The sequence below is a fragment of the Palaemon carinicauda genome, chromosome 19 (assembly GCF_036898095.1).
Source record: "Palaemon carinicauda isolate YSFRI2023 chromosome 19, ASM3689809v2, whole genome shotgun sequence".
NCBI classification, from domain to species: domain Eukaryota; kingdom Metazoa; phylum Arthropoda; class Malacostraca; order Decapoda; family Palaemonidae; genus Palaemon; species Palaemon carinicauda.
The window spans coordinates 7,098,503-7,164,011 of NC_090743.1; the positions used below are offsets into that span (position 1 = coordinate 7,098,503).

Genomic DNA, 65,509 nt, shown 5'->3' on the forward strand with positions numbered 1-65,509 from the left:
GATATTAAACATATTTCAGTCGACCGTCCTGTTTTTAAAATTCAGAGGACATTTTTACTCCAGGACAAACTTTTAAGATATACTGGGGAAAAATTATATTAACCTGAACTTGGAAAAATTTATACCGAGTAATAGGTTAAATCACGAGCTTTTAATTAATTTTATCAATTCATTTAATTCCTTATTTCACATTTAGATGTTATTGTATGATTGGTTTTATAGGTTAAAATGATATCAAATGGTGTGATTGTTCGGGTAGGATAGAGGGTACACTCGGGCACACTATTCTATGTAATTTCTCTTCCTCTTGTTTTGTTAAAGTATTTGTAGTTTATTTAGGAATTATTTATTTTAATGTTACTGTTCTTAAAATATTCTATTTTTCCTCGTTTCCTTTCCTAACTGGGCTATTTTCCCTGTTGGTGCCCCTGGGCTTATAGCATTCTGCTTTTCCAACTAGGGTTGTAGCTTAGCAATTAATAAAAATAATAATAATTATATAGCACTGAATGGCCTTTGATGCCTCAATCCTTGACTTAAGGCCTAAATTTTATAATCAATTTAATTTAATCAAAAGGTAAGATAAAAATGAAACAATATTGCCAATATAATTCATAAATTTGTATTTTTTTTTTCATTCGGAGGAAGTAGATATAAATCTAAAATATCTAACTTACCATATTGTTTAAACAATATACAATAATAAAAATTTCATTTTTTTTTTTACATAGACAAAAATTCCTAACCTCCCTTTTCTCGCTAGTCTTCCAGTTTTTCAATCTAACTCAATGCCAGTTTTACCCTTTTTTACAGAAATGCATACAATACATATGGCTACTGGTCACAGATAAAACTGGTTTTGTTTCCATGTTTTGACAATACTGTACAACTGAAAAGGATTTGCTTAAATTTTCTAAGCCGACATCCATTCTATTCGATACGTTTGAAGTGAATGAAAAAAAAAATATCACTCAATTATTGCACATACTCTCAAGGACAGCTTAGTAATTTAATTTTAACTACAATTTAACCATAAAAAAAAAATATAAAAAAATGTGCAAAATCCATATGTATAATATTTGAATTTTGTTTACTCAAAAGAACAAACTTGCCACCCAATTATACGATAAAAAGTATTAATTACTGTATAACTTAATCTAAGAAATCTAATTGCTTTAGTCATTTTATAAGTGGGATTTCATTGTCATTAAAAATTTTCCAGCCTGAGAAAACAATAATAAAAACACCAAATTCCAAATAATATTAAAAATGTACATCAAGCCTAAAAAGAAATTAGGCTAAAATTGATTCAAACATAAGGAGTGACTAAACGAAAGTTTGCTTTTGGTTTTGTCCCTCAGCAACCAAAACTCAAATAAATAAAATAAATATTAAACCAACTGCCAGTCACCTCTTCCTATTTAAAAGTCCCATGATATGTCAACTATTGTTTACATAACCTTCCCTTCATGTGTAAAAACCAAAAGGTTTTTGAGAATTATCATCTGGTTTAGGGGTATTAAGTGTCGTGCCTAAAGCTAGGGGTAGAGCCGGCGGAGTTCTCGTTCCCTGGTGACCGGGGCCCAGTGGAAGTAGACGAGGTCGTCCTCGACCCCTTTTCATTGGAAGACTGCTTCCCCCTGCACCATTAGAACCAACGGGGCTACCACTGTTTCCACTACCTGAAGTCCAGTGATAATGAAAGTCATTACAATGTTAAAGAAATCATATACTGTACTATTTGACTCGAGTGCATACATACATACATATACCAAGGCACTTCCCCCAATTTTGGGGGGTAGCCGACATCAACAAAGAAACAAAAACAAAAAGGGGACCTCTACTCTCTACGTTCCTCCCAGCCTAAATGATAAAAATAAAGCTAGTTAATTTGATAAAAACTGCTGTATAGAATCTGTCTCCAAAGATTTATAATGAACTATATGCTATGTGTAAAATACTACACTAGATTATCTTGAAAGATATGTAGTAGTTATACTCCATGGACTACTATAGATTTTTGTGACTTAACATTGACAATGCTGTAGTATATTGTGTTAATTTTCATTCCATTTTCATACAGTATGTAATTATTACTTAGTGTAAGAAGTCTCGGGTGTATTCAAGGATTAGGTAAAACTATAGAAATTGAGGTACTAATACTCCCAAAGCAAACTGAACTACCATCAAAATTTGAAGTATATAATATTTCTTACTAATTCAGCTGAATATTTTATCAAACCTCATTCTGAGGGAACTGAAATAAAAATAAAGACTTGCTCCTATTGAAGTTTTGATAACATTTATAAACACAAGTCCTGGAAGAGGAACTTAACATCTTAACAAGAGAAAATAATATTATCTTGCATATAATGTTTTATAATGTTTGTCTTTCAATATACAGTGGACAAATCATTTGAAGAAATATTTAAAATTTTTCTCTGGGTAAGTTGAGAAAGAAATTTGTTTACATGACCTAAGCCTCCATTAGGGAAAGCAGCCAAGTAAGGAAAGGAAATGGAGAAGCAAAGAATAAACAGTAAGAGAAATTGTTAAACAGATAAACTTTAAAACAAAACTTCTGTAAACCTGCTCAACAGAGGAGAATTTAAACAGCTTTTGAATGTCTCAAGTTCCACCGATTCAACTCTCTGATAGGGAAGATCATGCCATAATTTCAAGGATGGTGATAGCATTGATGTTAGAATATAAATAGCAAAGAATTACAACTAAATGTGAGATGGGTGTTCCCCTTTTATCATATTTAATACTTTACTTTTATCAATAATCTTTACATGAAAATAAAATGTTAGACAGAACGTACCAGGAGAGCCACCGCCAGGAAGTGTTGAAGACCCACCACCAACACCAGCGGATGAAGAGACTCCTGATGACACTGGAGAGGATGAAACTCCATCGCTTGATCTAGATAACCGTCCTCGAAGGGTGGAACCTTTAGGTCGTCCTCTCTTTCTTTGACCCCGAATGGGAGTACCTCCAGATGACGAAGATGGGAGGCTGCTGCCTCCAATAATACCACTCCCTGAAAATGATACTGGACACAATCATTAATACTATATACTGTATCTAAATTTGATTATGGAATATAGTTTGCCATGAAAATACCACAGAAATATTGTACTTGGATTTATAGTATACATTTAACAAATTTTTAAATCAATCTTTAGTGAAGAAAAAACAAATGAAAGCCTGGAAGAATCAGAAATAAAAATAAAAATTACTACTTAACAGGCAAAGAATTGTTAAGCCCATTAAATGTAAATTATCTACAAAACGCCTAATTGAACAAATACTGTACTTCAAAGTAAATTACGCTAAAATTTAGGAAAAAGTGGTCAATATTCTTACCAGGTGTAGATGGTGCCGGGGACTCAACATCAACAATAAGAGAACCATCATTACTCCCATCATCTAAATGAAGACTAGTAGTGACAGATACCTGAAAAATATATACAGATGGCTTAAATATATTTATTATACAAAAAAAACTTTTGATATAAAACCCACCTAATCAAAAGGTGTTTTAATCCATTGTGAGATAATCTTTGGACACATTAAAGGTTTAAAGGTCGATCATGAATGGCAGAGGCAAGGGACAGTGACATTGCCCTAGAGACGGACCATATATTATATGATCAGCGCCCAAGCCTCCTCTCCACCCAAGCTAGGACTAGGGAAGGCCAGGCAGTGGCTCCTGATGACTTAGCAGATAGACCTATAGGCTCCCCCAAACCCCCCAAATTTAGCTCACAAGGATGGAATGGTTGCAGACACTAATGGCACTAACGAGTCTGAGTGGGACTCGAACCCGTGTCAGGCAAACACCAAACAGAGATGTTACTAATCAGGCCACAACAACATGCAAAATTACAGTTAAATTTCCCCCATTCAGATCTTTATCTTGTTTTCCAGTTTATTCAGACATTTCTTGGTCAACAATACACAATGGACGATGATCTTGTGATGAAATATAAAGCAGGAAATTCATTTCAATAGCATGAATACAGCATACATTACCTCACTATGTGTTGGAGATGCTGGCGTTGAGTCAAGTGGAGTAGTATCACCACCACCACCAATATCCACAACACCTTCCTCAACGCGACGACGCTTTTCCTCTTGTTCTTTCTCCCACTTCTGCAAACAAAATTACGGTTAATATATAGGAAAAAACTATGGTAATATCTATAAGTTAGAATATTTGCTGAGAAGTTATTAACCCTTTTACCCCCAAAAGGACGTACTGGTACGTTTCACAAAACTCATCCCTTTACCCCCATGGACGTACCAGTACGTCCTTGCAAAAAACTGGTATTTAAATTTTTTTTTTTGCATATTTTTGATAATTTTTTGAGAAACTTCAGGCATTTTCCAAGAGAATGAGACCAACCTGACTTCTATGACGAAAATTAAGGCTGTTAGAGCAATTCAAAAAAAAAAAATATACTGCAAAATGTGCTTGAAAAAAAATAACCCCTGGGGGTTAAGGGTTGGAAATTTCCAAATAGCGTGGGGGTAAAAGGGTTAATGCAAAGGCCTTTTGTGAAATAGTTACAATGTATGAAAAATTATATCAAAATTTAAATAGAAATCCATAAAATGCAATATACAAATCTAAAATCAATTCTCATAACTACAAAACATAAAATATCCCTTAGTAATTCATAAAAACCTATAATTTTTCAGAAGGAACCCATAGCAAAAATGTTTTAGCAAATGAAATACAGCAATACCCAGATATACACGTTCACTGGTTCCAGTTGATTTTTTTTATTTTAAAAGTAAATTAGAAATGCTTCTACGTATAAAGTGCTCCTTACAATTCCTATTATTATTATTATTATTATTATTATTAAATGCTAAGCTACTACTCTAGTTGTAAAAGCAGGAAGCTATAAGCCCAGGGGCCGCAACAGGGAAAATAGCCCAGTGAGGAAAGGGAATAAGGAAAAATAAACTATTCTAAGAAGAGTAATAACATTATAATAAATATTTCTTAAACTATAAAAACTTTAACAAAACAAAAGGAAGAGAAACTAGATAGAACAGTGTGTCCGAGTGTACCCTCAAGTAAGAGAACTCTAATCCAAGACAATGGAAGACCATGGTACAGAGGCTATGGCCACTACTCAAGACTAGAGAACAATGGTTTGATTTTTGAGTGTCCTTCTCCTAGAAGAGCTACTTACCATAGCTGAAGAGTCTCTTCTAACCTTACCAAGAGGAAAGTAGCCATTGAACAATTAGAGTGCAGTAGTTAACCCCTTGGGTGAAGAAGAATTGTTTGGCAATATCAGTGTTGTCAGGTGTATGAGGACAGAGGAGAATCTGTAAAGAATAGGCCAGACTATTCGGTGTCTGTGTAGGCAAAGGGAAAGAACCGTACCTAGAGAAAAGGGTCCTGACTGTCTGGCCAGTCAAAGGACCCCATAACTCTTTATCGGTAGTATCTCAACGGGCGGCTGGTGCCCTGGCCAACCTACTACCTATTGATAATAAAGTACTTAAACCTGTTATTTTATATCTACAGTTATTTAAGATTTCTTAATAAATCCTAAGGTGAAATAGTGTGAGGGGTATTACTGTACATATTTTTGTTAACTAAACACTGCCTTAACATGTTTAGTATCTATATGACTAAACTATGCAAGTCTGCTGAATAGGCCTATGCTTATCCCACAATTAATTTTTCAAATATTAGGCAACCTACAACCTAAATAAATTCCTTGTTTTTTTTTTTTTCACTAGAGACAACTACACTAATTTTTTCTTTATCCATCTTGATGGATTTAATAAAAAAAATGTTGAAAGTTCAGACCTTCTCAGCATATCTTTTTCTCATTCTCTCTCTCATCTTTTCACGATTAACTTCAATTTTGTGTTCTTCCAATATTCGCCGTTCTTGCTGTCTAGCTCGATCTGAAATGTCAAAAAAATATGTGATAAAATACATGTACTTTAATCTCGAGACATGAATCTGTACAAATCCAAACACTGTATAAAGGTACTCTACTGTATATTCAAAATCTTACCAAATACAAAAAATATATGATTATGTTTAGATTTACAAATATTGTATATTCCTTGAAAACTAATTATTTCAATACCTTTGTGTGGGTCACAGACAAATCCCAAACAAGTCAATACAGTACATTAAGAAAAATTAAAAAATTATCAGTTGGCTTAAAGTTGGAGTGTGTCTCAGGTTCTTGAACATTTAATAGTTAAGTAAATCATACTTTTACCTCATTTACCACAAAAATATTATAAAAAATTCTTTAATTCCTTATATTAATATAAAAAGTTAACTTCTAAGCTAGGGCCTTCATGAACATGAATAGATGCTTCAAAGGTGTGAGTTCAGTGACCTCACAGATTTTATGTATCAGACATGTTTGAACACCCAAAATGACTAGTCAATTAAAGTTCCACTGAAGTCTAATTAATATAATTACAAGCATAACTAAAACATTATAAAAATTATAAAACTTCAATGTAGAAACTACAACTTTCTGACCTCTAATATTATAATTTTAAGAAATTCTCTCTCCCTCTCTTATACAGTTGGCCATCCTTATCGGTGGGTATTGGGTTTTAAGCCCCTCCTTTGGGTAGAGAATTTTGAGGATAATAGGACATCCTAAACTAAGGATATATTTTCACTTGTAAATATTCATTTACAAACTGTAATTATTCTCTAATGTATAATACAGCAATGAATGTACATATTGTACTATAATAGTAATACAGTACAGTACAATAAAATAAAATCTTATACAGGCAATATTAATATGCCAATCTCTCATATATACATAACAGTATACGCCTTTCCTCTATTCAAATGTAGGACTGAAAATGAATATGAGTAAAACTAAGATAATATTCAATGTAAATGCAGACAACAAATTAAAGTTATGGACAAACCTCTAGAGATTGTTAATGAATATATGTACTTAGAACAGATGGTAAGTGTTTCCCCAGGACAGAAGACCAAAATTAAAAGAAGGATAAGCATGGGATGGAGAACATTTGGTAAAGAAAATGAGATTATGAGATGTAAAATGCCACTTTTTCTAAAAAGAACAGTATTTAATGAGATGGTCCTACCAGTTTTAACTAGTACAGTAAGTTTAGTTATTTTTAAATATTTTAGAATAGTTTCTAATTATCACTGACGATATAAATAGTGATTAATGATGATATGATATTCTTATTTGTATTCTTGTTGCAAGACTTTGAAGGACAATATCTCTGCTTTATAGTTATTGACATTCAAAACCATTTTCATCATTATTTACAAAGATATTTAAAACTCAAGACATCGTTGGAAAGAGGAATAAAATTGCAAAGATCTGGTCACAGGAATTAAATTTGTAAGGTTATTGGAAATGTTCCAAATTTTTCAGTTTAAAAAGAAAAAATATAACCAATAAAATGAAATGAAATTAATTTAGAAAAAATTTATCTGACCAATATTTTTACACTTCAAATAGTACTAAGCATCACAATTATTTAATTCATGCAGTATATTTTAAGAAAAATAAAAAAAAATTATTTAATACAGAATCATCAGAGTAATAATGCAAATAAGTTAAAATGGCAATGCAATGATATTTGCCGATTTTGGCTTTAAAGGCGGACGATCCGCTAAGGAGTAATGGAAAGGTAAACTATCCTTGCGCTAGAAAACTGAATGCGTGGAACGTTTTTTGAGATGAAATGTTATTGCATTTCACCACCCTACTGACTCTCCGCAGAAGACTTCCAAAACTTTTAGAGGTCATAAGTTATGCTTCAGAGTTACCTTAGGATATGAAAATGTAGAGCTGATCTAACTATAGCAGAGGTTGCGTTTTCCAAGAATCAATGCGCCTCCTGCCTTTTGGGCTTAAGTCTGACTCAAAAATAATACATAGTACTCAACTAACTTGGGAAATGTGAAGTATGTTGTAATAATACAAAATCCACAATTACATTGTTGTACTACTATAAATGGCTGTTTGGTGAAGCCAAAAGTGTAAGCTGCAAAAATTGGAATGAGTTTATCAGAGACAAACAGTACTATGAAGGGAGAGGATATGTAACAGCTCCTCACCTATCCTCTTCCTTAGATTCCTAGACTGGGTTAAGTCTGTTTGGGGTGCAGATATCTATGGTTATCTACAGATACGTCCCTGATTATACACGATATCTTAGGATAGTCGTTCCGGGGGTTAGAACCCTGTGATACCTGACGGTAATTCTCTTGTAATATCACTCACAGAAATATTATACAGTAGGAAGCTGCCGAAATGAACTTCCATCAGGACGACATGGCTATCTCACCCAAAAATAGATTTTTCCTACGTCAAAGTCCGTTTTTGAAAGATAAAACTTACACTGTTTCTCAATATCATCATCCAACAGAAGAGAGACAACTTCCTTTGGCTTCAATGTGTCAGGTTTAAAGTTACCACCACTAATAACCATTCGCTGAATCTGTAAATCAAAGAGAAAACATTTTAAATACCAATGTTAAACAAAATAGGCAATAAAAGCACAGCCTTTATAGGGTCCTGTTACAACATCCATAAACATCTCTACTTCATAATTATCACTTCAGAAAGTATTAGCAATTACAACAGCATCTTATTTCTAAATAATATAATCACTTTACCTCACTCTTCTCTCTGGCCCTCTGAAGGATCCTTTCCTCGATAGTAGCCTTACAAACCAAACGGTACACTGTAACTTGCTTCGTTTGTCCTAGGCGATGAGCTCTGTCCATAGCTTGCTGGTCTACAGTAGGGTTCCAGTCAGAATCATAAAATATAACCTGATAACAAGAAAATAAAAACAGATTAATGAATATATTGCCTCAGGTAAATTGTGTTATTTAAATCATACCCAGAACCCCTTACACAAGAAAAATAAAAAAGAAGTAACATGACAGACTTCAATTCAAAATCCTGTCACATAGTCAAATTCCTATAAAAACAAATAAAACACCATATATCATCATATACATTTTTTTATCCAGTTGCCTTCAGGCAGTATGATGTTATATCAGTACAGTATTCTTCACTCTCTGGTTCTGTACTATGTTTTCCTCAACTCCCCTTAGGTTTAGGTCACCCACTGTCACCCCTTCCCACATTTTTGTGCCTCAATACAAGATCTTTAACATGTTTTTAGTATCCTTACTGCTTTTCTGACTAACTTATCACAAGTTCAATCTCAATATTCAAGTTTTCAGCCTTTTTTTACAGTTTTGGGGCTTAATTTTTTTTTTCAACCAATTTCTTGTTGGTAATATAATCTTCCCAATGTACTCCAGCCATGTAATGTAACATTGCAAGGTTACATTTTAAAAATTCTCTGCCATTTTTATTGTCAGGGCCAATTTTTTTTTTTTTTTTTTTTTTTTTTTTGCTGCATTTAGTTGAACAGGATTCATGAACCAATAATGTCTCTGCTTTCTCTCCAAATGAAAAATTTTCATTTACCAAGTTTAGAAATCTTTCTCCATTTCTTCAATATTGAAGCCAGTCTTTTTCTTCCTGCTCTCTCAATGCATGCTTCTAAGTCCAGTGCATTTCCAAGGTGATAAATATGCTCCACTTCTTCTAAAAACAACTATTTCAACTTATACAAGTTTAATGCATATAGAAGTTTACCGGAGTTTCGTTCACATTGCTGATGCAAGATAATTTATCCAAGAGATGAGTAATGTTATGAAAAATATTTAACCTACTGTATCCATATGTAAAAAATCCTACACATCGCAAAATAGGAAAACCATTTTGTTTGCAATTAGTAAAAAATAACAAACTAACACTAATGAATGTGATAATTTACAATAATTGTAAACTGCAATGAAGGATAATTGTACATTCCATTTCCTAAATAATTTATAAGTCAGTTTAATTTCGTATCAATTATACCCACATAAATTACGAACCCACCAGCAAAAAGGAAGACAGTACTAGACTAGTTTTCAATCAAAAGTTACGAAACAATGCTACTGCTATAACATTCAAGGAGACAAAGATTGTGTGAGATTGGAGAAAGTGAGTATAATTATAATCATGATGGATCTTTAATAAATGAATAATATGCTTATCTGTTATTACTCCCGTCATTAAGGCTACCCTTGAAATTATCAAAGGGTTAGAGAAAGAGTAAAAGATAGATAAAGGTTGCTGAGAACATAACCACCTTTCTGTACTGGATGCTCATAGAGAAGAGTTGATTTTATTGTTGGCATGGAATTTTTCTTCAAATAGGCTAATTATTATGAAATTAGGCTTGATAATAAAATGTAAGGTTAATATGGTTTGGTTACATTTGTTATCATTTACTGTACCTAGGCCTACACCAGCTTACCAATGCTTGAAAAGACAAAAAATATTTGATATGGTATGTGGCGCCTGACTCGCAGTCTTTGAATAGCTTCGCAGATACTGAAAATTTATTTTTGAGAGCTAACGACAGCATAAATAGGGAATCGCACAATTCAAACACAATACTGTACATATGCTGCCAGAATGGAAGGGATATGTTTTGAGACTTCAATCAGAACCATGATTACTTAGATGCATAAGTAGTACAGTAATAATAATAATAATAATAAAAAACAAAATATCCTCCTAAAACTCACAGTATCGGCAGCTGTGAGGTTTATACCAACTCCTCCGGCTCGGGTGGATAACAAGAACACGAATATATCTGCTCTGAAAAACAATAATTATATGAGCCAAATAAATTAATATAACATGCAATTTTCCATAATAATACTCCATTTTATTGTCATTTATTAGTGCTTAATACAAATGCCAATTTGAAATTCTCATTTGTAAAAGTGCTCTTAAAGTTTTTGAATATTAAGATAGCCATAACTCATCTTCAATAAATCCAATAAACTTTCTTTTTATTCTATCTAATTTTATTCAACAATCAGGTTTTTTTTTTATTCTATCTAATTTTATTCAACAATCAGGTTTTTTTTTTATTCTATCTAATTTTATTCAACAATCAGGTTTTTTTTATTCTATCTAATTTTATTCAACAATCAGGTTTTTTATTTATTCTATCTAATTTTATTCAACAATCAGGTTTTAAGTCTCCTTACTTGGTTTGGAAATCAGCCACCATGTCTCTTCTATCTGAAATTTTTGATGATCCATCCAACCTCATGTATTTGTGCTTTCGATGCCACATATATTCCTGCATAAAAAATATGTAGACACATTTATAAAAATATTTTGGCCAATGAACCATTGTGTTCACAAAATTATTACTGTCAAAAATTTTGTTTCGAAAATTAAATCAATTTTCATATAAACTGATTACTCGATCATTTTTTTTTTTTTTTATAAAAAATATAAATGTTAACACATTCAGGACATTAGTTACTACCCACCCAGAAATTTTTGAGAACAAAGTTTATCTTACAATATGCATCATTTAAAATTTTTGGTGTAACTCTTTATTGCAAATTCCCTTTTGTGAAACATATCCAGTCTATTTATTCTTTCATTGCAAAAAAAAAAAAAAAAAAAATATTTTACAGCACTGTATATCAAGAAAGTCTTATAAGTCTTAGAGAACTGTTTATCCATAAGAAATATTTTTCTTCATTTGTTATGTTGTTTTTAATATTGTGCTCCTCCCTAATTGTTGGCAGATTTTTACCTTTGCAGGGTATGCAAGGAAACTGAGCAGTTTCAAATAGATTGACTGGCCACAGATCCCTGACGCTGTTACTCCTGCCAGAGATGTGCTCATCTAGCCCACGACTTTTAAACAAAAAATATGGCAGGGAGGAAGGGGGTCCCTTGTCCAATCCATTTGGAAAGAGGTAAGAGTTGTTGAGGAAGAGGGGAAAAGCAAGAGTAGCTAGCGCCCACTTTTCAGATGCGGCAGCCAACGAGACAAAGTAATATGAGTCTTTCATAGGGTGCTCCTTACACCACACAGGGAGCAGAAGCTCTACCCTAGGGAGTCACTACACCACCTGCAAGGAACTAACAGGCGAGGAAGCAAGGCAATTGACTGAAGAGGAGAAATAGTCTTCCCCCATATGCCTCCATATTAGCACAGAGTACTGGATGTTTATTTGATGATTCAAGGTTACGAACAGCTGGCTTTGCCAGACTCTAAAACCAGTATATCACTCCGAGAAAGGAGGGATGCCAGGGGAACTCTCCAATTAATAATATGGATAACCCTTGACAAGTCTGGAAATTATCTCCAAGCAGACAGAATGGTAGAATAGGAGTTTCATGAGGGAGATATTAAGTTCAAGCATAAATTTTTCATATCATCGCCCTGCAAGATCCTATGGATAAACTGTATATTGGGGCTAGACTTTCTACAATATTAGAAACTCACCGTAATGGAAAGTGATGGTTATAACACATGGGTTTCAGTAAGCAGATGTGAAAACTGAGTTATGTCTGTTGACTCTCATATATTCACTGCCTTTCTGACCAATCATACCTAAACAATTCTCATCACTTGTCATAAATATCTCAACCTTTTGTACTGTCTTTTTTTCTTTTCTGAATAAAATCTCCCTACTGTAATATGGCCATGAATCATAGCATATTATAGTAACATATTTACCAAATGTCCTCAACTTCTCAGCAGGTTAAGAAACTAGGTGGTATGAAAGGGACAGGATGAAGATCAATACGAAGGTCAAGTACAGTATATAGTGGAAAAAGGGGATAACAAAGACCTTAAACATGACAAGACTTCAAGAAGCCAGAATATCATGTCTATGATCTTAATAAGAAGTGCCAACATTAAAATGTTCAAGATGACCTTGTAAAGTAACAGCTTCTAATACATAAACCAGTAGTTATTTTGTATCTCACAAAATGATGTACTCTTGTAATGGAAACTTTTTATTTATAAGACATTCATGCTGCATTAATCCTCTTTCTTTATTTTGTCAAGTTTTGCCTTGCAGTCTAGTGTCTCCCAAAGGAAACAGTAGTGCTCAAAATCTTCTAAAACCTGCCTGCTTCATATTATGGCTTTCTACTTCGGTCTTCCTCATTTGCACTTACAATACATTTCAGGCATCAAAACTCTAACCCCGTATATGTTTTGTGATTATGAATACATCATGTTATATCACTTTCGATATTCAGTATGCACAACACCGTTTTCCAACAAAAACTAGATAGCCACTTTTTTAATGTTCTCTAACCATTGCACTATTGCTTCCCTTCAAGTCACGAAAAGATTTTATTTGATAATGCTGATATTCAGTCCTCTCTTCTCTATTCTACTCTCCCACCTATACATCTCCACAGATTTTGGTGTTCCCAATGGGTAATCTATAAGGCATAACTTTGAAACAGATTATAACAATCTATTTATCATTGCAAAGGTTGTTTACATATGAGCAACTTGGCATCAACTATTTATAATAAGTTATGGCATCACAGTTTTACAAAACATATCCTTTTTTAATAAACACAAGACTTCCCTAAAAGCTTTACAATTTGGATCTAGTGATACATCTATCAAATACTAGTACACTTACCTCTAGTAAATCAATCATTTTTGTCATTTGGGAATAAATCAACACTCTGTGACCTCCAGCTTTCAGCTTCTTCAAGAGGCTATCAAGAACGTAAAGTTTACCGGCATCCATAATGAGAGAGTGCTTATCTGTTGAAAAAAAGAAAAATCTGTAACTAATCCATTGGTTATAATGGAATCAATAAAATAGAGGAAAAACAACGAAGAAAGACAATAGAATATTAAAGCCTAGACATATGATATTAACATTAAACGAGAGATTGACTGAAAACTGTTAACACATGTACTTCCACATGATATTTATTTACATTACATACTATTTTGCATAAGTCTCTTAAAAGTTAACATGTACAGTAAAAAGCCTTTTTTTCCCTGCCCTCCCAATCACAAAGGGAGGACAAGGGAGAACTACTTCTTACAGATCCAGTCTAATAAAAATGCTTCTCAGAAATATAGCTTACCAGCATCAATGTTAGATCCAGCATACAAAAGCTTACCTCCAAGTATGGGGTAGGAAAAAAGCAGAATAGACAGTCATTATACCATTCCTCCAGACTTATGTCGAACACTTTACCATAGAAAAGATTCCTCCCTAATCATATAGGAGATGGGAAGGCTATATAACTACTAGAGCCACCACCACAGGGCCAAAGAACAAAAGGGTTGAAGGACTTGTGGGTATACTCCCTTGAAGAAGGCTGTAAAGGTTATTCCATTTTCAAACTCCTTCACAGATTCTTCGGAGTCAAAGTGGGATCAATATCCTTGACTTTACGAGCTCTAGTTTGAGCTGGTATTTTGATGCCCTGAAAGGTCAAAGCATCCATTCTTAATTGTCTCTCAAAGCCATAAAGAGACAGCATTCCTTCTCAAGTTTTTCTTGGTTTTGCTAGTGCTAAGAAAGAGACAGTGACATTCAGGTCTAAGACGTAGAGTCACCTTCAGATGACACTGCATAGCTCTCACAGAAAAAAAACGTATCTCCTCCAGACACTTCACATCAAGAGGGGTTGGAGGTCTTAAACCTGGAGTTATGTCTAGAGGGGTTCAGAATTTTGACCACGAACTCTGGCAAAAAACTAAGACCTCCTTCCCCTCAGCATGCGTTATTACATAAGATACACCATGCAACTTGCATACTATCTTCACTACTGTAATGAAAAGCCAGTCTCGAGAGTCAAATCTCTGTCTTGATTTGAACTTCTCAAAGGCTCATATGGGGTACACTTAAAAGCCTGGAGAATAAGGGTCACATCTCACTTTGAAAGTCTGAGATTAGAGAGTGGGTTAGACTGCTCAAAACTCCACACAAGCATTGACAACTCTTTTGCCCATTCATAGCTCCTCACATGCATAGACAACTCTCATGAAGAGGAAAGGTCTATGCCCTTCAATCAAAACACTGTACTCCAGGCAGAGCGGTAGCCTTTCCAGCAGGGACTGTGAGATGCTTATCATTCACTTTCCCTGGTACACAACTACAGCGGACTATTACAGATAACTAGACACCACCAGTGAGACCTCACAAAAAGCCTTACTTTTAATAGAAATGTTGGATAGTCTAACCACAATGAATCAGTGACTACAAGGATTAGTGGTACCTCTGAAGGTGCATAGGAATAGTTCTTTCAGGACCCCGACTAGAAGTGCTGCCAGATCAAGATACCTCTCAGCATGGGACCATTTGTGAGGAACAAAGGTCAACTTCAAAGTTCAACTTGAGGACTTTGGTGATCACCACACTGTTGCTAGCAAATCAAGCAGATCATTGAGAAATCAGGCAATCAGGTGATCTCATGTGAGTTGGACTGCCTCCTCAAATATTACTCATGGGTCTGGAATGAGGAAACAAAACACCATGAGATTCCTGTTTAGATAAGTAGCCTGCAGGTCCATTCCCGGTGATCCCAACAAGGTAAGAAGCTCCTCCACTACACAAGGATGCAGGGATCTCTCCCATCCAATGATCTACTCCTAAAGACTGAGTGTGTCTACTAGTACATTTCCTCTTGTCTAGAATGTACCTAACTGACAGCTCTACAGAATGGAACACTGCCTAGATGTGTATATGCTTTGTCAACATGCAAAAGAGAGGCAAAAGCATGCCCCCTTGCTTATAGGACAGAGATTTAATCAACCATATAGAGTTCAATCACATGAGGATGGAAGAGCTATTTGGGGATGTGTTGACTAGGTCAACATGCACAACTGTATGATGATTAAAAAAAAAAAAAAAAAAAAAAAAAAAAAACACAGTCGAGAACATTAGTTTCAAATATTTCATGTACATGACTGAAGATTGTCTATCAACAGTAAAAGGTAACTTTTGATCAATGGGTTGAAATGAACAACATTCTTTCTATAACATCACAGTTATCTTACCAGGTATTAGGATCCTACTCCATCCTAATCTAGGATGTGATGCTCTAAGTCCTCCAACATCAATGCCAGTAAATTTCTGCCTTCTCTCCATCCAATCCCTTTCAAGCTAAAATGATATAAACAGTACAATTATTCTTTAGTAAAAATTACATGTGTAACCATAATTTTCTGTTTAATTTGCCTCAAGTCTCTAACTATGAAAGTCAGAAAAGGGTTACCATATGTATCGCAAAATATCTAAAGTATATACAGTTAAAGAATATGAATACAGTACAACCTACTTACCTCTTCAGACCCATGAAGAATAGGAATTAAACCATCAGGAGTGTCCGATTGCTGACATCTAACCCGCCACCATGCCGCACTTCGGTCATGAGAGAAGAGTTCTTTTTCTAAACATTGTGCCTGTACAACACATATAAATTATCATTTGTAACCCAAATAAAAAACCAATTAGGATTTCAATGCGATCAAGCTTTATTGCAACATTTACAAAACCCCTACAAATCACAAAACCCACAGACAATAGAGGATCTAAAATTCTACATAGTAGAAAAATATGCTTATATATACAGTAAAAATTAATGTACCCAAATGATAAGCTATACAACAGCAGTGTAATAAAATTGTAGTACATTATAAATCTCTCTCTCTCTCTAATAATAATAATTTGTCATAAATTTTCTAAGAAAAAATTGCGTATTTTTATGATTCTTTAAACATACGATAAACTGGTATCATCAGATATGTGGAAATTTACCTGCAAGTTTTTATTTGAATCTAAAGATTTATCTCTAATATTTCACCCATCTTTCTACATAACCATAAGGCAGTTAAATGGGATAAGTTAGGTAGTCCTATAATAAAGGCTGATTCTGAACCTATGGGAACTAAAAATACCTCCTTAAAAATTTTGTAAAGATGTTATATATTAACCCTTTTACCCCCAGGCTATTTGGAAATTTCCAATCCTTAACCCCCAGGGGGTTATTTTTTTCCCAGCACATTTTGCAGTATATTTTTTTTAAATTGCTCTAACATAGAGAGGTCAGGTTGGTCTCATTCTCTTGGAAAATGCCTGAATTTTCTCAAAAAATTATCAAAAATATAAAAATTTTATAGCATTTTTTTGCGAGGACGTACCGGTACGTCCATGGGGGTAAAGGGATGGCTTTTGTGAAACGTTCCAGTACGTCCTTTGGGGGTAAAAGGGTTAATATAATAAAAATAGCCTGTAATTACATATTTGATTTACACTAAGCAGCCATTAAAACTCCTACACGGTGGTAGACAACCAATGTCCATAACCTATTATATTGAAAATAACAACAACTAATGTCATGAAAGGGAACAAAACGCATCTGAATGCTGACGCTAAATCAATTCAAAATAACCAAAGATATACAAAAGAAAATCCTTAACACTAAAATTAGAAGGAAAACTCATTAGAACATATCAAACCACCCAGTTACTATTACAACATAGGAATTTTGAGGTCCAAAGGTTTAGGGAAGGGATATGGGAGCTCTATTCTGGGGTTACTTCCCCTGGGTTGGGGCTCCTACACCGGTGATCCTCGGAGTAGAGGGTATGGAGAGAATTTTTTTTTAACCCTTTTACCCCCAGGCTTTTTGGAGCTTTCCAACCCTCAACCCCCAGGCGTTTTTTTTTTCAAGCACATTTTGCAATATATATTTTTCAAATTGCTCTAAAAGCCTTAATTTTTGTCATAGAGAGGTCAGGTTGGTCTCATTCTTTTGGAAAATAACTAAAGTTTCTCAAAAAGTTATCAAAAATATGCCAAAAAAAAAAAAATGTAAATAGCAGTTTTTTGCAAGGACGTACCAGTGTGTCCATGGGGGTAAAGGGATGAGTTTGGTGAAACGTACCAGTACGTCCATTGGGGGTAAAGGGATGAGTTTGGTGAAACGTACCAGTAAGTCCATGGGGGTAAAGGGATGAGTTTGATGAAACGTACCAGTACATCCATTGGGGGTAAAAGGGTTAAATGTCAAAAGCTCGCATTTCGTAGATTTAAGCACTGTGACAAGGTAAGATAGATCAAATTAATATAAAGGAGAAACTAAATTCACTTTTAATGGTGGTCTTGAAGACAGTTCATTTCCTGCTTTATGATGTAATGATAAGGAATTAGTCACCCTCTTTTTACATTTAAATGTGACAACAACATGAATTAAATTCATAAATACCTTAGGACAAGTGTGCAAAAGGAATGTTGGAAGCTGAGTGGGAAGACAGGTTCTAATTTCAGGGGGTCTCTCCTTATGTGGGAACTCTGGCAGGAGATTTACGTCGTTTGCGCTAGGTGCATCACTCACTACACCTATAATTGGTTCTTTCTGCAAATAAAACGATCACTCTATCAAATAATGAATCATATAATAATGCAGTGGCAAAACAATTATTTCCTTTTAAAATTTTTAAAAATAAGATAAGTTTTTCACACAAAGCCATAAATTGTATACTATTGCCTACTTGGTTTGTCACACAATTTCACAAAAATGCCATATCATTATTATTATTAACTTGAATAAAACACCATGCCACATATAACAATCTTGGGTATTAAAAATCCACAGTTATGTACAAGGTATATTTCAATAATAAAGAAATAGACAATGTATATAACTGATTGATTGATTGAAAGTTTTCTGGCATCCTGACATCTAAGGTCATTGACGCCGATACCATTTACTGTATATGAAAATTAAAAGAGAATTCGATTAAAACCATAAAAATTAAGAAGTCATTAAAATAGTTAAATAGTTTTCAGAAGACCTGCTTCTGAAATAAATCTAAAAATTCCGCTCGCATAGTAAGACACATCATGTCCAAGAATCTTGGCAAGGATAAACCTGCCATCCTCACCTCGAGCCTCAAACAGATATCTATTTCTTAAGTTAGTAAAATTAGGGCATTCGGTCAACAAATGCCTCACTGTTAAAGGTACTAAGCAGTCCTCGCAATACGGTTGGTGTTGGCCCTTCAGCAGAAACTGAAGATTTTTAATACCCATTATTATTATTATTATTATTATTATTTTAAGAAACACATTAAGCTTGTGTCTTCTTTAATTTCACAAAAAATTGGCTTATTGAGAAAATCTTATAAAATTTTAGGTGATCAATCTATTCTTAAGTGTTTCAATTCTTTCATTCTACCTTGTTTCTACCCTGTTTCGCTGGGCCACCAGCGAAGTAAAGGGGTAAGAAAATTATAATATTGAAGCACAGAATTAAATAATTAAAATTTTAGATTCAACTAGAAAAAAATGGTAGAAAAAATCCATGAAAAAACGGGACTCAAGATTGTTTTCATAAAGATATTTAAATATTTTCAAAATATGACAAGTTTGAAAGTAATTTGTTTTTTTCCTAACGATATAAACCTGTAGCTATTTGTTAGGGATTATCTTTTGGTAGCAGTAGGGGATTCAGTGTTATGAAGCTTCATCTGTGGAGGATGACGGGGGAGGGTGGGCTGTGGCACCCTAGCAGTACCAGCTGAACTCGGTTAAGTCCCTTGTCAGGCTGGGAGGAACGTAGAGAGGAGAGGTCCCCTTTTTGTTTCATTTGTTTGATGTTGGCTAACCCCCAAAATTGGGGGAAGTGCCTTGGTATATGTATGTATGTATGTATCTTTTGGTGAAGCTTTTAAGACTAGTCATTGAGACTTTTAAGCAAGATGGCAACTACCCAAACAGCTAGTAGCGGGAGTAAAGGGGGTTTGCCAGCTACCCCCTCTTTCACACACCAGTGAAACCAAGTCACTTTTTTATTGCAGGCAGGACTTATGGGGGGGGGAGAGGTGATGGCAGGGCAATTTGTATAAATAGCAACATTTTGTATCGTTAGGAAAAATACAAATTACTTTTCAAATTTGTCATGTAATCGAACTACGTTTCAAAGTAGTTTATCTAAAGAAAATAGATTTTTTGTTAATTCAAGAATCCTTTTATTCATTCTTTCCAAAATATTACTGAGTGTTACAGTCTAGCACCATAACTTAAATATGAGTAATTTCTGTTAAAAAGTCACAATACATTAAAATCAATACAATCCTAGTAATATTCAATTAAAGCACTTTTATTTGACATATGAAATCTGTAAGGAAACATCAATATTTAGACATTTTTCTACCACACAAGTTTTAAACAACAGGGGGTTTAATTCCATAAACAACTACCTTCAGACTACTGAAAATACAACTTTACTTATGTTGCTAATTAAATATATGGAAGTAATAAAAAAAAAAAATGACTCATGTTATAACCAACCTTTATACCGTGCCTTCTAGAAGAATGTTTCGATCCCGAAGAAGGTCTCTTATGGGAGCTCTTGTGGAGATTCCCACTCTTGCTCGGACTTCCTATTTTCAACGGATGAGATCTCTGGGGTGAAGTGATCTTAATAGGGGACACTTTCTCATCTGGGAAAGGAACTTCTTCTTTTACCTCTATTTTTATTTGGCTGATCTGTTGATCCTCATTATCACTATTTGGCCTTTGAGTCTCTGGTAACTCCTCTATGAGAGGAGCTCTTTCCTTTTTGGTTCTGTGAAGAATTAAAAAAAAAAAAATTGCATGAATTACAAAATGGGGCGTCATTAAAAAATAATGTGAGAAAACTATCTAAAAATATAAAATAAAACCTGACTTCATAATAAAAACAGAATTTTAATTAAAGGATTTTGACGAAGGAAAAATCTATTTCTGGGTGAGAGACCTGTGCCGCCCAGTGAAATTCCAATGGCTAGGATTACAATGGGACCTAAATTCCCACACCCTATGCCTCCCATCGGCCAAAAGCCAAATCCGGTTTATATCCTTCAACCTGGCCTTCAGTAATATGTCTGTTACTGAGGCAAACTGGAGGGCACCCAGAATCCTCTCTTGGTTTCTCCTGGACGTCAATTTGTCCTTGAGGAAGCGTTTCGTGTTCTTTGCGAGTTCTTGTCTTTTGGCCGATGGGAGGCATAGGATGTGGGAATTTAGGTCCCATTGTTATCCTAGCCATTGGAATTTCACTGGGCGGCACAGGTCGAGCCCAGAAATAGAATATGTTATTCTGATACATGCCAGAAGGAAACATTGCAAAAGTCTAGGAAGTGTGAACTTCTTGATCTTAGAATAAATAAAAAAACTTCTTTCTTCTTTCCTTTGAGAACCACCGAGATCTGTGAGATCTAAACCATAGGGTTGAGTTGAATCTGACACAAACTTGAATCCTACAGAGCAGGCCTAAATATTTTCGGGAGTTATACATATTGAATCTTATTGATAAATAAGTTAGAAATTAATAACTGATATATAGATATTCAAATTTTATCTATCAAACCTGTTTCTTAAAAACAGAAAAATACTTAAGATCAGATGATGTTTTCTGACCAAAGCATAATTCTCTGTGTTTTAAAAACAGTACAATCATGTTGCATGGTTACATTAGTCTCACACTCACTGCACTTGGAGACCGTTTAGTAAGGTGTGTACATTATGTCAATCATTGAGGCAAATACTAGTTCTCCTAATCACAAAACGCAAAAGGGCTGCTAGTGGTACAGGCTCAGAAATATCATCTGAAACATTTTCAACTAAAGTCCGATAAACCAAAATCAAATTCATATCCTGATGGCCTACAATTTTCTTCTCTAAAAGATTAGCAATAACTACTATTACAGTATCTGTAAAGAAGAGTATTTCAAGAATTCAGTACTTAACTTTGAAAAAAAAAAAAAAAAAAATTTCTTGGGTAAACCAGCTTGCAAAGCATGCATTTAAAAAGTTTATACTATTTCCTAGTTTATTACACACACACAGTCTTTCTGTAGAAAACCAGTTTGCATGCATTTAAAGATTTTTGTCTATTAGCAATAATGATGGGCCCAAACCAGAAAACTAAATTATAATCTAGAACAATATTAAGTAACCAATTAGACTTACGAGTCACAGTGTCTTTGAGAAATAGAAGGCGTTAACACTAAACAAGAACAAGAATTACCAGTCTTTCTTTGTGTTTGAGATAACAATTCATTAATATTATCGAACGAAATGGGACAACCGAAGAGAATAGAATAAAACCTTGGAAGTAGCTGTCTCCAGAGACTTAGTAGCACAAGCAGCATCGGAACTTACTTTAAGCCACTTATTTTGTATATTTTTTGGCAATAAAGTCACATAAGGTTTGAAAGGGAGATACCTCATCATTTAAGAGCACTTCTTCTATATTTTCTTCATCCTCAGCTTACTACAAAATATTACTCTGTGGACTCTTGGACTTTCAGCCCTTACCGCAAAATTGAACTTTCGAACGTCAAACCTACAGATATTAGGGGACGATTGCAAAAAGGTCTTCACTACCGGAAAAAATAGTGGCCCAAATTTTGTTGCTCCTTGATTCCTCAAATTGGTGACTGGTGAAGTTGTCAGCCCAGATTACCATAATCTTTCTATTTATAACAAATTGCTGAAGGCATTTTTATAAGGTTTCATTCACCACAAGTCCCCATCAGAGTTATTAGAATTTTCAAATAAATATATGTACACACAACCCTTTCAGCAGAAAAATTTTCCATGCCTTGGATTATGCATAAACCATAAAATATTAGTTAGAATACAATAATAAATAGAGAGAATTCTGAGAACAGTTAGTTGGTACTGTGTCTGCATTAACAGTTGGTCTTATGATCTTTTAGTCTTCTGTAAGACAAAAACATATGCAATAAAGGACACCAGGAACTAAATTTGTGCTCCATGAAACTGATAGGTTTGTAATAAAAACTCTTCTGAACATTATCATCTATATCAGAAAGCACTAACCTCATTATCCTGTGATTCATGGTCTCTGGAATGTAATGAATCACATGATCGGTGAATGTATATACAGATGAACAGAAGGACGTAAAAACTAGATCGGACAATACGGAACTTGATTGTACTTGGGGAGGACTGAGATTCGAGTCCACGATCAAAAGGTCTTTCTTTAGACGAGAAAACTTTGAGGCTGGTGATACTTTATTTCTGTTCTTGTGCGACCATCTGTTACGAAGATGTCTAATGTGGGCATACTGCAATGCTGCCACTAGCAATAAGCACCTGAAATAAAAGATATGTTTACCATTTAAGAATACAATGCATTTTGGTTAATCTATCAAAAATATTTTATCTAAAGAGGATATAGAAAAGCATTTGCTTGCCATTATAATAATGCCTTTACAAATTAAACTGAGCTGTGTTTCAACCAAAAAAGTTATATTTTATTCTTATGATTGTGTTGTTACAACAAAAAAATTACATTGGCCAGAGATACCACTTTTAGTCATATAAAAATTAATCTGATTAATTCAACCAAATAAGCAATTCCAGAATGCACATCAAACAACGTACTACTATTACTGCCTAAAAAAATAAACTGACATTACTATGCATTCACTAAAATAACATAATAAAAGTAACAATGCGCAATAACAAAAAATACCACTACTAACAATATACGGGAAATGTAATTCTTACCTAGCTTTGATGCCGTTTATGAAGACTTCGGACATTTCATGAGGGCTAACATCAATGAAGCGTAAAAATGAAAAACATTTTTTCTCTCCGTCTTCTGTGAATATGCAAAAACAGTCAATGAGGAAACAAGTATACAGTAGCCAATTTTCAAATACTGATTTTAATACAGAAAAAGCACCATCATTTTTTCAATCAAAGATTCAATACATCTATTTCACAATACATTAATTAGTTGCAAGAAACCCAACGTAAGGCGATTTTGTGTAGGTCGGATTTTATCTCTATATAGTGACCTATATGAGCTCTATACACGTAATAAACATGAAAAAACTCATACAACCAGCCGTCATTCTACAAAAACCACATGCAATATTAATGTGGCTCCATGTGAAGTACAGGTATTGTAGTGCTAGACATAAAGTCATCATCATCTCCTCCTACGACTATTGACGCAAAGGGCCTCAATAAAGTACTATAAAATAAGGTACACATACAATTTGGATATATATATGAGAGAGAGAGAGAGAGAGAGAGAGAGAGAGAGAGAGAGAGAGAGAGAGAGAGAGAGACCTATGCCTTGGAAAGGATTTATTTCCACAAACAAAGATGAGGCTCTCCTAATATGTGAATGCTTGATTGCTTAATCATAAAAACATACATATAGCTATCATAGTCGTTAATTTCTCTAGTTAAAACATAACCTTCTTGTTTTAGAGTGATGTCAGTGCTTATAGGTTGTTACTGACTGGTAACAACCAATATGGTTGTTGACACCTAGTTGAAAGTTCTAATAGCATTGTTCCAGATTCATTAAAATCATACTCCTATGTATAGGAGCAAACAACTTTTACATGAGGGCCCATGAGAAGAAATATGAATTTCACAAATGTTTACCCCCCCAAAAAATTGGGGAAGTGGTTTGGTATATAGATAAGATAGACTAAATATATATATATATATATATACTATATATATATATATATATATAATATATATATATATATATATATATGTATATATATATATATATATATATAAATTTCAGTAAAACACAAACATGTAAAATCACAAATTTCAAGTAATTTGTATTTTTCCTAACAGTACTTACCTCGAACTACTTTCTTAGGAGTATCTGGGATTCTCCTCCCAACCGACCAGAATTTTGTGTATTTTGAGTAGTTTCCCCTATCTCCGTTTTCCCTAGTGGGTCCCTCAGTGGCGGATGAATACGCGCCCTGAGGCGACCCGGGTCAGCGAGAGCGCGTGGCCAGGTCTCGGTCACCAGAAAGTTTCTGGTCGCGGCGTGATTAACATCTCGCCGCTCTCTCACATCCCGTGCGACCCTTTGTGTCCCCACGTGTTGTACATTTCTTCGTAAATAATTATACCTTGTAGATAACCCAACAATGGCATATAAACCTACCTTCTCTTGCTAGGGTTGAATGTATGTGCTCTGGATTGAAGATGGAGAGCTTATTGTACAGGAGATGGTGTTTACTTCCATTTTTATCAAATAATGCTTCTCGGTAAACTAGTTTTGGAATGACGTAAGGGTTGGGATGCATTATGTACGGTGAACGCACCTCTCTTCGCTCCAAAAGTTCAGGATGATTGCAAACCTAGAAAAAATAATTAGCTTAAATATAAAGAAATTAATAAAAATTGTTTAAACAAAGGGAAAAATCTTTATTTCATAAACTTTAAATTAACTGTAGTTAGTAGGTAAGCAACAGCTGCTGTATAAAAATGGTTGTTTGCCATTTAAGGACTGTGGCATTCGGGTATAAATCTAAGCAAATTTGCCAAACAACTACGGCTAGTTATCGAGAGAGATAATCTTACATAACAGTTTAGAAGGACTGACTTTAGAGTCATATATGCTTATTACAATTATACAGTTGTATGTAAAGGCAAGTTTATCAAAAATAAAGACTATTTAATTTTATCTTTATTGCAAACACATGTTTTCGTAGTTGCAAGATATTGAGTGAGAATAGGAGGAAGAAGGTTAGGAATGATGATATGTAAACATTGAGTGAATATTGTGAACATTGTGTTGAAACTCACGAATTGTATTAGTTTTATACCTTCTTAAACAAAAATGCAGCTAATTTTATAAACTAAAAACATAAATATATAACATAAACAATAATAAAGATTTTATGTGTGGTAAGATTTATAATAAAAGTGTGTAATAAAAGTGTGGTAACATTAGGCTGGCCTTGAAATTACTATTCGCCCATTACACAGATAAGACAAAAATGCTTTTTTTTAAAGAAATTTGGGGGTTCAACCTTTACAGGGGGTCGCAGTTTACACAGTAATATGTGGTATCTACTTTACCCAACACCTTGTACAATACTGTATACCAAATAGGGAACCTAAAAACCCCAGACCAGTTACACCCATTAATAAACTAAAAGAAGACCAAACTTTTATTAACCACACCCCAGCGATGTTGATAATACAGTATAGTAGAACCAGAATTCTTCAAGATAATGTTTAACAAATACAGTAATGACTTGTTATGCACTGAGCTGTCACCTGAGCTCTTTCAAAGGTTCAAAGGTCGCTCATTATTATTATTATTACTATCCAAGCTACAACCCTAGTTGGAAAAGCAAGATGCTATAAGCCCAGGGGCTCCAACAGGGAAAAATAGCCCAGTGAGGAAAGGAAATAAGGAAATAAATAAATGAAGAGAACAAATTAACAATAAATCATTCTAAAATAAGAAACAACGTCAAAACAGACATGTCATATAATAAACTATCAACAACATCAAAAACAAATATGTCATAAATAAACTATAAAAAGACTATGTCCGCCTGGTCAACAAAAAAGCATTTGCTCCAACTTTGAACTTTTGAAGTTCTACTGATTCAACCACCCGATTAGGAAGATCATTCCACAACTTGGTCACAGATGGAATAAAACTTCTAGAGTACTGCGTAGTATTGAGCCTCGTGATGGAGAAGGCCTGGCTATTAAAATTAACTGCCTGCCTAGTATTACGAACAGGATATAATTGTCCAGGGAGATCTGAATGTAAAGGATGGTCAGAGTTGTGAAAAATCTTATGCAACATGCATAATGAACTAATTGAACGACGGTGCCAAAGATTAATATCTAGATCAGGAATAATAAATTTAATAGACCGTAAGTTTCTGTCCAACAAATTAAGATGAGAATCAGCAGCTGAAGACCAGACAGGAGAACAATACTCAAAACAAGGTAGAATGAAAGAATTAAAACACTTCTTCAGAATAGATTGATCACCGAAAATCTTGAAAGACTTTCTCAATAAGCCTATTTTTTGTGAAATTGAAGAAGACACAGACCTTATATGTTTCTCAAAAGTAAATTTACTGTCGAGAATCACACCTAAAATTTTGAAAGAGTCATACATATATAAAGAAACATTATCAATACTGAGATCCGGATGTTGAGGAACCACCGTCCTTGACCTACTTACAATCATACTTTGAGTTTTGTTAGGATTCAACTTCATACCCCATAATTTGCACCATGCACTAATTCTAGCTAAATCTCTATTAAGGGATTCACCAACCCTAGATCTACATTCAGGGGATGGAATTGATGCAAAGAGAGTAGCATCATCTGCATATGCAACAAGCTTGTTTTCTAGGCCAAACCACATGTCATGTGTATATAGTATAAAAAGTAATGGGCCAAGAACACTACCCTGTGGAACACCGGATATCACATTCCTATAATCACTATGGTGCCCATCAACAACAACTCTTTGAGATCTATTACTTAAAAAATCAATAATAATGCTAAGAAACGACCCACCCACTCCCAACTGTTTCAGTTTGAAAACAAGGGCCTCATGATTAACACGGTCAAAGGCAGCACTAAAATCAAGGCCAATCATACGAACTTCCCGACCACAATCAAGGGATTTCTGTACAGCATTGGAGATTGTAAGAAGGGCATCACATGCTCCAAGGCCTTTACGAAAACCAAATTGCAAACTAGGGAATAGATGATTACCTTCAGCAAACCTATTAAGACGTTTTGCCAGAAGACGTTCAAAAACTTTAGATAATATGGGAGTTATGGAAATTGGGCGGTAATCAGTGGGACTTGAGCTACCACAAACACATTTACATAGAGGAGTAACATTACCAATTCTCCAACTAGTGCTAAAAGCTCCTCTTCTTGCTAACTTGCGCAAAATAACAGATAACTTTGGAGCTAAGAAATCTGCTGTCTTTATAAAAAACAAAGGAAAAATACCATTTGGGTCTACACCTCCATAAGCATCAAGGTCCATCAACAGAGCTTTAATCTCACGAGATCGAAAAGCTAAACTAGTTAGTTTAGCCTCAGGAAAACAGGAATGAGGAAGTTCAAGTTTTTCATTACTCTGTTTACTGTCAAAAACATCAGCCAAAAGGGTTGCCTTTTCCTTTGGACAGTGAGTGACGGAGCCATCTGGTTTAAGTAAAGGAGGAACTGTTGCATCTACACCAAAGAGTGCAGATTTAAGGGTAGACCACCATTTATGTTCCTGAGTTGTACCAGAAAGTGTTTCTTTTATTGTTAAATTGTACTCCTTTTCAGTTGAGGCATAAACTCTCTGAGCAAAAGCTCGAAGCTGAGTATAGTTGTTCCAGGTCAAATCTGATCTGTTACCCTTCCAAAGTTGATAGGCCTCCTGCTTCTCCAAAAAAGCACGTCTACAATCATCATTGAACCACGGTTTGTCCTTCACTCGGTACCTTAGCACACGAGAAGGGATACGCCTATCAATTATGTTGACTAGATTCTCATTCAAAGGGACAACAGGATCTACACTATTATATAATTGTGACCAATTCAAGCACAAAAGATCATGTAAAATCCCATTCCAGTCTGCTTGGGATTTCATATAAATTTTACAAGAATATGATATATCAGGGATAGGCTGCTCAGTCTTCACTAATAATGAAATCAAGGCATGATCAGATGTCCCGACTGGAGAACCAACCTTACCAGTTATAACGCCAGGGGAGTCAGTGTATACGAGGTCCAAGCAATTACCAGACCTGTGAGTAGCTTCATTTATGATTTGCTCACAGCCTGATTCAGAGGCAAAGTCTAAAGCTCTTAAGCCATGGCGATCGGTAGGAGAGATAGAACTTAACCACTCCCTATGGTGAGCATTAAAATCACCAACAAATACAAAAGAAGCCTTTCTATCATCTTCTTGTATCTTAGCCATAATGGTAAGAAGACAATCGAAGATAGAATCATCCATGTCTGGATTCCGGTAGATCGAACATAAATAAAAGTTGTTATGCCTGCCACAAACTTTTATTACCTGAATCTCATGATATCCACATTGATAGCAGGACTTATGAGAAGCAGGGTACTCGGTCCTAATATACACCGCCATTCCCCTGGCCCTAGGGATGGCATCACGTTTCAACATTATTGGCTTCTTAAAACCAGTTATAAGGAGCTCAGATGAGTGCCTCATATTAGAAACCAAAGTTTCTGAGCACAAAAGAATATCATACTGTCTGGACGCAACTGAAAGGTCTTGGATATTTGCATGAAGACCACGAATATTGCAATACAGAAGACGACATTGACGAAATCTAGGACGTACTGGTCCCGGATTTCGCTCAATGTCTCCAGACAGCATAAGAATTAATAGAAATAAAAAAAGAGACATCATACTTAAAAACTAGATTAACAAGAATTATAACAAAAACAATACGTACAGAATTATAAACAAAGTGATTGATGATACCCATAGACTATAGTAAAAAGTCGGAAAAACTGGTCAATATGGAGGAGCCGATACACCATGCAAGGCTAAATACCCTCCAGGATAGCCACTTCAACTGAAGGGAGGACAGTAAGGATGGTTTTGAGAAGAAAAAGAATCAGAAAAAGGAAAAGACAACCTCTTGATAAACCACCAGGCATCCATGGCCCTTCTATTAAGCCTGCCCAACACACCATTTCAAAAAAACAAGAGGAAGAAAAAAAAAAATAAGATAGAATAGTGTGCCTGAGTGTACCCTCAAGCAAGAGAACTCCAACCCAAGACAGTGGAAGACCATGGTACAGAGGCTATGGCACTACCCAAGACTAGAGAACAGTGGTTTAATATTGGAGTGTCCTTCTCCTAGAAGAGCTGCTTACCACAGCTAAAGAGTCTCTTCTACCCTTACCAAGAGGAAAGTACACTGAGCAAATTGCAGTACAGTAATTAACCCCTTGGGTGAAGAAGTGTTAAGTATCTCATTGTTGTCAGGTGTATGAGGAAAGACGAGAATATGTAAAGAATAGGCCAAACTATTCTGTGTAAGTGTAGGCAAAGAAAAAATAAGCCGTTACCAGAGAGAGGGATCCAATGCATTACTGTCTGGCCAGTCAAAGGATCCAATACCTCTCTAGTGGTAGTATCTCAACGGGCGGCTGGTGCCCTGGCCAACCTACTATGGCAGAGGCAAGGGACAGTGACATTGCCCTAGCAAGCAGGACAATGCCCTAGAGACTGACCATATTTTATATGATCAGCGCCCAAGCCCCCTCTCCATCCAAGCTAGGACCAGGGAGGGCCAGGCAAATGGCTGCTGATGACTCAACAGATAGACCTATAGGCTCCCCCAACCTTAGCTCACAAGGATGGTTAGGTTGTAGACTCTAATGGCACTAACGAGACTGAGCGGGACTCGAACCCCCGACTGGCAAACACCAGGCAGAGACGTTACCAATCAGGCCACAACAAAGAAAGATACCCACAATACTTCAACGATGTAGCTATCCTTCTTATAACATGACCTCTCACTTTCAAGTGTTTCATCTGACTTTGATGCAACTCCTCATGAGGCTCCATGACTATTCTTTGAATACATTGAGTGGCATTGGATGTAATTTATTTCACTATTTCTACTCACTTCAGCGCCGTCTTATGTAATTTACGTCCAGGAATGACATGTTTATTCTCTTTAATTCTTATTTATACATATGGAAACTAATAATATATATCAATGGAAATAAAATTCAGTAAGCTATGTGATAATAAATGTTCTTGTCTTGTCTTGTACAGTTTTTGTGCTAAAATGAGTTAATTAAATGCCTAAAAATAGAACCTGAAGCTTGAGTGTCAAGTAATTTAAAAAGGCTTGGGACTTTGGGGTTAACCAGAAAATTATAGCATATTTTGAACTATGGATAATTTGTAAACCTAACACCAGAAAACAAATTAGTTACAATTTGCACCAGCCGCCCGTTGAGATACTACCGATAGAGAGTTATGGGGTCCTTTGACTGGCCAGACAGTACTACAGTACACTGGATCCTTCTCTCTGGTTACGGTTCTTTTTCTTTACCTACACATACACCGAATAGTCTGGCCTATTCTCTACAGATTCTCATCTGTCCTCATGCACTTGACAACACTGAGATTACCAAACAGTTCTTCTTCGCCCAAGGGGTTAATTACTGCACTGTAATTGGTCAGTGGCTACTTTCCTCTAGGTAAGGGTAGATGAGGCTCTTTAGCTATGGTAAGCAGCTCTTCTAGGAGGACACTCCAAAATCAAACCATTATTCTCTAGTCTTGGGTAGTGCAATAACCTCTGTACCATGGTCTTTCAGTCTTGGGTTAGAGTTCTATTGTTTGAGGGTACACTTGGGCACACTAACCTATCTAATTTTTCTTGCTCTTGTTTTGTTAAAGTTTTTATAGTTCATATAGGAAATATTTATTTTAATGTTAATGTTCTTAAAATATTAAATTTTTCCTCGTTTCCTTTCCTCACTGGGCTATTTTCCCTATTGGGGCCCTTGGCCTTATAGCATCCTGCTTTTCCAACCCTCTGGGCTTATGGCATCCTGCTTTTCCAACTAGGGTTGTAGCTTATCAAGTAATAATAATAATAATAATAATAATAATAATAATAATAATAATAATAATAATAATAATAGGGTTATAGCTTAGCAAGTAACAATAACAATAACCTTAATGTTTGTAATGTTTGTTAATCTACTCCCTGATGTAATTGTGACTTCATTTTCTAGAGAGAATTTGGAAGTGGTAAAATTTTGTCTTAAAATCCTTCTAAGTTCTGAAAGAAGGCAAAAGCAATAAGATTATCTTATACTAAAGAGCTTGGAGTTCACTAATAGGTTTAGCCAATGCTAATGTCAAAAGAAAAAGTTTTAACCATGAGATCTCCAATAGAAGTTCAGAGATGAAATCAGAATCTTTTAAAATATGTAACAATAAATCAAGATTCCAAAAATATCTTTGACTACTGGAGGTTTTTTAATAACAATGGACATAAATACATCTGTAATAAATCCAAAAACTGATAAATCCAATCCTAAATGTTTGAGTACCGTATTAAGTATCGACCTACAACCATTGATAGCTGAAAAGTTCAACAAAAATTTAATAATGTTATCCAAACTAGTTTTAGTTACTGATAAGTCTCTTTACTGACATCAATTAAAAGAAACATTCGATTGATTTCACTAAAGATTATTAGTAGACTCTCTTGGAACCTAAAATAGACAATCTAGAGGGCCTTCAACTAGGGTTGTAGCCTCGCAAGTACTAATTATTATTTGAAAACCACTCTGTGTGCAGCCAACAAGGAGCCACCAATGTTTCTGAATAAAATGATGGTAAGCATACATAACTTTCAGCTTTCAACATGACATATTTGTTTTTGATGTTGTTAATAGTTTATATGTGACATGTCTGTTTTGACGTTGTTACTTATTTTAGAATGATTTATTGTTAATTTGTTCTCTTCATTTATTTATTTCCTTATTTCCTTTCCTCACTGGGCTATTTTTCCCTGTTGGAGCCCCTGGGCTTATAGCATCTTGCTTTTCCAACTAGGGTTGTAGCTTGGATAGTAATAATAATAATAATACACCATCATGAAATAAAATGAAAAAAATTCCCTCAGACTGAAATCATTAAAAAACAAGTTCTTATAGCCAGAAGATTTTACTTACCTTCCTAAATTGCATGACTAGGTTCATCAGAGATGAAGTAACAGAAGACTGCTGTGATGATGAGCCCATTGACGACCTTAACAATTCGTCAATACTAATCTTATTTTTCAAACCATTGTACAAAAACTTCTGCCGCAGTGTCAAAGGGCAGTACATCATGATCTGGAAAATTCCTCAGCTTTAGTAATGAAGCAAAAATCAACACAGTTTATCACTACATATCTTGTACTCTTATAAAGGAGTGTTGAGCACAATTTTATTACGACACATGCTGCAACAGACCTAAGGTTTTGTTCTTAAATGAAGTTGAAATACTAAGTGGGAAAAGACCAAAGAGAACGGATGAGACAAAGGGTAGACAGTACTGGAGTTGGTACACACAAGTAGGAATGATTACTGACCAGTACATCTCACTCTCCAAGTAATTCTATAGAGGTAACACAGTTTAATAAATGTACTCAAAGAATTTGCAAATCAGGGAAAAATAGAGACTGGACCAAATTATGGTTGAGTGTTCCATGCTTTCACTAATTACTCTGGAGCATTAATTTCCAGGCAGACGTAACCAAAGATGAGCAAAACTATGACTTACAAAATCAAATAATAAAAAAAAAAATTATACATAGACAAAAAAATTTTTACCTCTATTTTATCTGTAAGTTCATTTTCTACTTCTGTCTTCACTCTCCGCAACATGAAAGGCTTCAAGATCATATGAAGTCGATTTAAATGTTCTGTAATATAAAAGAAATAATTGTAATTTTAATAGTTAAAACAAAATAGACGCTACTGTAAACAAGTTGTCGACAAAATAATTTAACATTCATTTTCCAGGTAAATTATTACCAAGTAGAGTGATTTTAAATCTTAAACATATGTGCTGAAAATAAATGAACTACTTATACATTAAATTCCTCACATGAAAAGCAGTTTTTTTATCATACAGAAACAAAGTTTTCAATAAACACATGAATCATATTATGCCTAATTCAATCTACTTTAGAACTTATCTCAGCCACACCAAGCTATACCTTAAACTGTATACTTCTCCCATGTATGATAGTTCATACAGTATTTAGCAAGCATAATATTGCTTGCTATCCATAACACACAAATAATGACAGAAATGCAAGTGAAAGTGAATATTAAAGACACAAAAAGCACAAGCAATAAGAATTATAAGGGTATCGTGGGCGAATGCAGATGTCTGATAGCAGACATAAAAGTTCCTCCTTTAAACAAGATGGCATTATCACTCACTGTCCTTAGGAAAGTAAACAGAATAAAGAGAAACTTGATCTTCATTCCTATACAACTTTAATTTATTGAGGCTATGACTGTTGATGAGTATTCTACAGAAAGTATCCTAGATTTAGTTAATCAAGAAATTCAGCTTCCATGGCAGCATTTTGCTTGCATTTGCACCAGATTAGCAATGGTCGCATATTTTTCATGAGGTACAGTACTGTACAATTATGCATGACGACAAAAATTGAGATGTTTTCTAATAGAGCAGTATAATGAGGTGTGTTGGTTGTGGCGGCAATGTATCCCAACTAGACCTGTAGGCCAGATCAAAAGAGATTTCAAGTACTGTACAACATTGACTTAAAAAATAGCTGTGCCTACAGATCTTTAGAAATCACAACAAAGATTGTAAATTTATATGGAGCAATTACAATATATATTTGTAGACAAAGGAACATTTAGCAATAAGAAACTAAGCTACATTGGCATCGGTTATAAACACAAGTATAGACTTACTTTCATCCACATGCGTTTTGTTTTCTACATGCCCTTCAATATCTTTGCTGAACCACTCATTAAACCACAAGTGGGAGTCAAACAGTGAGGGCATAATGAAATGAAGAAGGGCCCATAACTCTGCCATGCTGTTCTGAATTGGAGTACCCGAAAGGAGAAGTCGATTCCGGCAACTGAAGCCCAGTAAAAGCTTCCATCTCTGACTGTAAATAAAATACTTTTCAAGTTAGCTTTCACTTGTCACGCCAGGCTTAGCGACAAGTACGACGACTACGGCCCTCCTCCCTCTCTTTAATAGAGATCATCCCATGGCCTAGTGTGCCACACAGCAAACCGCTATCATATTCATTTCATAACAAATCTTCAATTTCCATAAAAGTTTCTTCTTAAAATATTGCAAACGCAAAAAGGAAAAAGTAAAATAAATAGAACTAATGTATAAAAATTTTATACATCTACCCACTATGGGAAACCAATAAAATCAACATTCTTACCTGTTTATACTTTTGATGGCTTGAGCTTCATCTAGGACCATGTAATTCCACTTCAACCGATTCAAAAACTTGAAATCTTGAATAACAATCTGGTAACTTGTAACTACTACATGGAATGAAGCTTCACGTGTGCCTAAATTCTTTCCGTCAAAAAATTTCCGAAGATTTTTTCGTTCTTCAGGATTGCCCCAGTAAGGAACGACCTAAAATAGAAAACCATATTGGTGACCAAATATTTACATATATTGTAGAAATAAAACCAAGTTATTCATTCATTGCAGTCCTAGCCTTTACTTATTCTCTCAACACTCCTCCCTCCATAAGTACAATATGCAGCTGAGACTGCTATGTAAAATAATTTTTTTCAAGGTAGTTTGTATTTTTCCTAGCTACACAAACCAGAATCCTTTAAAATAAGGATGTCTTCAGCAGTACCAGAACGACCATTGAATCATTAACAAGGTAGTTGGTAATGACAGGTGTATAGAGAGGGAAGCTCCGCCAATCAGGCTGTCACAGAATAGCCAATTTTGTCTTTATGCCTAGCACTGAGAGTGGTGGTTGAGGTGGGAAATTTAACTTAAAAGGACTTAGGTTTGCATTGCTAGAAAAATAATAATTACCTTTAAAATCTGTTACATGTTCATACGTGTATGGTAAGCAGCTCTTCTAGGAGAAGGACACTCCAAAATCAAACCATTGTTCTCTAGTCTTGGGTAGTGCTATAGCCTCTGTACCATGGCCTTCCACTGTCTTGGGTTAGAGTTCTCTTGCTTGAGGGTACACTCAGGCACACTGTTGTATCTAGTTTCTCTTTCTCTTGTTTTGTTGAAGTTTTTATTGTTTATATAGGAAATATTTATTTAAATGTTGTTACTATTCTTAAAATATTTTATTTTTCCTTGTTTCCTTTCCTCACTGAGCTATTTTCCCTGTTGGGGCCCCTGGGCTTATAGCATCCTGCTTTTCCAACTAGGGTTGTAGCTTAGCATTTAATAATAATAATAATAATAATAATACAAACCTATAGTACTTTAAAATAGAAACTCATTAGTGAGTGAAAGTCCCATAGAATTAAAATGGAAGGCTCTTTTCCTTCCTGGACATGTAATCCCTTGTTCAATATAGTAGCGAGGAAGATGACTCAAAAATTCCTAACAGCTACTCATCAGAATGTAGACGTTATTGGTGTCTAAGCAAGTACTGGCTTAAAAGGAGGCCAGTACCAGCACGAAGAAAATCTAAAAGGGAAATATTGTTGGCAGTGTCAAACCAGGCACATCTAATGAAAAATTTAGGAAGATACTAAAGCATCCTTCTCTATATCAGGGGAATGAAATAGTTGTTTCCTGGCATACACTGTCTGCAAGAAAGGAGCTCCATTGCATAGATCACCAGCACCCGATGACCAACCTATGTCTGATGGATATGGCTGCGGCATCCCCTTGAGGGGAACAAGACAGGTAGTAAAGTATCAGTGATGGGCCAGAAGGCAATCAGCTTAGTACAGGACCAATCAGCTGTCAGTTTGTGTGATCACCTTGGACCGGTACAGCCACAAGGGACTTCTTGCAATCAACCTTGCTGGAATACTTACATTACAACTAAGAAGAATTGTCAAAATCAGAATGGAAAGAGAAGGAAGAGGATAGCTTCACAGGACAACATATAGTTACCATCAATTGCCTAAGAGTTGGTGCTTGGTTCATAAGAACTGATCACCTGATAAAGGTGAAAACAGCAGTCATGGATGCAACAGTCTCACCTTGCTAACTGACCAAGAAGGTACCAATCCGTGAGAAAACTTCACACCAAGTCAGAAATCAACAACTGTAGCCATTACACCAAGTCGACAATCACTAACCTATCCGAAGGTATTAACCAGCGTGCGAGTTCCCTCAGCTACGCTCCATTAAGCACAAGGCGTAGGGTGAACAATAAAATTGTTCGTCTACCATACAGTGCTGGAGATCAGTCCTGGTAGGACATGTCACCTGAAACTGCAGTGTCTGTCACACCAGACTCATGATCATTCCCCAGCCCTGCAGGTGCCAGCTGATGCACAGAGCGGTTACTCTCTCCTGAAGGAACTTTAGCAAAAGGCTTTCCCACATGAATATCTTCTTTGTTGTCTTCTCAAGGAAGAACTGATCTATAAAGAAAAAGGAGGGTGAAGTTGCCAAAGGAGCAAGTGAAAGAGCAAACTTCTACTTCCCCCTTATCAACATTTCTTCCTTGCTATCACAAAGAAGTCATCCATATTGGGTAACTCTCCCCGGGCTAACCAGCCTCAGACAGAGGAACTACCACGGATCAAGACAAAATACACTCAAGTATATAATCTTCTTAATCGGAAAAGCATGAACAAAACGCCATGGTGGGAGGGAGGGCTGCTTACAATCACCTCTTAACAAATGGTGCATAACACATTTTGGCTTCAAAAGTTTTGTAACCACATAGGAACAATATTCCCTCCACCACGTACTACCCTTCTGTGAGCTTCACCTTACAAGTGAGAGCACTCAAAAAAGCACACCAACACTTATCACAAACAAAAGTAAGAAGATCCCACATTCAAGAGAGCAGCACAATGGTACACCGGTAGAAGTTTCCGCCAATGACAAAAGTGGTTATTGTGCTACAGATGGGTCAGAAAGACTTTCCCTCACACAACTGCAGTTTTAACTTTTACTCATTCTTTCACATCCCATACCCAACCTATGTCATGGAGCAAAATATATACACTTTCACTAACCTGGAAACATGGTACAAATCTTGCAATCTCTCCAGTCCAGTTGTGAAGTGTTGATGCTGGAGTAATGATAAGAAAAGGTCCCCAGGTATCTGTAAAAAAATATATTAATATATATTTAAGTATTAAAAGCTGGCAGTATTTGTATCAACAACTATTACATTACCTGTGCAAAACCATTACATGTAAAAAATTCTTAATGGAAAGTTAGTGAGTTAAATCACAAATATTACAGGAACTAAAAGCCTAAAATAAATTTGATATTGGAATTATTTTCAAAAAATCTAGATGTTCTTAATCCTTTGCTTTTAAAATGATAAAGCTAATTTTTCATTCAAACTTATCAATCATATAGAATAAAATCTCTTTTATTCACATTACTAGGACCTAGAGGGGTGCAGACACCTGCAAAAATAGAAGTTTTATAATAAAATGACATACTTTAATACCCAAAATTCATTAGATAAATGTTTTTAATGTGCATAATTTTCACAAAAAAAGTCAAACCATGGGAAATAATAACTAATTTTAAACTTATTTGTAGTTTTTGCTAGTTATACAAACCAAAGTCCTTTAACAGGGAGATGATTTCCACATATTGTGTAAGTCAGCATACTGCAAAGTTGGTGTTAACGATAGTTTGTAATTATGTAGGAGAAAAGAGCCATCAAGAATGAGTTAAAAAAGATAAAATAAGTTCTTGTACTTACCATACTGTTCACATATGTGAGCTAGGAAGGCCACTGACTGTACTGTTTTACCCAGACCCATCTCATCAGCAAGAATTCCATTTATACCCTGTAAAAATCAATTTGTTAAATAAAACTTCTCATACGATAGGAAATAAAATAATTACAGTACTAATACATGAAGTTTCCTATTACTTTTATTTACTTTTTTTACTCTTCTGCATACAAACTACCATCTTAAATCTTTGCTAATTGGCAGGTTATATGCTTGAGACTGCTATTATAAACACTGAAGGTACACATATAAGGAAAATGAGTAGTTGTGCAAAAATATATTTCTTAAAGACATGTTAGGACACAATGCATTGCCAAATAAAATATATCAATAGTTATAAAATAATCTAAAATAGAGGATATCTGAGCAGCAATGGTCATTAAAAAGGTTTATAAGGTACAGTGGGTTGTGAGAGGTGGCTAAAGGAGGAAGCTCCATCCACCTGCCTGTTACAGAAAAGTAACTTTTCTCCTTAGGTTTAGGCCTGAGATTGGCGGTCGGATGGGAAATTTAATTTAAAAGACTCCAGTTTATACAGTATACAGTAGGGTCCCGAATTAAGCGTGTTCGAATTACACGATTCCCCTTTTCCACGATCGCTATTTTTCAAAAATAAATTTTCTGTATCCACGAGGCTGTTCAAAGTTCGCGAGTCAAGCACTACAAAATGTATCAAATCTATAGTCTTTTTAAGTATATTGGTAGCCCTAAATACGGTGATTTATAATAAATGTTACAAAACAATATTAACATTACATTTCATTAACATAATTTCATAATGAATAGCCTATTTAAGGATAAAATTCCACATCAACAATGAAATCAACTGTTAACTGTGCGAGTCCAGCTGACAAAATGTAAACAGAAATGTGGTTACGTTCTCGGCAATCTTTATCTTTCTCCAACCTTACGATAATTGTAATGGTAGTGTTAATGATGGTATATTAAAGCATTATTTTTGTTTAGTACAGTATATTTAAAAGCCTTATTTTTCCCTTTGGGCGTTCAAGGTTTTCACGAGTAGACTGGGTTCGTTTATCGGCAGTGAATAGCCTAAACTTCGGTAACGAGTCGTCAATATTTTGTCATATTTTAAACAGTAGGCTATACATTTGATTTGCAAACATTGGTTTTGTAGAGTAGACGGTAAAATAAAATCTAGAGAGAGAGAGAGAGAGAGAGAGAGAGAGAGAGAGAGAGAGAGAGATTTGATGGCAGAAATCTCTCTCTCTCTAGATTTTATTTTACCGTCTACTCTACAAAACCAATGTTTGCAAATCAAATGTATACTGTTTAAAATATGACAAAATATTGACGACTCGTTACCGAAGTTTAGGCTATTCACTGCCGATAAACGATAACAAACCCTTTAATGCAAACTAACTGTATCCTTTGATATTCCTCTATATTTATCACGAATTCCTTCTATACCTCCTCAGACACTCTTATTTCAAATATCTAAATTATTCTTATCACAACTAACACCATCTAGTCATTTTCATTCCATTATATCTATTATTCCTCTGGATCTTATTCCCTTTCCTTATTCTCTTTATTCGATGGGATTCGTTTTTTCCCTTTACCGTCTTTCAGAATCTATTTTTAGCCACTGGCAACCAAATCCCCCCTTCCCCCGTCTCCCCTGCGAGTCCACCCAGCCTATCTCATTACTCCCCCCACCTTCATCCTCCCCTGTTCTAGGTCTGTAACCTTCTGCGTCATAATATCTCTCTCTCTCTCTCTCTCTCTCTCTCTCTCTCTCTCTCTCTCTCTCTCTCGTTATACAATACAGTACTTACAAATAGATGAAGAAACCAAAATCGGTTTTCTTGAAGTGTCAATTAAATACAAAACGAAAAAATTATACCGTGTATTCATCCATTTCAATCATAGCTTAAAATACGGTAACCGATTTCGTCCGCAAACCACTATTTTTTAGGAAACACCATTCTATTCCAGAAAATTTTTACTCTTTAAATGTCAATTGCGCTATAATAAAACATGTACTTATGTTGTTAAATTTCGGGTGTGTTTTAAAAATCGAGTATTGCTAACTTATTTTTGTTTTACTTTTGGCTGTGATCACATCAGCTGATGTCTAGCTTCCGCGCGAATACAATAACAAAGAATTGTTTACACCATTTCTTAACTTATTCAAACCATCTATACAGTTAATATTACATAAACACCAATGTGTTATAACCTATCATATTTATTGTTTAGTACTTTAAAACCATCTCTCTCTCTCTCTCTCTCTCTCTCTCTCTCTCTCTCTCTCTCTCTCTCTCATCGAACGTTATAGCGGTAACCTAATTGTTCGGTGACTTTAAAAATAGGCCTAGTTCTTTCTTCTTTTACCTTTTTTGCATATGTATCCATAATTGAGGTGGGTACAAGTTGACTTATAACTGAAGTTAGGAAAAGTATTTTGGATATGGAAAGGACAATTATCTTTCGTAACAGTTTAGAATTATCGTAAGTTATCACTCTGTCATTAGCGGCAGTTTGCTATTGTGGATTAAACGCATAAGGAAAAAAAAATTTCCAGCTTTGCTACGAATTTAGGAATTTATATGGATACGGTAAGTAAAATATTTGTAATAACATAATGTTTACTAAATGTTTGTAATATCATTAGTTATGACTTAGATCATGTGTGTTTAATGCATTCGTTTGTTTATTATGATCGAAGATGGAGCGTAAACAAATGGAAGGTTTCCGTTTCAGGCGGCATCATAAAGAAAAACATTTCATAAATGGCATTCATTTCATTTATTTGAAAGTTCTAATAAAAAATAATTAGAAAATTGGTAATAACAAATTCAACATATAATCTATACTTGGTAAAATTGCTGTCAATTCAAAAACACAGATGTATAAATGCGTCTGTTTCTTCGTTGTGATCAGAGTTAAACGTAAACAAAACATTGGTTGTCGTTTTCTATTCTGCTTTTTAGCGTGTTTAGGAAACGCATGATATAAAATCGCCTTTATTTTGATAATTCTGGATTTTCAATCATACAACAAGCTAGTCTATAGAGTGATGGTTTTGCTATTCACCAGTTGTATTATACAATAGATATGACAAACATTAAAATTTGTCTGTATTTTGGGTTGTGTTGTAACGGGAAATATATGGTGTTTACACCTATCCTGGTTATAATTTTAACCATTTTTCAAGTTATTAGAACTTTAAAGTATATTAAATGTTTTATTTATTTACAAAAACAATTTGATATTATAAAGAAATACAGTATAGTACAAAGAAAGTATTGGAAATGGGTAGTAAACACATTTGAATAGGCAAATTGCTGGTTGCCATGGCCACAATGGAATTATTTCTGTTAGTTGTGTGTTTCGAAATTCGCGATTTTCCATTTACACGAGGTCATTAATCGACCAAATTCTCGCATAATTCGGGACCCTACTGTACCTAGGAAAAATACAAATTAAGTTCAGTCTATTTGTTCTTATGCATAAACAAACCTTTTATCTTTTAAGATAGACTCCTTTATTGGTAGGAGGAAGCTCCATAGAACAAACCCTTCAAGTTCTTTTCTTCATGGACATTTCATCCTTCCTGGCCACATATGGGAGTGAGGAAGCTGATTCCAACAACCTCCTAATAGCTAATCATATGAACATACAGTCAACTCTTGCTCTTTGCAGGGGGCTAAGTAACAAGAGACATGCACGAAGAATAAGAAACCGCGAATACTTGCTGCCCCTGGGAGGTATAACTCTTAATACCCTATCAGTTCACTGCCCATTGCCTACGTGCAGTCAATTAATACACAAAGGAACACTTAATATTGATTTTACTTGGTTTCTATCGCAGTATAAGTATTTTGTTACTGAATGGAGATATTTCAATAAGCATCTAGTACATGTGCACACTTGTACGCTAGTACTGAAAACTTGAAAAAATTAATATGAAATTGTTGGGAGATAAAATGAGAAGAAAATCAACATGTAGATTATAGAATACCAATTCTATTAAAAGCTATATGCATGAATTCTTGTTATATACATAGTCTGATGGAAAAAAAAAAAAGTAGAGGGCTGGAAACTGCAAGTTGTCTGGTCCTAATGATATTGGACTGGTGAACTTTTCCAGATTTCAAAAGCACTCTCAGTAACCATTTGGTCTTGGGTCACTGTACAGAATAATCTATTTCAAAACACTGTAAGTAATCCGAAAATCCCATCCTACCAAGCCCACTTAACTAAAAACATTCTGATGAATCTATTTTGCTATTAAGTTAAATCTATTATTATCATTATTACTATTATTATTATTATTATTATTATTATTATTATCATTATTATTATTATTACTAGCCAAGCTACAACCCTAGTTGGAAAAGCAAGACGCTATAAGCCCAAGGGCTCCAACAGGGAAAAATAGCCCAGTGAGGAAAGGAAATAAATAAATGATGAGAACAAATTGACAATAAATCATTCTAGAAACAGTAACAACGTCAAACCAGATATGACATATATAAACTATAGAAAGACTTATGTCAGCCTGTTCAACATAAAAACATTTACTGCAACTTTGAACTTTTGAAGTTCTACTGATTCTAATAAGAAGAATTTTAAACGATATAACTTACAAAATAATACAGATTAGCCAGCCAGTTCATTCCCTTCATTTGGTAACTCTTCAGAATCCCCTTGAATATACGAGGCTGGGGATGCTCTTTGGCTTCTCTAGCGACACCCAAGCATATGCCTTCGTCCAGATCCCCTGAAAACTGGTTTATCCGCGCCTGCTGATTGGAATACGCCTCTTGGGCCGTCTTCAGAGCCTGAGCTTTCATAGCCTCACTGAAATATAAACTAAAATGCTAGAAAACTATGATCGCAAAAATGAATAACATGATGTAAATTACAACCTAGTTAAAATTGACTTCATAAAATAATAAAAGACCAGATTCACATAATTTGTAAATTTATTTTCTTTTATTCAACTGAATATTACTTTGGGGCTCACAACTAAAGGCATATTAAACTAACTAAATTTTACATTTATGAAACATACATACATACATATAAAAAGGGGGGGGAACATACAGTATTGGAAATTTCTTTTATAAAACCACAAACCTTCTTTCAAAGCAACAACAAAAGTAAGTCATACAGAAATTTTTATTTTTGTAATAGAAATATTGACCTTATTAGAACAAGAATATCATATACTGTACATATGGAAGAGTATGTTAAGAGGAATTTTCCAACCCTCTTGAACTTAAACTTTGCAAGTTATTCTTTTAATATTACAATAGTTTTAATTCATATACAAATCCCAACTGGTCTCCCACATTTAAATTTTAATCAGGTCGCCAAAATTTTTAAAATTAAACCAAACTTCTAAATGTAGACTCTCAACTTGATCCTAATTCTAGAATTTTGATGGGACTCAGAAATTTTATAACTTTAATTATAAGAGAATTCCTATTTTTAAAATTTCAATAATATTCTTACATTTAGATTTTGTCTTCGATTTCAATAACACTCCCTACATTCAAAGGGAGTTTTAAAGTTTAGAATTCTAATTGAACTTCTATATTCAAAATTCAAGTGGATGCTAAATATAGAATTTCAACTAGACTATTACCGTTAACATTTCAGTGGATCTCCTGACTTTCCTGAATTCCAACCAAACTTCTACACTGAGGTTTTCAACTGAACTCATTTCCATAAAGCATAATTTTTTTAGCTCTTCACCAAAACATGCAATGCATTATCTCTATCCTGTAATTTGTCTTCCTGAAATCCCATCAGGGCTGAGTTTTCATGTTCTATTTTCTAACGACTTTCTTGGCATTCCAACGTGTCTTTACCTTCTTTTCTGTATATGGAGATCTCCTGATGAACTATTCCTCATCCCTTACCATCAAATGCAAAGTCACTCAATATTTGAAACCTAATTTTTTTAGTTTCTGAACAAGTATCTCCTCACAAATTCCTTAATTATAATATATTTCAACTGTAAATCAACTATGAATCTTTACATTCTAAGGTAATCTTTTTAGATGTAAGGAAAGTTCATCATAATCAAATAACCCTATGTTGCAGCTTATTCACCCCAATATGCTATCAACTTCACTCGTTGATACCTACAACAATACATTATGCAACTTCAATCCTTGTTTGTGGTAAAATTCCAAAATTGCTTCTTTCCTATATAATATCCACCTTCTATACTCCAAACCAGTTCAGTCTGTTCTTATTTGACATTCAGATATCCACCTATCAGTATTTCCTCTAACTATGGCCTTACTGTCATAACAACTGAGTCTCTTACCCAAAATTCTAGCTTGCTTTCTGACTTTCATGATTCAAGTACATAAGACTGAAAAGTGACTTTGATTTTTTTTTTTTATTTTAACCAGATATCTGCATTTCTTCTGGACTAGTACATTCAGAATTTCAACAGCTCCAACACTAGACTTAAGAATGGATACCTACACTTGGAACTGAAACTGGGTTCCTTAACTAAGAATTTTAATCACATACTCTCACAATATGAATTTCAAGTTATCTTTAACAATAAGAACTTCAGCTGGAATTCTACATTATGATTCTCAGCTGGACTCCCATGTCTAGTCAACAAGCCTTCAATGCCATATAAATCTCGTCTAAGTAATGAAGCAGGAAATCTCTAAAATACCAAAAACGCTAAAATGAAGACTTTCCCTTTTTCGGAACTGAAAGATTAGCTTACAAAACTCAATGAGATGAGGCATTGATAGCTTATCTCTTTCCAAATTAATAAAATACATACATACATATACCAAGGGACTTCCCCCAATTTTGGGGGGTAGCCGACATCAACAAAATGAAACAAAACCATAAATAAAATGTACCATAAAAATACTGTAACATGAAAATTAAGAAGATAAAATTACTGCTACTTACCAATCATAATCATCAGCTGATGAAGAGGGCATGGGACCATCATCTTCCAACTGTTTCAAAATATTATTTGTATCTTCATCATCTAAAGAGGAAGATCCCATTTTGTTCTTCATAAAATGAGCATAGAGCTCAGGCAAGGTTATCAAGAAGTTAACTTTACGTTGCTGCCTCTTGACCTGAAATAAATAGATTTAAAGTAAGCTACGAGCAATTTTGTTGTGTAAAAACATCAATGAACTTAATGAAAAACCATAGATACGGTGGAACAATAAAGTGAAAAATACAAATTTGGAAAAAGTTCAAATTATTAAAGGAAGTTATAACCTTTAAGAAGTCACAAGAAATCAATAATATTCACATGAACAAATGGATGATTAATTCAAGTGAGGGAAGTAAAATATTTACTATTCCTTAGACCAATTCAGTTCATATTTCTTTAAATCATACGTCTACTTTTCTCAACAAAATTAAGGTTTTGGAAATTTAAATCCTCATGTCTATCCATCTTCTGAATTTCAAGTAAGCAATAGCTTGTGAATACCACAATGCCAAAATATATGAAAAATACCATTTGTATGGTATCTACATATTTATTTTAAATTCATATCATATTTGTTAAAGGCAGGTTATAAAAACAAAAGGTATCCCACTTGCCTCCAAAATTTCCTTATCCATTTTCCTCTGTTCTTCGGCTTCTCTTTCGGCTCTCCGATTCTGTTCTTTTAGAATTCTGTCAAACTTTTTCCACTCTGCCTGCATGGTTCTTGTTAGACGTTTCAACATCCACACTTTATCCTTGACACTTTTCTGGCTCTGAAATTTATAATTTCATGAAGAAAAAGGGGAAAAAATACTCCTTTCACACCTAAATAAGCGTTTCTGATTAGCCTTCTGTTAAAAAAAAGAACCAGTCTTATGAGTCTAATTATAATTAACAGTATTAGAGTAAAAGAAAAATTGATTGATTTTCTTAAATTAAATTAAATATTCTCACCCTAATATCTACGTAGTAGATTATATAAAAAGTTCAAAATTCAATAGATTATTCTATGGATAAAAAAAAGTCATGATGTCAAAACCTTTAAAATTATTTTAACTAAAAATATAAAATCAATATAGCCTCCTGGGTAGTACAGTGGTAACGTGCTCGCCTAGAATTAGCATGGCAGCAGATTGATCCCAGCCAGGACCGTGAGTTTAAGCTGTTTACTAGGGAGGATACTAATGTGGCTGGGCACCACAGTGGGGGGTTAGGCTTACCCGGCTGACGTTCTTGTGAGCATCTATACTGATGATACTGGAACTGAGACCAGACACCTTTACCTTACCTTACCTTTACCAGCAAAATAATGGTACAGTATTTACATCATAAAATACTTCTTAACACTCTGGTGATCCTATGACGCACTTGTATGTTATCCATTGATGTAACCATGAGTGCTATGTAGAAAATTTATTCAGCTTTCTAATGCAATTTTCATTTTCTTTCTATCTTTATTCCTTTGTTCGTTATGCTACGAAACGCCAACTTAATTAGGTTGACACATGACCTCATTACTCCCCATAAAAAATGTTTGCCCTTAGCCAGACGTCATGAGTCTGACAGCAATGTCACAGCTAGGATCACAGAGGGTTAAGAATAAAAAACACACACAAAGTACTGTACCTGTAAGGCTTTTTGTCGACAAACACGCATACAACCAGTTGCAATTCTTTTACAGTTTTGAAGAACTTCCTTTCTCAGTGAAGCCTTTGATTTCTGGCATCTACCAACTTCCTTCTTTGCCATTAAAACCCAGAGCTTATGTCGCCGCATAGCAAGTGCCTGAAAGGAAATAATACAAGCATACAACAATAAGAAGAATTTAAAAATAAAACAACTGCAATCTATAATACACAACTGAAAGTCAATTCTCTTACTAAGGAAATAGGTCATCCTTCAACAAGTTTCTGTTAGATTAAGATGGTTTAATTGCCATCATCTACTTTGTGTGTTCTGAGGAGTCTGTGTAACCTGTAGAACATAAACAAAAATAATGAAGACAAACCTGAGCATCTAACTTCTTTGGCTTTTTATCTTTTTTACTCCCACGGCTCCGTCCCTTCAGTGGAATGGTAAGATCATCTGATGCATCATCAGGGAAACTGTGTAAACTGTCCTCATTCTGTGCCAAAGGACTCTGCAAGTGGACAACCAATAATTTGTCACAAATATTACATAAGAAATAATACATTGCCTAAACTGGAAAATACATAAATGAAAACATGATTAATCTCACTAGGAGAATGAACAGATCACAAACTCTTAAAGAAAAGCCAATTTTGAGACATGGAGAGGCTATGGACACCATGACACAACACAATAGAATGAGGATATAATTTGATTTAACGTGGACTTGATATATACAAATAACACAAATTATGATTAATCAGGATGTAGTGGAAAAACAAACAATGTAATGCACTGTTAAACAAGATTTTACACTAACATCTGCTTCATAAATCTAACAATACAGTAGTGTACTTTACAAATTACCTTTTAAGTTTTACTGTATTTTTTAATATACTGTAATAACAATCCATTAATTATCATTGTCATGAACCATAAGTTTCCATAAATGAGAATGAAATAAAGTACAGTACATTAAACAGCTGAATGTCTCAAACATAATTTTTTTTTTAAATGGCCATACACTTTGAATTAAAAAACACCATTTCATACTTACGTCTACATCAAATTCCTCCTCCTCCTCTTCTTTCTTTATCTTCTTCAGCTTTTCTTTCTCTCTTTTTTCCTTATTTTTCTTACGTCTGGATCCAGCCATAAAACGTTGATGCTCGGGAAACTTATCCACACGAGACAAAAGGCCAGAACTATAATAAAGGTATCCTCGGTTCTGTAAGTATTGAAAAGGATACTATGAAATAAGCATACTGTATTTAACAGAAACATAATAACAGAAGCACAAAAAGAAAATGGTGTGGTAATTAGAAATCCTACTTTAGGAGGGAATGACTATTGTCTTTAGCACAACAAAACAACGGCCTGAATACATAATAGAGAAAACCATTTCGGGAAAATTACTGAATGTAATAACATAAGAATTTAATGTTGTAATCAAATGTCCTGTAAGGAGCAAGGTCCAAAAATATTTAATTATATTAGTTAATACACGGAAAAATATTTTCTCTTCCTATTTGTTACAGGATAGTAATATGCCGTATATTACCAACCCCAAGCATAAATAAATGGAGCCAGTTAGCAGGTAGTATAAAGCTCAAATATTGCAGAAGATTAAAATAATGGGCCTTCTGAGGTAAGGGTAGATGAATTTCTAATTACAGTAGACCTGAATATGACAGACAGGAACATGTATTGGTTAGCAACGCATGAGTGAGGAAAACATACAATGGATGGTTCTTACTACTATAATAAAAAAAAATTAAAATAATATAAGATACAACACAAAACTTTGAATGAAAAACTTATATTTTTTTGAATTATAACTCGATCTTATGCAATCCAAAGACAGCAACAGGAAAAGAAAAATGAAAATGAAGACAAACTGTAAAAAGAAAATGAATAATGAATGAAACAACCTGAAAGTTTTTGTCACAACCAAAACTTTGTATTAAGTAAGGGGCAACAGTTTGGTGACATAGCATCAAGAGGCCTATTTATTTAGCTGATTATGTCTGCAAGCTAATCTCTGTTTCCTGTGATTACCAGACAACACTATATAAGTTGAAACCAATGAATGATTGTTTTACGGAAATCAAAGAGACTGACATGACAAATATTCCCAATACATTTTCATAGAGAGCATTGGCAAAAATGTATTAGGATCAGGAGAATAAACTTACATCTTCATTCTGGTAGAAGTGTGACTGGTCATGCTTGCGTAATCGGTGTTCTCTTAACATGTTTTCAAGGTATTCCTGCGTGAACTCGGAATCATCAATATCATCATCACTGTCTGAATCAACGAGTACTTCCTTCAACCAGTATCTTTTCTTACGAAGCCCTTCAAAGTTGAAGAGGTGACTTTTGTCATTTTCCCTCTCTGAAACAGTAGAAAACAAACTTAAATGGGGAATTAAAATTCACATTAATATACAAGTAAAATATTAACTACCGTAATGCATTTTATCTTAAATTAAAAGTCAGTACCCTCTACATATCCACATAAATAAAAATCCATTCCTCACTTGTCTGATAAAATAATATAACTGAATCTCTGATAACAAAAATGCAAAACAATACTAGGAACAGATAATGAAAAATTATTTGCAGCCAGTTATAAGAAATTTTCATTTACTTAATGACAAATTTGGAGATTTGTATTTTTCCTAACCATACAAACCTGAACCTCTTTACTATGGATATATATTTCAGCAACAGCTGAAACTAGGGGCAAAATTTTTAGCGAGGTGTAACAATAGAGGGAAGCTTGCCCAAGGGTAAATTCTGGGTCAACGCCAGAATTGCAAGATTTAGAAGGGATGGAACATCGTCCACCAGTTCGTAATACTTCCTCTGCCTAATGTAAGGCGGAGGAAGCAAACGAGATGAGTTCACTGCTAAAAATTTTACAGCTAATTTCAGTTGCCACAACAAATACCATTTACTGAGAGCAAAATGAAATACTATACATTGCTAAAGATGAATGGAAATAAATGACATTAACTTACTTAAGGAGCAACGTGATCACATATTCATTAGTCATAACAACAACTACTATGAATGCACGAAATATAAGTATATGCAAATATAATGCAATGCACAAGTCCATTTCAAATTACTTGTTTGAAGAATAAATTACCCTTTACATTTGGTTTCAAATTAACAAAAGAAATGTGTAGTTTTCCTTGCTATAAATAGTAACATGTTTCAAGCAGCACTGGAGCACCCAATGAATCATTAATAAGGTAGCTGCTAACGAAAGTTGACGTGAGGTGGAAGCCACGCACATCAAACTGTTGCCACTTTTGACCTTTGACTAGGAGAGGTGGTTGAGGTGCAAAATTCTATTTAAAGGATGCTGATTCATCATCTTCCTGATCAAAATGACAAGACCCGCATTCCAAAGAGAGGGAGGGAGTGCTTATAGTAACCCCCTCACAAAGGTACACAACTCACAGGCCTTCGATGGTTTTTCCACTAGGAACAAAATCCATTTCACCACATGCTTACCTTTTGGTGCACTTCTATTTACAAGCAAGTGCTCAAAGAAAAGAAACGAGCATAATTAATGATTCAACAGTCAAGAAAGAAGCACAATGGTACGTCCATACCAGTTACATCCAAAGAACAAAGAGTCTATTCTGTAACAGGTGGGGCTTCCCCTCACTCTACCTGTCCTTACTAACTATATTGTCAATGATTCAATGCCCCTTCCAGTGCTGCTAAAATGATATTCATTTTAAAGGATATAAAGTTTGAATATGAGTAAAAACACACTACTGTTTCGCTAAATTTTCGCCAAGCCAATGTGCAAATTTCAATACTATGAATATGATTTTAAGCAAATATTTGGTATATCAGTCTGATACTACATATATGAATTTAAGCAAATATTTGGTATATCAGTCTGTTACACACCTATAGGAACTATTGAACAGTTACTTATTTCTTTTTAAAGTTATGCTTCCACTCCCTTATTGATATGAACCATATCAATACTTCTAGAAGTGTCTGGCTTTTAAATAGGATGAGGATAGCCATGAACTTCAGTTACATTTATAAAGCATAACCCTTTTTCATTGTTTTTCAACAATCATATCTTAGCCAAACAGGTTTGTTTTTCAAAATTTACGTGGAGAAACAAGCTATTACCTAATGAAATAGGTCATTACCATCATACCTTAATCAAAGCCGTACAAGTTAATTAACAATTACACATTTCAGTTACCTTCTTTAGTCCGCGTAATCCCATTTTTAATAGATACTTCTCCTTCAGGTTCCGAATCAGATGCTGTGTCAATATCACTGGAAGAGGTATAACTTTAGGTGATTAATTTGCAAGAATCAAATAATTTAATATTAATAAAGGCATAATACATTATATCATATGATAAATAATGAATGAAAAACAGAATAAATAACAAAATTAAATATTAGTTTATATTTTTCTTAGCTAAACAAACCAAGGTCCTTTAGAATATGGATATGTCTTCAGCGGCGCAGGAACTATCGATGAATTGTTAATAAGGTAGTTGGTTAATAACAGGTGAAATGAGGGGTAAAGCCAAGGCTACCTGCCTGTCACACAATAGGCACTTTTAGCCTCAGACTTAAAAAAAGAGAAGGGATAAAGGACTCGGATTGGTATAACAAGGTAAAATACTAAGTACTTTTAAAATGTTTTATTTTTTTTTGCTCATTTAAAATCTTTTCGTCCTTTAAAACAGGGAGACTTGCTCATTAGTGGGAGTAGGTTCCCCAGAACAAGATTGGCTTATTGAGAATGTCTTTTAAGATTTTCGGTGATCAATCTATTAGGAAAAAGTGTTTTAATCCTTTCATTATACCATATTTTGCATATTGTTCTCCTGTCTGGTCTTCATCTGGTGATTTTCATCTTAATTAGTTGGACAGGAACTTACATTGTATTAAATTTCTTATTCCTGATCTAGATATTAATCTCTGGCACCGTCGTTCAATTAGTTCATTATGCATGTTGCATGGGATTTTTCATGATTCGGACCATCCTTTACATTCAGATCTTCCTTGACAGTTCCATCCAGTTCGTAATACTAGGCATGCAGTTAATCCTAATAGCCAGGCCTTCATCATGAGGCTCAATACTACACAGTATTCAATTAGTTTTATTCCGGTTGTAACTAAGTTGTGGAATGATCTTCCTAATCGGGTAATTGAATCAGTAGAACTTCAAAATTTCAAACTTGCAGCAAATGTTTTATGTTGAACAGGCTGATATAAGTGTTTTTATATTTTATATATGACATATCTGTTTTGATGATGTTACTGTTTTTAAAATAATTTATTGTTAATTTTTTCTCATACTTAATTTACTTCTTTATTTCCTTTCCTCAATTGGCTGTTTCCCTGTTGGAGCCCTTGGGCTTATAGCATCCTGCTTTTCCAACTAGGGTTGTAGCTTGGCTAGTAATAATAATAATACTGTCGAGAAGTTTTATATCTTTAGAGGGCAATTTATCGTGGAATTATTATGGAATAACATAATCACTTGAATGAATATATAACGTTATTTACACATTAATCGCAGTGCTTTACCGTACCTTATAATCATAAATTATAGAATATTACCTCTCTGTACAACGTAAAGTTCATTATTACTAAAAAGTAGTTGTAAATCTTTTGACGGCTATTTATTATGAAATTATAACAGAATAAAATAATCACTTCAAAAAATATAAAGTTTTTTTACACAAAATCACAGTGCTTCACCATCATTTAGAGATAATTACATAAGACTTTTTTTCAAAATTATTCTCTAATCACTCACCAATTAATGGAAAAACATTTTGGTTGTTTAGAGTAAAATACCTTGGAGAATAAAGCAAACTTCGGAAAAAATTATTCTGTAATCAGTAGTAAAAAAAAATAAACATGGAAATGTAGCTTATTATAGGATAAATGAGTGAGTATATCTGATGATGACAAATCTCGTATAGAGCTACGGTAGCGAATCCACGGCCTCGTAGCGAAAGGGTCAAGTGTGAGCAGATAGGTAAGCACGCTTGTACTGTACAAGGGAAAAACTGTATGCAGTAATGTCCTCTGTAAGAAGGGTACAAAGAATGGGGATTCACATTAATCCTGCTCATGATCATTAGATACAACTAGGCAGGACACCATGCTAGTATGTGATTCCTTTACAAATAGCAATCAATCACTCAGAAAAGAGAAATAAAATGGATGAAAAGCAGCCAAGTATGATCATATCAAGAGTTTGTCCATACTGCCCAGCAGCTAAAGTCCAGTGGGCCGGTCAAGGATAGGGTTCCCTGCCAACCCCCCCCCTCCCCCAAAGAAACTACGGACATCTCATTCTAAGTTTTAACAGCAGAGTTCCAGCCTTGCTGAAATCATACTATCAAAGGGCAAGGGTTTATATTCTTGTAGGAACAAAAACTGTCTTCAAAATTAAATAATGTGTACAAGTTCTTGAAGAGGCTCAAAAGGGTTCTTAATTAAATTCATAGAACCTTGGCCAAGTTCCCACATAAGGATTTCACCAATGGTCTGAGAAATGATAAGACTAAAATGATCAATGACCTGCAATGACCTAATACTAATGCAAATCTACACCCCACTGAGTGAGAATGAGAGAGGGCTGACATTAACTACCCAATAACTACCACAAGAGTGTTAATGGGTCCTTTGACTGGCCAGACATAACTACATTGGATCCTTCTCTCTTGTTACGGCTCATTTTTCCTTCGCCTACATATACACCAAATAGTCTGGCCTATTCTTTCCCCATTCTCCTCTGTCCTCATACTCCTGACAACACTGAAATTACCAAACATTTCTTCTTTGCTCAAGGGTTAACTACTACACTGTAATTGTTTAGTGGCTACTTTCCTCTTGGTATGGGTAGAAAAGACTTTAGATATAGTAAGCAATTCTTCAAACCATTATTCTCTAGTCTTGGGCCATGCCATAGCCTCTGTACCATGGTCTTCCATTGTCTTGGGGTAGAGTTCTCTTGCTTGAGGGTACACTCAGGCACATTATTCTATCATTTCTCTTCCTCTTGTTTATTTTTTTTTCTTAAGTTTTTATAGCTTATAAAAAAGAGACTTATTTTAATGTTGTTTCTGTTCTTAAAATATTTTGTTGTAATTTTCCTTACTTTTCTTATAGTTTATTTATTTCCTTTCTTCACTGGGCTAATTTCCCTATTGGAGCTCTTGGGCTTATAGCAACCTGCTTTTCCAACTAGGGTTGTAACTTAGCAATTAATAATAATGATAATACTGTAATAATGTATCCCTCGATCATATATAATATGTAACAGGACATTTTTCTCAAGTGAAAGGTGAAGAAAAAGTTTGTTACTCGTAACAATGGAATGAGACAAAGTAAATACATATTTCAATCATTACACATATTCCAGTCATTAAACTAAGTAATAATTCTATACTTCTAGGATTAATTATAACATTAACACTGTAATGATTGATTAATTATAACATTAATACTGTAATGATAAAACTAATTTGCATTAATTTAGTACTGAATTCATAAAAGACTACAGTATAGTCACAATAATAGTAATTTAATTAAATTATTTTAAACATAAAGAGTAGTTAGTCAAAAAAGTAGATGATATAGACGTACCAGGGCAAAATCAGTATGGCAAAAAAGAAAATCTTAGATAATGGACATAGATGAAAGAGCTAAATCTATGGAAATACAGACAGAAAATGAAGATGCCAAAAGACAGTAGAAAGCACATTTCACATCTAAACACCATACAGCAAAACTAAATTGACCTCAATAAGCAAATAGAGTACCCAGTACAGTAGATACACACATAGGTAAAAACTATCCTCCTTGCAGTTTGTATCTATAATGCTCTCAACAAAAACTATTGAGTTATTGCTTTTGGATTATATGTACTTCTTTGTGCTTGTGCTATTTTTTGTGTTTTGTCCAGTAATGTAGGTTTACTTCCGCCAACTTGTTACGGTGATCCAAAAATGGTTCTGCCGTGTCCTCATTTCTTCACTGGATGGACCACTATCTGCTTCATGGTATTATTTGTGGACCAAACTGCGCGTGCAACTAACTCTGAGACAGTAAAGGATTGGTTACCTGCTACACGGTCACACCATCAAAGTACCTGTACTAGATTTTACTAGTCAAGAGGGATAAACTACTTCTGCCAAGTTTTGTGTGTCTAGGTCAGCCTCTAGATCTTCCTCTACTTTGGTCAAGGTGACAAAGAAACATAATAATAATATAATTTATTATGTTGATAATTTCCTCCACTTTATATAATTTATACTGTATCCACAAAGGGCAAGCTTTTGATACTTAACAAAAGATAAGTCTTTACATAACCTCTCCTCCTGGGATGCCCAGTGTAGTACCATCAATCCAGGGAAGAAGAGACTGAAAGGTTCATATACTTGGCAAGGACCACCAACCTCTTGCACCTCACAATGTTTACGTCTCCAGAAGAATTCAAATTTTATTTCACAGTACTTTAGTTATTTTTCCTTACAATAAGTGTTAAATAATTAGTTTGGTTTGCTATCTTAATTTATTTTAGTGCTGGAATCATTTAGTTATGTTTTGTGTCCTTATAGGCATTAGCTATTACCGTACTACAGTATTTTAACATAGTTTTTTGTCATAAGATTGTCTTGCCTTTGGATTATATCTACCCACTCATCACATGCAGTTCCAAATGACTGAGTGTCTGGGGACTGCAGTCTTCAATTGAAGGCTTAATATGATTGATGGACTTGCAATGAATGAACTTATTATAAAACTATACTTCATCTAAGCAACTAGAAGGAAGGATCATAGAAATTCCAAAAACATTACAGTACAAACATTTGCCACATGGAGACCTCATTACAAAATTACAGCACATTAATTAAAATATGGTCCTTACCTGATAGGTTGGTTGATCACATTTTGAACATAATTCAGAAATGGATCAAGCTTGAGGGCTTGCTCTAATCTTTGAACATGAACTGGTTTCGAAAACTCAACTTCTTCCATTTTGTGAACCTGAAAAACATATTAGGCTATAAATTCTGTACTCAGCATGGTACATTATGGGTATAAATATCGTTAATGCAACATAAATGACTGATGAAAAGGAATACTTTAATGAATAATATGTAAAGTATAATCATTCTAATTTATACAATTTTTCATATGCATATAAACAGTACAACTACAGACAGCATTGAAGATAGGACACTTTTTAACTTAGAAAGGCAACACAATATAGTAAGATTTTTTTTTTTTTTTTTTTTTTGTCAGGTGTATGAGGAAAGAGAACAATGTGTAAAAAGCAGGCCATATTATTCAGTGTATGTGTAGGCAAAGGAAAAATAAACTGTAACCATGAGAAGGATTCAATGTTAAATGACCAAATAATATAACTAACTCTCTCGTGGTAGTATCTCAACAGGTGGAAGGTGCCTTAGTTTCACTATTCTGTTCTGGGACTGAAAAAACTTGCCTAACAGGGTGTTTAATTGTATCCTCTGATAAACCAGATTTTGATATGGTTGCGGAGAAGACTTCTCGTGACTTATGGCGATTTCCAACATCGTAACAAAATGCGAATAGCCTTTTTCTGATAGAATCGGCCAATCGTCTAGGTAATGCAAGAGACGAATGCTATTGGGACGAGCCCAGGTTAAAACTAGAGTGAACACTCTCGTGAACACTTGGGGGTGCTGCATACAGGTCGAAGCACAGTCCCTTGAAGACCTACATCTGATAGGAGATCAGGCAGAAGGTGCAGAGCAGAGATTATAAAAAATCGCTTGTTTCACATCCGACCTCAAAAAGCAAAAAATTTAACAGGGAAATTCATATACTGAAGATGAATTTACTCTTACTACTTCATCTTAACCTTTGTAAGGATTAAGCCACCCTTCTTAGGATTGTAGTAACTTATTAAGAACGTCCCTGTCGCAATCAGTTGGACGGTTCAATAGTTTCGAGACGTGTCTCCAACATCATCGTCCTTGTGAGATAGGGACGGGAGTTTGGTGGAGCCTGTAAGCCTACTCAGCAGCCATTACCTGGCCATCCTTAGTCCAAGCTTGATGGTTGATGGAGAGGGGGCAAGGGCACTGATTACATGTATGGTCAGTCTCTAGGATATTGACCTATCCCTTGACTGCCATTCATGAGTGACCTTTAATCCTTTAACCATAATCAGATCCATTGTACAATAAAGATGTAAATTAGGTCAAGACACTAGATCAGTTAACTGTAACCTAACCTGTTCTATAAGACTGTATTACTGCACGTCAAAACTTTGAAAATCTGCATTTGGGCTAATAACTGAATTAACTTGATTAAGTTAGGTTTAACCTACAATTAGGCAACAACCTAGAGTAGGGCTTTGAACTTCAGTATTACTGATCAGAGATAAAATGATCTATGATGAGTAAAGAAACAAAACCTTAGTCAGTTTCTGACGGGAGGACTGTGTTGGATTGGACTGAATTTAAGAAAAGTAGGTCGTCCAATCCAAGGTGCAACTAAGGGAATACTATGAAATCAAAATATTTTAAAAAGTTACACAGCAAGATAGAAAAGAGTAAGTGCGAATGAAGAAAGTAAAGGACAAAAAAGTGAGGGGTGTATGTGTGATAATAGCCGGTGTGACGGTCTGAACGATCCCCCGGTCTCAGAATTCTCCTTGACATAGTATAATGGTTCTTTTCCACCATTCGCTCGCTTCGCTCGCATGAAAATAAAACATCAAGCTCGTATGTACTGGCAAGCGGTTATGTTGAGCTGCGCACGCTAACATTACAGGAAAATAAAACATCAACCTCGTATGCACTGGCAATCGGTAATGTTCGCGCATGCGCAGGTTATCAAGGAGAATTCTGAGACCAGGGGATCGTTCAGACCGTCACACCGGCTATGGATATGGCAATTTAAGTCGGGTCGCAGGGGGGCATTAGCACCCCAACTGGAAAATAGGTAAGGACATGGCTTTTAGGTTAGGTTAGGAGGGAAAATCTGAGTTTGCTGGTGTTCTTAATGTAGAGGTTTTACAAACGTCTTACAAAATAGGAAGAAAATTCTCGTTTTCTATGCACGCGGGAGGAACTGGCCGCTGATATACAAATGCCCCAAGAGTGGATGCTGGTCGAGACCAAGACAACTTTACAAACATAAAGTAGCACCTACAGAGAATGGTAAGGTTAGGCTAGATTAAGGATATGCAGCTTAGATGTATACTAGTGTCAAGAACTGATTATTATTATTATAATTACTAGCAAAGCTACAACCCTAGTTGGAAAAGCAAGATGCTATGAGCCCAAGGGCTCCAATAGGGAAAAAATAGCCCAGTGATGAAAGGAAATAAGGAAATAATTAAATGAGAACAAATTTAATACTTTTAAAAACAGAAACGTCAAAATCGTGAAATATCAATCAGGAATTTAATTTAAAATATCTTACGTTGGACTTTACATAATGAGGTGGGTTCTTAATATAGACACGGGTGATAAGCTGTACATTGATTAGCCTTTAGGATTAAGGACATTTTTGCAGTCTAGGGACATCAACCAGTCAACCTTTAATACACATTAACATTAGAAAAAACCCGGCAATATTAATAGCAATTAACAAAAGAATAGTTATTGCTCTGGTCAAATGTAACTCGACAAGCCAAAGATCTAGGTAAATAATGCTAAAAATAACCCTTCCACGAACCATTTCAAATCATTTTGCCTCTTTTGATTTATGTGGAGCTCTTCCAGAATGACCTTTATACGAAAAACAACTCCTTTTTGGGCCAAACTTTTCTCCCCAGCACACAACGTCAAGGTGAACTTCGAGTAGGAAGAAAACGAGCTGGGAAAATCTTTATTCGCCATCATGTGCTGCGCCGCCATCATAGATCTAATCTGAGTTATTATCTTAGATAGCAGCACCTCATTTTGAGTTTGGTTTACACTTGGTCAATCCAAGATGGCTGACGGTCCTCCATTATTATTATTATTATTATTAAATGCTAAGCTACAACCCTAGTTGGAAAAGCAGGATGCTATAAGCCCAGGGGCCCCAACAGGGAAAATAACCCAGTGAGGAAAGGAAATAAGGAAATAAGGAGATAAGGAAAAATAGAACATTTTAGGAATAGTAACAATATTAAAATAAATATTTCCTATTTAAGATATAAAAACTTAAACAGAACAAGAGGAAGAGAAACTAGATAGAAAAGTGTGCCCAAGTGTACCCTCAAGCAAGAGAACTCTAACCCAAGGCAGTGTAAGACCATGGTACAGAGGCTATGGCACTACCCAGGAATAGAGAACAATGGTTTGATTTTGGAGTGTCCTTCTGCTAGAAGAGCTGCTTACCATAGCTAAAGAGTCTCTTCTACCCTTACCAAGAGGAAAGTAGCCACTGAACAATTACAGTGCAGTAGTTAACCCCTTGGGTGAAGAAGAATTGTCTAGTAATCACAGTGTTGTCAGGTGTATGAGGACAGAGGAGAATACATAAATAGGCCAGACTATTCGGTGTGTGAGTGTATAGGCAAAAGGAAAATGAACCGTAACCAGAGAGAAGGATCCAATGTAGTACTATCTGGCCAGTCAGAAGACCCCATAACTCTCTATATTTATTTTGTAACTGAAAGTTTCCTTTTCCATTTTTTTGACGCTCTGAGAGACAAGTTTGATTAATTTTAGTCAATTTTTCAATTTCATTCTGTTTTATCTGTATAGTTTCAGTAAATATTTTTGTATTATCTGCATTTGTATTATGGCTGACGGTCCTCCATCAGAGGAAAATAGGCCAGTGAGGAAAGGAAGTAAGGAAATAAATAAACTGCATGAGAAGTAATGAATGATTATTATAAAATATCTCAAGATCAGTAACAACTTTTAAATAGATCTCTCATTTATAAACTATGAAGAGAGACTTATGTTAACCTGTTCAACATAAAAACATTCGCTGCAAGTTAGAACTTTGAAGTTCCACCAATTCAACTGCCTGATTAGATTAATTCTTATATTATTATTATTATTATTACTTGCTAGGCTACAACCCTAGTTGGAAAAGCAGGATGCTATAAGCCCAGGGGCTCCAACAGGGAAAATAGCTCAGTGAGGAAAGGGAACAAGGAAAAATTAAATATTTCAAGACGAGCACCAACATTAAAATAGATATCGCTTTATAAACTATAAAAACTTTAAAAATGGCCACTGAAGAATTACAGTGCAGTAAGAAGAATTGTTTGGTAATCTCAGTGTTGTCAGGTGTATGAGGACAGAGGAGAATACATAAATAGGCCAGACTATTCGGTGTGTGAGTGTATAGGCAAAAGGAAAATGAACCGTAACCAGAGAGAAGGATCCAATGTAGTACTATCTGGCCAGTCAGAAGACCCCATAACTCTCTATATTTATTTTGTAACTGAAATTTTCCTTTTCCATTTTTTGACGCCCTGAGAGACAAGTTAGATTAATATTAGTCCATTCTTCAATTTCATTCTGTTTTATCTGTATAGTTTCAGTAAATATTTTTTTATTATCTGACATACGCTGAGCTTGTATCTCCCTACGTAATTGTTCTATTTGTATATCTTTATTTAGTTGAACATCATTTAATTTTCTTTTAGATAACTCTATCACTTTATCTCGTTCAGTAGACATATCCAATATTTTTTGCTTCATTTCTAATTTCTAATTATCATATATTCTATGATAAGAAAAATACAGACATCGACAAAGAGATGGAGCTGGGGGGGGGGAGAGTGACTGCTCCCCGCACTCTAGTTTTAGGGTGTTTGAATGTGCGTGGATGTAGTACGATAGAGAGTAAAAGATGTGAAATTGGAAGTATGTTTAGGAATAGAAGGATGGATGTATTGGCCTTGTGTGAGACGAAGATAAAAGGAAAGAGTGAAGCGATGTTTGGTGAAATGTCTGGTAGAGTGTCTGTGATTGAAAGGGGAAGAGCGAGAGAGGGTGTGGCTTTATTGCTGAGTGAATGGATGACAGGTAAAGTAGTGGAATGGAAGGAGATATCATCTAGGTTAATGTGGGTAAGGGTTAGGTTGGGTAGGGAATGTTGGGCGTTTGTCAGTGCGTATGGGCCAGGTAGTGAGAAAGGTGAAGAAGAGCGGAATGAGTTCTGGAATAAATTAACTAGGTGTGTAGAAGGACTAGGTAGAAGGAATTAGGTAGTTGTCATGGGTGATTTAAATGCTAGAGTGCGTGCTGGAGAGGTAGAAGGTGTCATTGGGAACTATGGCGTACCAGGTGAAAATGAGAGTGGTGAGAGACTGGTAGATATGTGTGTTGAGCAAGAGATGGTGATAAGTAGTAGCTTTTTCAAAAAGAAAGATAAAAATAAGTATACATGGGTAAGAGTGGCAAATGGAAGAGTAGTAGAAAGGGCATTAATGGATTATGTGTTGATAACTAAAAGAATGTTTGGAAGATTGAAAGACGTGCACGTGTTTAGGGGTATGGCTAACGGTATGTCTGATCATTTTTTGGTGGAAGGAAAATTAGTTGTAGCAAAAGAATGGGGGGATAGAGTAGGTGGATGTAAAAGGGAGTTAGTGAGGGTTGAAGAGCTAATAAAACCGGGGTAAAAAGTAAATATCAGGAAAGGTTGAAAATGATATATGACGAAGTGAGAGTAAGAGAAACTGGCAATTTAGAGGAGGAGTGGAAGTTAGTAAAAGAAAATGTTGTTGGGATTGCAAGTGATGTGTGTGGAAAGAAGGTTGTTGGAGGCAACATGAGGAAGGGCAGTGAATGGTGGAATGAAGGAGTGAAGGTAAAAGTGGAAGAGAAAAAGAGGGCTTTTGAAGAATGGCTGCAGAGTAATAGTATAGAGAAGTATGAAAAATATAAAGAGAAAAATGTGGAAGTAAAGCGCAAGATACGTGAGGCAAAGAGGGGAGCTGACCTGAGGTGGGGTCAGGGATTGGGTCATTCATATGAAGAGAATAAGAAGAAGTTTTGGAAAGAAGTGAGGAGAGTAAGGAAGGCTGGCTCAAGAATTGAAGAGACAGTGAAAGATGGAAATGGAAGGTTGTTAAACGGAGAGGAGGCAAGGAAAAGATGGGCAGAATATTTTGAAAGTTTACTGAATGTTGAGGATAATAGGGAGGCAGATATAATTGCGGTTCCAGGTGTTGAGGTGCCAGTGATGGGAGATGAGAATGAGAGAGAGATTACAATAGATGAAGTGAGGAGAGCACTAGATGAAACGAGAGTAGGAAAAGCATCTGGTAGGGATGGTGTGAGAGCTGAGATGTTGAAGGAAGGGGGTGTGACTGTACTTGAATGGTTGGTGAGATTGTTTAATATGTGTTTTGTGTTGTCAATGGTAACAGTAGATTGGGTTTGTGCATGTATTGTACCACTATATAAGGGTAAGGGAGATATGCATGAGTGTTGTAATTCAAGAGGTATTAGTTTGTTGAGTGTAGTTGGAAAAGTGTATGGTAGAGTAATGATTAATAGGATCAAGGATAAAACAGAGAATGCAATCTTAGAAATACAGGGTGGTTTTAGAAGAGGTAGGGGTTGTATGAATCAGATTTTTACAGTTAGGTAGATATGCGAGAAATATTTAGCAAAAGGTAAGGAGGTGTATGTTGCGTTTATGGATCTGGAGAAAGCGTATGATAGAGTTGATAGGGAAGCAATGTGGAATGTGATGAAGTTATATGGAGTTGGTGGAAGGTTGTTGCAAGCAGTGAAAAGTTTCTACAAAGGTAGTAAAGCATGTGTAAGGATAGGAAATGAAGTGAGCGATTGGTTTCCGGTGAGAGTGGGGCTGAGACAGGGATGTGTGATGTCGCCGTGGTTGTTTAACTTGTATGTCGATGGAGTGGTGAGAGAGGTGAAAGCTCGAGTGCTTGGACGAGGATTAAAACTGGTAGACAAGAATGACCATGAATGGGAGGTAAATCAGTTGTTGTTTGCGGATGATACTGTACTGGTTGCAGACGCAGAAGAGAAGCTTGGACGATTAGTGACAGAATTTGAAATAGTATGTAAGAGAAGGAAGTTGAGAGTTAATGTGGGTAAGAGTGAGGTTATGAGATGTACGATAAGGGAAGGTGGTGCAAGGTTGAATGTCATGTTGAATGGAGAGTTACTTGAGGAGGTGGATCAGTTTAAGTACTTGGGGTCTGTTGTTGCAGCAAATGGTCTAGTGGAAGCAGATGTACGTCAGAGAGTGAATGAAGGTTGCAAAGTGTTGGGGGCAGTTAAGGGAGCAGTAAAAAATAGAGGGTTGGGCATGAATGTAAAGAGAGTTCTATATGAGAAAGTGATTGTACCAACTGTGATGTATGGATCGGAGTTGTGGGGAATGAAAGTGATGGAGAGACAGAAATTGAATGTGTTTGAGATGAAGTGTCTGAGGAGTATGGCTGGTGTATCTCGAGTAGATAGGGTTAGGAACGAAGTGGTGAGGGAGAGAACGGGTGTAAGAAATGAGCTAGCAGCTAGAGTGGATATGAATGTGTTGAGGTGGTTTGGCCATGTTGAGAGAATGGAAAATGGCTGTCTGCTAAAGAAGGTGATGAATGCAAGAGTTGATGGGAGAAGTACGAGAGGAAGGCCAAGGTTTGGGTGGATAGATGGAGTGAAGGAAGCTCTGGGTGATAGGAGGATAGATGTGAGTGAGGCAAGAGAGCGTGCTAGAAATAGGAATGAATGGCGAGCGATTGTGACGCAGTTCCGGTAGGCCCTGCTGCTTCCTCCGATGCCTTAGATGACCGCGGAGGTAGCAGCAGTAGGGGATTCAGCATTATGAAGCTTCATCTGTGGTGGATAATGTGGGAGGGTGGGCTGTGACACCCTAGCAGTACCAGCTGAACTCGGTTGAGTCCCTTGTTAGGCTGGGAGGAACGTAGAGAGTAGAGTCCCCTTTTGTTTTTGTTTCTTTGTTGATGTCAGTTACCCCCCAAAATTGGGGGAAGTGCCTTGGTATATATATGTATGTATCGTATATATGTATATATATATATATATATATATATATATATATATATATATATATACATATATATATATATATATATATATATATATATATATATGTGTGTGTGTGTGTGTGTGTGTGTGTGTGTGTGTGTGTGTGTGTGTGTGTGTGTGTGTGTGTGTACTGTATATTACAATAATTACAGAGGCATCCTACTTACATCAGTTGTCATGAAAATATATAGTATGCTCATTCTAATGAAACTAGAGAGAAATGTTAATGAAAAGCTGAGAGATGAACAAGCAAGATTTCGAGAAAATAAAAGGTTTGCTGATCAAATTTTCATTTAAAAACATGTTGTACAGCAATGTGTAAATAATAGAAATCCACATATGATGCTGTTTGTGGACTTTGAAAAAGTCTTTGATAGTGTGTACCGTCCAATTTTGTGGAGAATCCGGCGTTATTATGGAGTTTCTCTTAAATATGTAAATTTGATTAAGTCTGTTCATAAGCATAACAAATGTAAAGTTAATGTTAATGGAGTCCTATCAAATGAAATTCCAGTGAACAGTAGAGTACTCCAAGGGAATGTGTTGTTACCTATGTTATTAATACTCCTCATGCATTGTGTAATGCATAGAACAGTTGGGGATGGTGGAGAAGGATTGGACTGAATTGGTAACAGGAAATTAGCAGACCTAGAGTGTACTGATGACGCTGCCCTTATTAGAAAAACGCCACAGGACTTGCAAAGCTTGCTTACCAGAATGCATGAAATATCACATGACGTTGGACTTAAGATAAACAGAAGAAATGCAGAGAAGATGAGAACGGAATATGCAATGGAAGATGAAATATCATTGGAAGGAGAAAGGATTAATGAGGTGGAATCATTTCAATATTTAGAAACTATGATCTCTAATTCGGGGTCTTTAAAATTGGAGTTTAATTGGAGATTGAAAAAAAAGCAGATTGGACGATGGCTAGGTTAAGTAAAATTTGGAAATCAAATCATCTGAAATTAAAGATCAGGCTATATATCAGTTTAGTGAGATCTATGTTACTATATGGACTATGAATCGTAGTATGACAATGAAACAATATCCAAAAAAAATTTGTAGATTTAAGAACAAAGCCCTTAGATGAATATTGGGAGTTAAATGACAGGATAGTGTTAGAAATGAAACTACAATAGAGCTTACTTACCCAAATGCCATATGTGGATAAGATCATAGTGATGGGTGATGAAGATGGTTTGGCCATGCTCTTCGTACTCCCCAAGAGATTAGTTCACTAAGTTTTTAACTGGGCTCCACAAGGCATTAGGAGAGTTGGAAGACTATTATAAATATCTTATAATATTACTGATAGTAAACTTATTGGTCGGTAATTTTTCAGATCTTTTGTCTCTCCCTTTTTGTGAATTGGTATAATTCTCTTTCTTCTTTCTTTGCCTACATCTTTTCCCACTTTTATGTGGGGTCTATGTTTCTGGTCAGCTTTCTCCGTCTACCTCTGTCCCACACCTCATCACTGGTTAATCCCTTTGATCGAAGGTCATCCTTGATACAGTCCACCCACCATCGCTTTGGTCTCCCTCTCCTTCTCGTTCCTTGTACCTCCATTTTCATCACTCTCCTCATAATAAACTGTTCATCTTTTCTCATGACATGACCGTACCACCTCAGTCTACTTTCTTG

General features: G+C 35.1%; 1 protein-coding gene across 2 annotated transcripts; it reads right to left on the bottom strand.

Moving 5' to 3' along the window:
- Positions 1-599: 599 nt before the first annotated feature.
- On the bottom strand, positions 600-58,723 carry Ino80 (chromatin-remodeling ATPase INO80). Of its 2 annotated transcripts, none has more exons than XM_068393111.1 (33): positions 58,560-58,723; positions 55,756-55,874; positions 51,052-51,128; positions 49,004-49,203; positions 47,866-48,036; positions 47,188-47,319; positions 46,806-46,964; positions 45,794-45,952; positions 45,140-45,315; positions 42,832-43,045; positions 38,182-38,269; positions 37,475-37,563; positions 34,720-34,922; positions 34,226-34,428; positions 33,104-33,195; positions 32,462-32,623; positions 24,891-25,086; positions 23,468-23,561; positions 22,775-23,050; positions 20,237-20,513; positions 18,150-18,299; positions 16,225-16,344; positions 15,940-16,045; positions 13,559-13,686; positions 11,132-11,226; positions 10,661-10,733; positions 8,678-8,836; positions 8,400-8,499; positions 5,840-5,940; positions 4,039-4,158; positions 3,370-3,460; positions 2,825-3,043; positions 600-1,682 (listed from the first exon to the last, which is right to left on the bottom strand). In XM_068393111.1, the coding sequence occupies exons 1-33, from the start codon at positions 58,560-58,562 to the stop codon at positions 1,468-1,470; spliced, it is 4,767 nt and encodes a 1,588-aa protein (XP_068249212.1). In that variant the 5' UTR covers positions 58,563-58,723; the 3' UTR covers positions 600-1,467. The 2 variants fall into 2 exon arrangements, with proteins under 2 accessions (XP_068249212.1, XP_068249211.1); XM_068393110.1 differs by having other exon boundaries at positions 2,825-3,055.
- Positions 58,724-65,509: the final 6,786 nt, after the last annotated feature.

Bases quoted from the DNA above. Each gene is read 5' to 3' on its own strand.
- Ino80 (XM_068393110.1), bottom strand. The intron at 16,046-16,224 runs GTAAGTAGGTTG...ATATCATTTTAG, and splicing joins TTCTTCATGGGTCTGAAGAG to CTTGAAAGGGATTGGATGGA. The intron at 4,159-5,839 runs GTCTGAACTTTC...TTTTGTTTGCAG, and splicing joins GAAAAAGATATGCTGAGAAG to AAGTGGGAGAAAGAACAAGA.